This window comes from Chenopodium album, chromosome 11 (genome assembly GCF_948465745.1).
Source record: "Chenopodium album chromosome 11, dcCheAlbu1.1, whole genome shotgun sequence".
Taxonomy (NCBI): Eukaryota; Viridiplantae; Streptophyta; class Magnoliopsida; order Caryophyllales; family Amaranthaceae; genus Chenopodium; species Chenopodium album.
In genome coordinates, this window is record NC_137844.1 from 3,675,607 (window position 1) to 3,747,695 (window position 72,089).

The window sequence follows — 72,089 nt, forward strand, 5'->3', positions numbered from 1 at the left end:
GAAGTGTGACTTCCCATGTTTTTGCTAGCAATTTATAAAAATATTTTGGAATCAAGTGAGTATAAATATACAAGCTTTGTGATTACATGTGTTTTTAGGTCCACTAATCACTCACATTTGTTCACCTAGACACCTAGCGATGTAAAGATGAATAAAGATATCGCGAAATATCCAAAATCCATATTAATTTTAGGGAGTAATATAAAACAGCTAAATTAGTTGGTAAATTAACAACTGGATAAAGTAGCATCATAAGATGGTATGGATCAAATTTTCATTTTAACTACATAATGTTTGTTCTATGGACAAATACATGAAAATTATTTAGACAGAGTAAGTTTTGGCCTGGAAAAAAAATGGCTAAGCATTAAATTATTACTGAGTATACTTGGAACATGATTAGTTTTACAAAATATAGCTAAATACAAGTATGGTATAAGTTGTTTCTTAACTTTCAGAGAAAAGAGAACGAAACTAGACTAGAATAATTGAAACTTCATTTTACCACAAATTTGTGAGTCCAGTAAGATTAGAGCAAATAAATTATCACAATTTTATTAAGATCATTGATCAAACAGCCAAAATGTACTCCAAGGGTTTTAAACTTCTAGTTTTCACATCAAAAACAAGCCAAAACATATTATGATCACGCTTATGATTAGGAAGAGATTACTAATGCGCTTTGAAACAACCCTTCAAAATTAGCTAGACTGCTGCATTGAAATTACCTAAACAAGTCCCTTTTAATTATAGCTTGCTACCATCTTCTATTCAAAAAACACTCAAGGAGTACCTAAAAGTGTAATAATAGTCGTATCTATTACCATCAAAATAGTCCGTCTCCCAAGCAATCATCAAGATCTATTATCTCCGGGAAAGGAACCTTAGCAGATAAAGAGGCCATATTATCCTCTATTTCTTGCTTAACCTTAGCATTACGAGCTAAAAACTCCTTTTCCTCTTTCTCAATTTGAGCTTTTTTCTTGTCTAGAAGCATCATAGACTCTATCAGTGCCTTGTTACTTTGGAGTTTCAATGCCTTGTTGACAATTGGAGTAAACCAGTCTACTTTCAAGCCTACGCGTTGTAGGTCAAACATAGCCGACTTTATGTCATCTGCTTGGGAATCAGTTAAGCTTCTACCTGTAGTATTCTGAAGACTAACCACGAGCTTTGCTAACAACTCCAATGCACAAGCTCGTATCTTCTTGTTACGGACAGTAGCTTCAGAAATTAGGCTACCATGTTTAACCCAAATGGTTTCTAAAGTAGGCAAAAGCTCAGCCTTGATATCAACCCCTTCAAATTTGAGAGTTGAAGAGCAATTTATACATGCCTGCAAATATGTGTAGAAGAGGAAATGCGATAAACAGGCCGCCATAATTATCAAGTGTACTAAAAGTAACAAGCAGTATAGGCTTACTAGTGGCAATAATGTTGGAGTCGAGTGAGTGGAATTAGCATTGGAGTCCTTTTCCGTTGAGAATTCTTGTCCTGCATAAGAATTATTGAATCAAGTTTATATTAGTAATGCAGGTATTAATCAAATTAAAAGCTGTCATATAATCTAACAAAATAATTACACATAATCAATGTGATCATATATATACCATGGAAGTTGGGTGTTGAGCTATCTAAATCTCCTGCATTCTTCTGATTATTCATCTTGAAAGTCCCTGTATTGTTTTTCTCATATTCAGGTGTCAACAGAGGGCTAGAATGTAAATCATTCTTCATTGCTTCGTCAGAGAAATTTGCTTGAACATCACATTGTTCACTAGAGGAGCTTATTTGTATCTCTTCTTTGTCCGCCTCAGACTCGGCTATTCCATTGTTGGCATCAGCTTTGGAGGACTGACTAGGAGAATCTAACTGCATTTCTTCATCTTTTTCATCGTCAGAAGAGCTTTCACCTGATGAATCAGTGACCATCCCTTCTGCATGACCATCAGAAAGAGATTTTATGCTGCTGGAAGTTTCTTCATCTGCTTTTTCTTGGCTGGTAGATCCTGACTCGGTCTCTTTATCATCCCTACATTTGCTTATTAAACAAACAAACAAACCAATAGTCATGAACTGAGTTTTAGCAATCATTCCCTCCCAAAATGTGATCTGTTATTTTCGAGTTTAGGAAGAGGCTATCATTTGTTTTGGTTGGAAGTAATTAAAGCAAGGGATTTCGAGTTTAGCAAGAGGCTATCATTTGTTTGGTTGGAATCTGTAAATAAAGCAAGGGATTTAGCATATCATAGTAGTGGGGAACAGCATGACCATCATTCATAGGAAAACAGGAGCATCTTTATACATATACAGATCATTCGAGTAAATTTCTTACTTGACTTACAGATCAGATAATAGCCGTCAAACTTCATTGAATGCCAACAAATACAAGAATTGAACATCTAAAATCTAAGATCATGCCAAAACTATAAACAAGAACAATTAGTCAACTGCCAAAGTTTGTCTGAAAAAACAAGCACATTATAACAAATTCAAATAATCAAATGCATAACAGTTTAATTACTTCAATCAAGTAAGAAATTCTTCTGAACGGTCACTCAAATACAACCCTGTGCTTTGAACATCGCGGAGGTAACAAGGCAGCGGATGCTCTAGCGAAGGAAGCAAGAAATAGATCAGATCTTTAATATAATTTGCTAATCTATGAAACCCCTCCCCTGGTCGGTAATGATTTTATTTTGGCTGAGAAACTTGATACTCTTGACACAAGGGCTAGCTGTAAAAGCCTGGATACGAGGGATGAAACTCTTATCTTTTGTAACAAACTCTGATTTAGCTTAATCTATCGTTCTCTTCTTACCAAAATTTTTTTTTAAAAAAAAAAAAAAAAAAAAAAAAAAAAAAAAGTAAGAAATTCTTCAATTATCTGCCAGACTATTTACAACAGCATATATAGCAAGAAAACATAATACATTATCATGAAAAAGTTTGCATAAACACATACCCTTGGCCTTTGCAGGCAAACCATGGAGGTGGCCACATCATTTTAGAAAATTCAGGATATACAGAGGATAACAATCGAATGTTATCCCCTCTTCCTAGCCTATGCACTCCTACTTCATCATCCTCGTAACCAAACAGTTCATCAGGGTTATAACGCCCACTATACTGAGTAAAACAGTTAGCAGCAAACACTATACAGTTCCCTTTACACCCAGGAAAATCTTCAGATTTCGCAAAGAAAGAGTGATCAACACTTACAAACAATACCCTCTCAATTAAGCTCTCTAAAGCGTCCCATTTTTTGCATTGCTCATTATACTTGTACACCGTGAATCTCGATTTTTTCGCCCTCAATCGCTCCCGTACCACTAAGTGCAGCTCCCCTGATGTGAAGTCCATCACCAGCCGCTTCCTCCTGTCAGCAACTCCACCCAGGCTAATCGGTTCGGACACTAACACACCTGCCACAGTCTTTGCCTCAGTATCCAACCTATAGAGCCTCCCTTTCCTGTCTACTGCACAATACATTTTCTTACAGTGATGATGTGCCAACAGTTGCGATTTACCCGCGATTGTAAACTCTTCCAAGAATACCTTGCTTCTTCATCATCATCTTCACTGTCTTGTTGAACTACTAGGCTTTCTGGTATTCTTACAGTGAGTTTTCCTAAATTGCCCTTGTTGTACAACACCAGGAATTCTAAAAAAGAAGGGGAAGATGATGAGCAGAGGAGAACTTTGAGAACACAGTCAGAATACTTGAAGTTATACCCTTGAGCAAGCTCAGAGACTCGGAACTGAGTCATGTCAAGAGTAGATGGAAACTTGGTAACTCGTTTCGCAGTGAGGGGGTGGCGAAGCCGGAGTTTCCCCGGGTTCGATTCCTGAACCTTGATCATCCATGACTTGATAGAAGCAGAGGAAGGCTGAGAAGGGGTGATCAGATAAACGGAGCTTACTTGGGGTACTAAAGGATGGTTCGGAAGGTGAAAAGGAGGAGCGTCTGATGTTGAAGAAATGGGAATGGAAAGAGGGAGATTAGGAGATAGAATGTTTAAAGGTAGAGGAAGAGAACGTTTCCTCCATTTCCTACAAACCTGCTTAAAGCGGAGGATTTGATCTCGGGTTTTGAGTAGTTTTGAGAGTTTGTGAATGATTGGTCCAGGAAGGTTGGACCATGAGTCATGCCGCGGGCGGGAACTGCTCATTTTTTTCCCCTTTTTTTTCTGAGATGACAATGTTTTTCTAGGTGATGTTAAGTTAATGTAGAGATGGGAGCCATGGAAGTTTCACTGTTGATGTATTTATGAAGGTTCTACTGGAGTCAGTGGTAATAATAATGATGGTAAATAAGTCTTCAGTTCTTCATCATATTAATTGTTGATAGGATGGTTTGCAAAAATGTTTAAAATAAGGTTGATCAAAAATAAGAAAGGATAATTACCAATAAAATACGAAGTACACCAATTAAATACGAAATTCACCAATTTGAAGTGGGACAGCCTCAAAAGGGTTCGAATAAGATTAGTTTAGGCAACATAAGCTGAATACAATATAAATTACCTCAAACGTAATTATGTATACAAGATTACAAGGTATTTGAAAAAATAAAACAATTTAATGGATCTATTCAATGAGTAATGTAATCTCACAAGTAACGAATAGCGTGAATTAATAAATGCTGGAAACATAAATCAAGTAATTGGATGACAAAGTAAGTATAATACCTACACAATATGAACAAGAAATGAAGGTAATAATAAAAATTCCATCATAATAATCAAGGTAATACCACAATTACCGTACAATATCAATATCAAGTACTAATAAAAAATATTCAAAACCAACAAGAACTTAGATGAAGGTAAGACCGTAAGAGATCAACGTTTCCGAGGGAAGTAAGTCATCAAGAGTAACTTTCAATATAAGCATTTACCAAAGTAACAGAAATTTATGGGATGTGGGTACAAGAGTAAATGATTCAATGGTTTAAGTAATAGGCAAAAACTCTTGTGCAACTCATATATTCTACATTTAGACATCCAAACACTGTACTGCATTAGGTATTTAGGAGAACTATTAGCACAGTCTAAATCTAAAACACAAGCTAACATATATACATAGAAGTATAAGAAGTGTCAATTAAACCAATTAAGAGCAAATTTCAAGACAGCCCCCCTCCTAAAGGCTTGCCCAAATCTACATTTCCATAAAAAGATACCACCTTTGACACACCGGCAATTTCTTCCTCCAGTTCATCGGCCAATTTATCAAGTGCAGCTACTTCTTCAAGGAGTTTTGATTTCTTTTCTGCAATTTGGGCCTTACAGGCCTAACTTGTCGAGAGAATCCATCAATTGCTGGATTTTCTCAGGTCAGACAATGTAGAGCTTAGGTAATCAGCCTGGGAATCAGTCAAGGTACACACTGGATTTTCTTCGAGAATAATTAATTACTGCAGTTGCTAGTGATTCTAATGCTCCAGAGACAATGTCACCATTACGGATGGCTACATTTTCTATCAAGTTTCCATGCTTAGACCATACCTTTTGCAACGTCGGAAGTAAAGTAGACCTTATTTCAAGTCCTTCACATTTGACTGTTGAGTTATCACTTTGGTTGCTCTGTCAAAAATACAGAGGTATCAAAGTGAACAAGGTTTCTAGCAAGTACTAGCAGCCAAAGGATCTGAAAAGACTTAAACAGGTGTAAATTTGATTCAAACCTGACTCATAGAGGTTATATAAGCCCTTGATACTGAGTGAGTGATATGAGTATTGTTGCATTCCACCCTTGAAGCCTCCAGATAAAATGCTGATCAACAAGAACAGTCATCAATGCAAAGAGTAAACTTGAATAAGAGTTGAAGGCTATGATGATAAAGACAGTTTAATTTGGACAGAAAGGGTAAAACATTGTGAGTAGTTACCTTGCTCAATGACATGCTTCACATCTTCTGTGGTAGATATAATTCTCGTAGTTTCCTCTCGTGCTTCGGAGCTGGAAGAATTTCCTGTAGTTCTCTCTTGTGCTGCAGAAGTAGAGGCAATCTCAGTGGTTCTCTTTCTGGATTTAGGTCCAGATAATGGAGCAGAACTCTTATGTGTATGCTTTCGTAAAGGAGCACCTACTTGATTGCTTGTAGCAGGGAACATCTCATCACTCTCTATAGGTTCCCTTCATAATTAAACATACAAAAGGTTCGTTTAAATGCAATTAAAGGTATGTTTTTACTTGGCCTAACAGACAAGATAATATTAACAATTCTTTAATGCCAAAGTCAATGCTCTGACAAAGAAAGTTTATTACTCTTTACACAGCAAGATGATTTTTCGATACACTTGCTTGATCAAACACTTCACAGGGGTAGATTATGTTCTCTTCATATGACCGCAGTAAGTAAGGCAATTGCATCACATACAGAGTACAAATATCTGAAATTCAAGGTGCAAAGCAGGACAGAACATGAAATTTATAACTGAAATATGCTAATAAGTGCAGAAATGAAATACGGAATATTATCAAAACTACCACCCCAAATCACTACCAATCTACAATTCAATTATTCAAATTCTTTAAACCTTACTTATCTATTTTTAATTCCTACACTTTTCTAACACCCTGCAGATTGGATACAATGTCAAAGATAACAAATAAATGCCAAAACAAAATGTTGGAGAAAACACATAGGAAAATATATACTCCAGTCCTGGAGGTAGCAGGCTAGCAGCATCATAGTTAATGAAGGACAAAAAAATAATATTCTTTATTTTGTGTGCTTTAAGACAGTAACAGAGTATCATCAACAATTCAATATACTTTTTTTTTCTATGTGATCCTTCAGACGAAGTGTTAAAACCAGATAAACAATCTTTATTCCTAAATCCTTTGGCTGATTGCTAGGCTGCCAATGCGTGTCTTTGTAATCAGACAGTCCATTTCTGTAACTTTTTCTTCTATTTAAAAACAAGTACTACTTTCGTAGCTTAAAGATTGCCCAGAGCAAACTATAAGGAGCGGAGGGAGTATTAATAACACAAATTACCTATGAGAGGGCACAGAGACAGGTGTGTTATCCTGTGAAATCCACTGTGGAGGTGACCAAAGACTGGGTGGAAATCCAGGGTAAGATGATATTGGCTTAAATTCTCCAGCACTCACTTATTTATTTTCTCTTTTCCCCCAGCATCCCTTCAGAGAAAGAACAAAAAAACATGATCAAGTTTTAAGAGTTCTAGAGTAAATTTTTTATAACAAGAATAAATTTTAAGGCAGGACAAAATCAGTTGTTAAGTCTGCAAACTAAAATTTGAAAAGGAGATCAGGACTTTCGGAAACGAAGGAACATTTTCAGAAATACAGGGAATATTATTTCCTGGGATAAATGGATGGCTGGATTGTTAAAGAACCATCTCAAAGGCAACCTCAATGATAACAAACTACATGATCGAGAGATCAATTATACAAACAGTCACATATACACAACATAAACAACTAATCAAGGGAAGAAACACAGGGAAGTCCAACCTTTATGATTTTAATTTACCTGCTAAATACTTGTAGCAGTTTATTCTGCCAGAACCAAGATGGGGGTGGCCACAGCAAATTACAAAGAGCTTGGTAAAATATATCTGGTTGTGAATTCGTTCCGTCACCAGCAGCAAAGCAGTATATATGTATCCCAAGACCTTTGGCTATGAGAATCTTTCAATATACTTTCATTGAAAATGACAAAATCACCTCCTTGAGATAAAAGACTTTGAGTGGACACCATAAAGCAATAATCAGAACCCAGAAACACAGCTTTACCCCCCAGATACCTTCTCTCATCCCATTTATGTTGCATCCAATTCAACCTGTAAACCTTCCTAACATCAACTAACAAATAAACTTCATCACTCGATTCAACTAGCCTAAATGAGTGTGGACCATCAAAAATCCGATGATCAACAACAGTTTCATTCACATGGGGCGTAATATGATCAATGACATACAATCTTCCACCATCATCAACTGCATAAACCATTCCCTTAAACCATAATACATCCCTAAACCGCAAGACTAAGCTTTGGCGCACATAGCCCCAATCTTTATTTCCCAATTTGAAACCAATCAAAACCCCATTTGAGCACAGCAATATAGCTGTGTAATCAGTAGCATAAATAGATTTTTGAGGAGGATTCAAGCATAACACAACTTTGCAACCTTCAATTGATATGTTTCTATGATTCTATCTAATTGAGGATCAATGATACGTCTAATGAGATACCCTTTACCAATTTCAGAAACTATAAATTCCAGTAGATTAAGATGTTTAGGGTCCTTCAATGAGATAACATCCCTGGAAAGAGGATTCATAATATGAAGTTTTCCAGGTTTCCTTTCTTCAACAGTTAAAATCCAACCTTTTGAGATTGAATTGGGTTCATAAATAAGGGGTTGAACATGGAAAACAGTAGAAACTACTAGATTATAGCGATAATGATCAAACAATTTATCATAAGAAGGGAGAGATATAGTTTTAGGGAGAAAAGGGATTAAGAGTCTAGGGTTTTTGCGAAGGGGTAAGGAAGAGCGCCATTTCTTACATATTGATCGGAATTTGCAGACTTCGGTGCGATTTTCGAGGCGCTTTCGATCGCCAAAAGAAATTCTGGCGAGAGCTCCGACCAATCTGCAACATGGCTTTGGTGATATCTCCCAGTTGGACGCTGCTCCATCATCGTTATTTCGTACGTGTGAAACCAACTCAAAACTCTTTTTCTCAGCCAACTAGTGTAAATTGGTAAAAATAAAAAAGACCCTAGCAATACTTTATTTTTTTTAAAAAAAATAATAATCCTAGTGATAAATTGGTAAAATAACCAACTGTAAACGACAATTTGGTAAAAAAAAAAAAAAAGAACAAAATTGTTTGAGTGTATTGTTTTTACCAAATTGTCTCATATTTTTTTTTTTTTTTTGAATAGCAAAAATATTTCATTAATTAAAAGTCATACGACATCTACAATAGATATTCGACGTTAACAAATACATCAGATATTGAATCAAATAGAATTTTCCTTCATAAAAACTACAATCGTCGAGTAAATCTTGCACTGGGGAGCATCTCCCGCTTATATCGCTGAAAATTACAGCCTTGTTGGAGAGACAATCTAACGATCCTTTGTAGTCGTGAGGATGTTTTCCTTCTGATTCATCTGTTCGTATTCGAAAACTTGGTAACTTTTTCACCAACGAAATAATTTCACCATAATCCATTAGATCTGCTACCATGGATTCAAAACTAAGAAATTTCTCCCTCGAAAAGAGGAGATAAACCTTGTCTTTCGAAGGAGGTCGAAAAACCCTTGTCTTTCAAAGGAGATCGGAAACCCTTTCTTTCGAGGGAGAAAAGTTCCTCCCAAAAGGAGGAAACATTATTATAAACCTAAAAAAACAATAAAGAAACAAGGATTGGGGCTTTCCACCGATTAAAATCGATGGAAGCCCCTTCAAAATTCAACAATGGAGACTAGGGTTTTGGAGAGAGAAAGGAGGAGAGAGAAAGAAGAAGATTTACCAAATTGTCTCATATGGTTAGCAAAAGAACAAATGCAACTTCATCGCACACAAGTATACTACTACTTGATAGATAAGATGATATTTTTGTAGATTAAATTTTCGTGAGAGCTGGGATACCCAGTATGAAACAGGTAAGATCATAAGAGCACTTGTGGTGACCAGATAATGTTCCCTAAGAAACAATAGCCTTTCGTCTAATTGAGGATTTTTGAGATCCGAGGTACCAAATCACATAAAAATAGGATTTGTATTCTTCAAAGAGAAAAAAAGATAGAGACTTCTAAAAACTAATTGCATGAAATAATCATAGTGCAGAGCCCAAATAATCAGCTAGGCCCAAGGACCTGGCCGAGTTACCCTCAAGAATTGAATGAGTGCAACGGTAGCAAGTGACTTTGGCGCCCTATCAATTTTGTCATCATTACACACCAGGCAATTTTTATGATGTTCTGATGCTTAAACCAAATATTTTGCAATGTTAGGCTAAATTAGGACTTATATTAGGTCCTTTAAATCTGGCTATTGAACTTTCACTCATGTTGCTTCCAGAAAAATTGTACTAGGTACATATCAGAGGGCTGGAATGAAATTGATTATATCATGCTTAATTTATTACCTGTTTCATAGAGGTTACAACCTCTAGCAGATGGTCTGAAATTGATTCTAAAAGTGTCACAGTTATAGAGTGTATGATATCTTCCCTCAAAGTCTTTCGATGAGGCCCTATTCCACAAGGAAAGATAGTTCAGCTCAAGTCTAAGAAGGAAGAAAATTTTAATCTGAAATAGCTATACATATCGATGAAGGCAGTAACTTCGTCAGCTAAATCCATTAGAGCATTCAAGGTCGGAGGAACTCCTGTAGTGTTGAAAAAACATTCATGGTAGATTGGCTCCTTTTGGTTGAAAAGCTTTGGCTAATAAGCTCAGTCATTAAGATTAGATAAAAACTATAATACAAGATAGGTTTAGATATGATAAAATATCAAAAGTTCAAGGTGATCAAAAGTTCAGGGCTAATAAGTTAGAATTATGTGGCGAAATTTAAGTTAAAAGTACAGTAAGACACAATCCTTATATATGTTACAAACACATTAACTCGTTCCAACAGCAACACCAGCATTTCAGCACTAGCAAAAGGACTGATCCCTTATGACTATATGGCCCAACATTCCCAAAAACAGCCATTAAACAGCCAAAACAAGTGTGCTACATACTTACTACAACAAGATAATAAACATAATTTCCTACCAAAAATCAAGATTATATTCCATGAAGTAAGTCACCAGCACAGGCCCTCTCCAAGACATTTATCCAGATTCATTGGCAAATTCTCAGAAACCACCTTTATATCCTTATCCAGTTCTCTTTTCATTTCTGCCATTTCTGAAAGGAGCTTCTGTTCCATCTCTTCTGCGTTACTTTTGGCCTTCTGAAGCTCCACCAAAGAGGCCTGCAATGGCTTGCTTTGGTGCATTGACAAAGCATTTTCAACAAACGGAGCCAACCAATCTACCTTTAGTCGCATACATTGGAGATCAGAGAGAGTTGAATCAAGATAATGAGCTTGGTCATTTGTCAAGGTCTTTCCAGAATTGGTTTGTAGAATAAGCACCATCTTTTCCAAAGAAGTCAATGCCATGGTTTTAGTGTCAGAACTACGTATCAGACTCCCTTCGACAATATCTCCATGCTTCATCCAAACTCTTTTTAAAACAGGTAGGTGACCAGACCCAACTTCTAATCCTTGAAACTTGACAGTAACAACTTTCTTCACAGAGGCCTGCACAAGACCATGTAAATTTAGTCACTATTTATAGCAGGTTTATGCTTTATGATCTCCCATGAAAAGAAGCTCTAAAACCTGGGGGTAAAGAACAGGAAAATTTTATGCTTGATTTGGAATTAACTTGAAATTATCATATTATTCATATGTACTTATCTTTTTATTCTCCCTTTCACCAGTGATAATACGTTGATAACTTTATTTTTGTTGTCCAACAAGGCAACAGAAACAAAAACTTGAATATAGGCCACCATTAGTCCATGAGTGACTATTTGTCATAACATTGCAAAAAATGATTGAAAAAGTAAAAACTTATAATCCAGTACTAAATACTAGAGGGCCAAAAAGAGTGTCACCTTGGCTCACAGAGAAAATTAAATAAAGATGATTCTATATCACAATGAAGGAAAATGAGCTATGTTACTTGGACTCGAGTGCCCATGTCCAACATGGATACGTGTCCAAGCGTTCGACTCGGCTATTTTGTGAAAAAATTCCATGATTTTGAACTAAAAGTGAAGTGTCCGGGTGTCATACCAATGTCCGAGTGTCGAGGGTCCGACACCGGTACGTGAGGTGAAATAAAGTGTCCAAGTAACATAGAAAATGAGTATAAATTGAAGATTATTAGAACTTTTAAAGAAGCGGGAACAAAATGTACCACACTGACTTCCAAGAATCACCTACTTAAGTTCGTAAATCCTATTATTACCTGAACCAAATGCTCCATTTGATGTGCCTGAATAGTGGTATCATCTAATTTCTCTGTCTCCATAACTACAAAATACGAGATAAACCAAAAATTAGAAAATACAGCAAGTGAAATCCAATTTCAACTAGGAAAAGAAAGCTGTGAACTTAATAAAAAAACAAACTCATAATGAGAGCATGATAAAAGAAAACAAATCCTACTTCCAATACAAAATCTAACATACTTGAAAGTAACCTTTTTTATGCCCACAATTATGAAATTACTCCAATAGTTACCTTCTTCAGCCACATGTTCTATATCATTCACATCAGGAGAGCTGGTAGTTTGATCTCCAGCAGCATTGGTAGAAATAATATCAGTGGTTTGTTTCTTGCGCTCAGATTCAGATTCCTCCGCTTGACTATCTTCTGTATTGGAATCTGTTTGCTGAATCATTTCAACCTCCTCAAGCCCACTTCACAAACAAACATTACACAAGTCTAAATTTGAGTAGTCTTATTATTAGCATTATTTGAGCATGTAGACATAAGCAAAAAGATTCCTAATTGACTTCATATAAGAAAATTACTTGCACAAAGATGACGTTGCCCTGTCTCAAACTGTATATTCAATTGCTTTTTAGAGTAATAATCCAAAACTAGATGACATAAAAGGAATACATACATGAGTAAAAAGTCGGTCAGAACCAAGAAAACCAACCTTATCCTGTTGAGTACAACAGAGTACAGTAATACAAGCGCCCAAATAAGATGATAGATAATTTAAAATGAATGTTGGCATTTGTCATGATTGATTTATGTGGATAAGAGCCAAAACAGTCAAACTATATCCCTTGTTAAGATACAATAGTTAAGTAAAGACTCCCAAATAAGATCATAGTACGTAGATTAGTAGTATAAGGAACTTGCAATGCCAGCCTTAATTCCATCAAATAAAAAGTCATGAGCAATTTTACAGACAAATTGTATGCCAAAGGCGATTTTGAAGCAAAAAGTTAGATAAAAACCCACAATCTGATTCCTCGAGTACTTAGTAGTTAAATTGTAGTGGTCACAAAACTTTGAATTGTCAGAGAATGATAATTATATGTAATAATAATATAATACTTAAAATGTTACCATTTTATGGGCAAGTTTAAGCTGCCTGAAAAGCTGAAAGTTCTTGGCATTTATCATTCAAATGTCAAAGCAACCATTAAGAATGAAGAAGATAAACAATGTTCGCATTTACGGTGTGTTTGGAAAAAGAAAGAGGAAAGAAAAGAGGGGGGGGGGGGGGGGGGAAGGGAAAAATGATTTTCCTTTCAAATCTCTCCGTTGTTGGAGAGATCAATTTCTTATAATTTAATCCCTCTATTTCTTTTCCATCCAATTCCCTTCCTTCCACATTAGTCATCCAAATGAAAGATATTACATTCCTCATTTTCCCTTCCCTTCCTTTCCCTTCGCTCGTTTCCTTCAATCCAAACAAAGTAATAAGGAGCCCCAATAATCACTCAATTATCAATATACCTCGTATTCTACCAAGATAAGAAACCACAACCGAGTTGATTTCCAAGATTAAACTAAGGGCATTATTCTGATATTCTTAGTATATCATATGAAAACAATTTTAGAAACAAGCATCCATAATTTGATCCAATTTCAGAGATGTGCTCTATAATCTAACAAGATGAGCAAATAACAGTAACAGCTCTATAATATAGAAGGATAAATTAGTTAATAGTAGTATGGTACTACATACTAATAATCTTTATTTAAGGATTCTACTCATAATACCTTTGAAATTGAGGTTGCAAACAAGATGATGCGTTTGGCAAAATCCAAGGTGGAGGAGACTGTAACAATATCACAGGGAAGCCCGGATAACATTCAGCAGGCATACTGTAAAAGTCTTGCCAAACCAAGGAGTAAACAGCAAGCTCATTTCCAACTTTGCCTCCATAATTCCAACCAGATTTAGACTCAGACTCACAATACTGAGGGAACGCATCGTCAGAAAAGACGATGCAGTTTCTTAGTTGACACCCAGGGTATTCACCTGCAGCAGCAAAAAAACAGTAATTTCTACTGACAAACAGCACCAGATCAGCTTTGCCAAAACTCGTCACCTCAGACCAAGCATATTGAGTGTCCCTTGTCAGCATGTAAACTTTGAAATGCAGATTACGTCCTTCCCCATTCACAGGTACGATCATCAAGAGTCTCTCAGCTGATGATGATGACTTTAAAACTGCCAAACGCTTTCGTCGTCTTACCTTACCACAAAAGGAACCATCAATAACTTGAAAACTGAGATATTTTGAACGCCAGAGACTCCCTTGATCATCTATGGCATATGTCTGCCCCCTATACCTTACAACATCATCAGCATTCTCGGAAGGTAACCGCTTTCCATGTACTTCGTACTCCGTAAATGGTTTTGATTTCAGCATTTTGCCACCATTAGAAAGAGTCAACATACAACAGTGACGGAAAGACGGAACAGTCTGAATAGACCATGTATAATAAATCAACACTTTGATGTAAGGACAAGAAGAAAACATATCAGGTTCATAATTGTCGGCAACAACATGGTAAGAAGTGGTTAGCCGAGTAGAGTGAAAACAAGCTAAATCGGGGTTTTCGGGAAGATTAACGAGCAGAGTTCGGGTGAAAGGGTTGAACAATTTGATTACCCCTTTGATGGGTTCAACAGCGAGAACTATTAAAGGGGTTAAATGAGGGGAATTATAAGGGCGAAGGAGTAAAATGGAGGAGGAGATTACCTTTTCCGGGACATCGGAGATGATAGTGCGAGGTAAGAAGGCGGAAATTAGGGTTGAGAAGTGCCAATTCTTGCACACTAATCTGAAATTCTTCAAATTCATGGGTTTGAGAAGGAATTGAGCGATTAATTGAAGTATTTCGGTGGGAAGATTTGACCAATCTGGTTTGTGACGATGATTTCTCTGCTGCATCTCCATCTTCTTCCCTTTTCTTACAATTACCTTGCTCAATTCTAAACTACTGAAATTGACTGAATTCTGTTGAAGCGTAGTTGAAAAACAACTTTGGAAAGGCCAAGGGGCATAATAGCGGGAGTCTCTTCATTTGACAACTCCCAATTTTTGAAATTTGTTTTTTTTTTTTTTCCCTTAAAAATGTTCCAATGAAAAAGTTTAGAGTTTTACGGTAATTAGACTAATTACTCATAATCATAAAGACATAAATTGTTACGGTATTTAAAGATAGATGTTTATTTTATCACCTTTATAAACAAGATTTGTTAATTAAGTGGCAAAGTCATAAATTAATCAATAAGTGTTCAAAAAAAAAAGTAATCAATAAAAATGTAGAGTCAACCTAATATTTTCGTTACTATATCAATAATTATGAATCCATATTTTATAAAAGGTTGTCAAATTATTTACAGTTCTGCCACTTGATAACTTATAATCGTATTTAAAATTGATTTGAATATCCAGAGCACGTTAATGAGAATCCAATGATAACGTGAAGTGAAATTGAATCGGTGATTTGTACTCCCTTCATTCCTAAATAATTGACACACTTTCTTTTTTTCATTCGTTCTTGAATAAATAACATATTACTAAAAATGGCAAGGAATCACTAATATTTACTCCGTAATTGTTAGTCTATCTTACACAATGATCCACCATTCTTAAGGTTAATGTGTTAAAACAATCTCCAACCCACTCAAGCATTCCATTAATTTCACTTTACCATGACTCATACAATATTTTTATGAATAAAATAACATTCTACTAACTTCAGTTTACAATAAACTATTCAATGAAAATATCACACTGGTAGAGGAATAATCGGTCGTTGGACAATCACCCTCAAGCCAAACACTATTTCTACCTAAACTAACCTAAGACAAGTCTAGGGCAAGTAGAGGATCGTATCCACAGGGAATGGGTATGAGTACACCGAGAGTATGAAACGGTTGCAATCTAGTTCGGTCACAAATTGGAGGTTTGATTAAATAACTACTATATGGAGACAAACACTAGGGGGGAAATGGGAATAGACACCAACCAAACCAATGGATCAAAACAATAGGCAAGCATGTACACAAATTGGATGATAGAGAGGGCACTCAACATTGTCTTCTTTTGAAGTCACCACACTAAGCATTCTTAAACCAAACTCAACTAGCAAGATAGGCCAACCAAGTCTTAACAATAGGAAGTAGACTACTAACTCGGGTTTGTCTTTCGATCGGTTCGAGATAGTACTAAGGCACAAATAATTGGGATTTCTCACCTAATTACCGCAACTAAGACTACTACATCATCCAAACGAGGTACCGTAATCAAGATAGAAATTCGGTCTAATCATACAAGAAAAGGTTCACTTCTCTCGAAACTACAACACTAAGCATTCCTAAACTAAACTCGACTAACAAGATAGGCCAACCAAGTTTTAACGATGGGAAGTAGACTACTAACTCGGGTTTGTCTTTCGATCGGTTCGAGATAGCTTAGTACTAAGGCACAAATAATTGGGATTTCTCTCCTAATTACCGCAACTAAGACTACTACATCATCCAAACGAGGTACCGTAATTAAGAGGAATTTAGCATAATCATACAAGAAATGGCTCACAACTAGACCTCATCTTTCAATGCAAGCATAGAAGTGAATACATGAGCAATAAGTGGCCATCCAATTACACATGCAATTAACCAATTCTTTAACAATCAATCATCAACCCAAAATGAACATGCAAACACAAACATCAATTAACCCATGGCTTGGTTGGGTCTTCATCCAACCCCTAGTTAAGAAACTACTCACTAAACATGGTGAGGGACATCAAAACAACAAGTTCCAATTCAAACATTAAGTTAACAAGTTGAGAGGAGTAGTAGGAATAAGGTAGATCGGACATGCAACAACAATTAAGCAAGATCAAGAGAGAAATTAACAATTCAAAGTAAATAAAAACTGAAATTAAAGAGTAAGGGATAGAGGAAAGAGATTACTAATGAAGCTTCAAGGTTGAGAAAATGTTGAAAGGAAGAATACAAACTTCAATTAATCTACTTCAATGATAGAGTTTGAGAGAAACTAAGCTAATTAATAAGAGTTTAGAGAGTTAAGGGCCTAAGAAGACTAAAGGGAAGAAGGTGATCTTCTCCAAGGAAGAAGATCCAGAAAACTGAAGCCAAGGGTCGTATTTATACACCCCGAAATAACATTGTAAAATCCGCCCAAAAAGTCGGGTCTGCATGTAGGAGCGCCCGCTCCTACATAGAGGAGTGCCCGCTCCTCAGGCTGGAGCGCCCTCTCCTGTCTCTTGCGCGCCCTCTCCTCCTGCAGCGATTTGCGGCAGTTTGTGGAAGATCAGGGAGGAGCGCCCGCTCCTACTATGGTGCACGCCCTCTCCTAGCTGGGAATAAAGAGAGGAAGATTGTGGCGCTTGGGGTAGGAGCGCCCTCTCCTAAGGGGTTGCACGCCCTCTCCTCTTGTGCTTTGCTTCCAATATAGCTCTTCATGTTCATGCTATATGACCAATTTCTCCTTGCATCTACAAACACGAACACACACATAAAAAGGAACGGGGAAGCCAAAAGTTGTAATCATACACAAAAAGGAGTCGGAAAGGGGGGGTAAATAGGGGAAAATGACAACAAAATTGTGCTAAAAATACCATGATAAGTGGACAAATAAAACACTTATCACACACTCAAACATTTCTTAAACTCCATGCCCATTTTAATGCGTCAATTAAATGGCAATGGAGGAAGTACTTTTCTTATGATCTTATCCATCTTTAATTAAATATCACATTCATTTATTTGCAATGCACAATTAGTATCCTGGACTTTACATGCGTTTACCACAAACGAGGAGGAATTCGCACACAATTTAAACACAAACTAGCTTTCATTATACAAGTAAAACTTTGGAAAAGCATTAAACATTACACAATTTTTTTTTATATTTTTTATTTTTATACTCTTGTGCAACTCAGTTCAAAAGTATCCTAGTTCTAAAGAGTAATAATATAAGCATTTACTGGACTAGTCACATAACTTTCAATATAAGCATTTAATTACAAGAGTAAAAGTATATTATTGGATGTGTGTACAAGAGTAAATGATTCAATTATTAAGTAATAGGCAAAAACTCTTGTACAACTCATACTTTCTGCATTTATACATTAAAAAACTACATTAGGAATTCAGGAGAACTATTGGCACAGTCCAAAATGCTAGCTAACAGCCACAAATATATAGATAAGAAGTGTCAATTAAGCCAATTAACAGCAGATTTCAAGACAACCCCCCTCCTAATGGCTTGTCCAAATCTACATTTCCATAAAAAGGTACCACCTTTGACACACTGACAATTTCTTCCTCCAGTTCATCGGCCAATTTATCAAGCGCAGCTACTTCTTCAAGGAGTTTTGATTTCTTTTGTGCAACTTGGGCCTTACAATGGACTACCTTGTCGAGTGAATCTATCAATGGCTTACTTTTGTGTAGCTCTAAAGCCTTTTCTACACAAGGAACTAACCAATCTACTTTGAATTGCATACCTCTCAGGTCAGACAAAGCAGAGCTTAGGTAATCAACTTGGGAATCAGTCAAGGTTCGCACTGGAATTTCTTCGAGAATAAGTACTGCAGTCGCCAGTGACTCTAATGCCCTAGAGACGATGTCACCATTACGGATGGTTATATTTTCTATCAAGTTTCCATGCTTAGACCATATCTTTTGCAACATCGGAACTAAAGTAGACCTTATTTCAAGTCCTTCAAACTTGATTGCCGAGTTATCACTTTGGTTGCTCTGTCAAAAAAACAGAGGTATCAAAGTGAACAAGGTTTCTAGCAAGTAGTAGCCAAAGGATCTGAAAAGACTTAGACAGGTGTAAATTTGGTTCAATACCTGAGTTATAGATGTTATATAGGCCCTTGATACTGAGTGAGTGATCTGAGTATTGCTGCATTCCACCCTTGATGTATCCAGATGAGATGCTGATCAACAAGAACAGTCATCGATGCAAAGAGTAAACTTGAATAAGAGTTGATTACTTTAAGGCTCTGATGAGACAATTGATTTCGGACAGAAAGGGTACATCATTGTGAGTAGTTACCTGGCTCAATGACATGCTTCACATCTTCTGCGGTAGATAGAATTCTCGTAGTTTCCTCTCGTTCTTCGGAGTTAGAAGGATTTCCTGTAGCTCTCTCTTGTGCTGCAGAAGTAGAAGCAATCTCAGTGGTTCCTTTTCTGGACTTAGGTCCAGATAATGGAGCAGAACTCTTCTGTATATGCTTTTGTAAAGGAGCACCTTCTTGATTGCTTGTAGCAGGCAACATCTCATCACTCTCTATAGGTTTCCTTCATAATTAAACATACAAAAGGTTTAAATGGAATTGAAGACATGTTTTTACTTGGTCTTACATAAAAGGATAATATTTAACAATTCTTTCATGCCAAAGTCGATGCTCTGACCAACAAATAAAGAAAGCTTATTGTACTCTTTACACCGCAAGATTTTTCGATGCACTTAATCAATCAAACACTTCACAGGGGTAGATTATGTTCTCTTCATTTTTCAATGCACTTAATCAATCAAACACTACCAATCTGCAATTTAATTATTTGAATTTTTTAAACCTTATGTATTTTTAATTCCTAAATTTAACCAACACCCTGCAGATTGGATACAATGTCAAAGATAACAAATAAATGTCAAAGAAAATGTTGGAGAAAACACATAGGAAAATCCATACTCTAGTCCTGGAGGTAGCAATCATAGTAAATAAAATAAAGCACAAGAAAACTATATTCCTTATTTTGAGTGCTTTAAGACAGTAAGAGAGTATCATCAACAGTTCAACATACCTTTTTTCTATGTGATCCTTCAGACAAATTAAAGTGTTAAAAACTAACCAAAAAAACAATCTTTATTCCTAAATCCTTTTTTCTAATTGCTAGGCTGCCAAGGTGTCACTGTAATCAACCATGCTACATTGCTACCATATACTACTTCGTAATAGACAGAGAGTATAATATGACTAATGTGAACTTGCAGAGTAAAAAGTAGAAAACTAGAAACATAGTCCATTTCTGTAACTTTTTCTTCAATTTTGAAACAATTACTGCCTCCGTCTCATAAAAATTGCCCCGAGGAAACTATAAGGGGAAAGGGAGTATTGATAACACAAATTACCTGTGAGAGGGCACAGATACAGGTGTGTGATCCTGTGAAATCCACTGTGGAGGTGACCAAAGATTAACTGGAAAACCAGGGTAAGATAATATTGGCCCGTATCCTTCATCACTCCTAATTGATAAATCTCCAATCTCCTAATTGAGTAGAATAATACAAGCACCCAAATAATGATACATAATGTAAAATGAATATGTTGGCATTTGTTCATGATTGATTTATGTGGATAGTAGCCAAGACAAACTAACCATCCCATGTTAAAATACAAAAGTTAAGTAAAAAAGTTGTAATTTAGTAATATAAGGAACTTGCAATGCGAGCCTTAATTCTATCAAATAAAAAAGTTGTGATCAAGTTTATAGACATAAAATGTATGCCAAAGGCGATTTTGGAGCAATTATATAACACATAAAATTTACCATTTTATAGGCAAGTTTAAGCTGCCTGAAATTCTGAAAAGCTGAAGTTCTTAGCATTTATCATTCAAATGTCAAAGCAACCATTAGAATGAAGTAGAAAAACAATGTTCACATCTAACAAGATGTATAATCTAACAAGATGCGCAAATAACAGTAACAACTCTATAATGTTTTACCCAAAGAAAGATGAATTAGTTAATAGTACTACATAGTATGAATCCAACTACATAGTACCTTTGAAATTGAGATTGCAAACAAGATGATGCGTTTGGCAAAATCCAAGGTGGAGGAGACTGTAGCAATATCACAGGGAAGTCCGGATAAGATTCTGCAGTCATACTGTAAAAGTCTTGCCCAACCATCGAGTAAACAGCAAGCGCATTTCCAACTTTGCCTTCATAACTCCAACCAGATTTATACTTAGACTCAGAATACCGAGGGAAGGCATCATCAGAGAAGACGATGCAGTTGCTTAGTTGACACCCAGGGTATTCACCTGCAGGAGCAAAAAAGCTGTAATATCTAGAGACGAACAGCACTTTATCAGCATCCCCAAAAGTCGTCACCTCAGACCAAACATATTCGGTTTCCTTATCTAAAAGCTCGTAAACTTTAAAATGCAGATTACACCCTTCCCCATCCACAGGTACGATCATCAAGAGTCTCTCAGTTGATGACGATGATTTTATTACCGCCAAACGCTTTCGCCGTCTTACCTTACCACAAAAACTACAATCAACAATATACAAACCAACAGAAAATATATCTTTAAAACACCAGAGACCGCCTTCCTCATCTAAGGAATAGGCCCACCCATTATACCTCACAATATCATCACCAGGATCCCACCAAGTTACATGTGTATCTGGTTTATACTTCTTAAATGGTCTAAACTTATGCAATCGACCACCATCAGAAAGAGTCAGCATATCGCAGTGACGGAAAGACGGAATAGTCCATCTAAAACAAATCAACACTTTGATGAAACGACAACAAGTAGGAGAAAACATATCAAGTTCATAATCATCATCAACAACATGATACGCCGTGGCAAGCTGAGTAGAGCTAAAACAAGCTAAATCGAGGTTTTCGAGGAGATTTAAGAGCGGAGTTCGGGTGAAAGGGTTGAACAACTTGATGACCCCTTTGATGGGTTCGACAGCTAGAGTCATAAAAGGGGGTAAATGAGGGGAATTAAGAGGGCGGAGGAGTAAAATGGAGGAGGAGATTACCTTTTTGGGGATATCGGAAATGGTGGTGCGAGGTAAGAAGGAAGAGACTAGGGTTGAGTGGAACCAATTCTTGCACACTGATCTGAAATTCAGCAAATCCTTGCCTTGGAAGAGGAATTGGTCAATTAATTGAAGTATTTCAGTGGGAAGATTTGACCAATCTGGTTTGTGGCGGTGATTTCTCTGATGTATCTTCATCTTCTTCCCTTCTTTTACTGTAATTGCTCAACTCTCAACTTCTGAAATGTGTAGAAACTACTCTACTCAAGGAGTATGAAAAGAAACTTCGGAATGGCCTTTTGGGTGAAAATTGGAAAACTGGTTTTTTTTTTTTTTTTTTTTTAATGGAGTAATAATTTTTAAAACAAGAATATGTAGAAAATAAAACTTCTGTCAAAAAAAAAAAAAAATTACATTTTGTTGTTATTTTTTAGCTTATGACCAGAAATTATTATTAGTACTCCGTATTATTAATACGATGGATAGAATTCGTTTTTAAATAAATGTTCTACCCTTTGATGTACATATTCACTTTTTACATAATAGGAGTATGTACAATTAATCTCTTTGACTTCACGTTTACACACAAGGAATAAATGAACTATTTGACAGTTTTGAAAATGCAAAGGAGTGTCGTTTAAAATCAGATTTTGCTATCATTATCAATGCACAGAATTTATAATCAAGCTAGCTTCAATTCTTTCTTTTACTTCTGAAAATACAAGCACTTACTGGACTAGTCACATACTCATAACTTTCAATATAAGCATTTACAAGAGGTCAAGAGTAACAGAAACTTATGGGATGTTGTACAAGAGAAAATGATTCAATGATTAATTATAAGCAAAAACTCTTGTACAACTCATATGTTCTTCATTTAGACATCAAAATACAATTGCCACAATCCAAACACTAGCTAACATCCATAAATATATAGCGAAGAAGTGTGAAGGCAACTTAACGGCAGATTTCATGACAACCCCCCTCCTAAAAGCTTGTCTAAATCTACATTTCCAGAAAAGGGTATCACCTTTGACACACTGGCAATTTCTTCATCCAGTTCATCGGCCAGTTTATCAAGTACAGCTAATTCTTCAAGGGTCTTTGATATCTTTGCTCCAACTTGGGCCTTGTAATGGCCTAGCTTGTCCCTAGAATCCAATAATGGCTTGCTTTTGTGTAGCTCTACAGCCTTTTCTACATAAGGAACTAGCCAGTCTACTTTGAATTGCATACATCTCAGATCAGACAATGTGGAGCTTAGGTAATCAGCTTGGGAATCACTCAAGGATCGGACTGAGTTTTCTTCGAGAATGAGTACTGCAGTTGCTAGCGACTCTAATACCCTAGAAACTATGTCACCATTACGGATGGGGATATTTTCTATTAAGTTTCCATGCCTAGACCATACCTTTTGCAACGTTGAGAGTAAACTAGACCTGATTTCAAGTCCTTCAAATTTGACTGTTGAGTTATCACTTTGGTTGCTCTGTCAAAATACAGAGGTATCAAAGTGAACAAGGTTTCTAGCAAGTAGTAGCCAAAGGATCTGAAAAGTCTTAGGTGCAATTTTTGGTTCAATACCTGAGTTATAGAGGTTATATAAGCCCTTGATACAGAATGAGTGATTTTAGTATTGCTGCATTCCTCCCTCAAAGCCTCCAGATGAGATGCTGATCAACAAGAGCAGTCAGCAAAGCTTATACTTGAAGAATAGTGGAAGGCTCTATTGAGAAAATTGATTTTGGACAAAGAGAGTAAATCATTGTGAGAAGGTACCTTGCTCAATGACATGCTCCACATCTTCTGTGCTAGATAAAATTTTCATAGTTTCCTCTCGTGCTTCAAAGTTAGAAGAATTTCCTGTAGTTTTCTCTTGTGCTGAAGAAATAGAAACAATCTCAGTGGTTCCTTTTCCGGAGATAGGTCCAGATAACGGAGCAGAACTCTTCTGTGTATGCTTTTGTAAAGTACCGCCTTCCAGATTGCTTGAAGAAGGGAACATCTCATCAGTCTCCATAGGTCCTCTTCATAATCAAACATACAGAATGTGTAAATCAATTTGAAGAAATGTTTTTACTTGACCTTACCACTGCAAGATGTTTTAATGCACTAGCTTGATCAAACACTTCACTAGGGTATATTATGTTCTCTTTCATTAGACCGTGAGAAGTAAGCAATTGTATTACATAGAGAGTACAAATATCTGAGATACAGGGTGCATATATGACACAGAATAAGCCAATTGCAGAACATGAAAATTTATAACTGACATGCTAACAAGTGCAAAAATGAAAGACAAGGCATTATCAGAACTACCTCCCCCAAATTACTACCAAAGTACCAATCTACGATTCAATATTTCAGACACCTTAAACCTTTACTTGTCTATTTTTTACTTCTACACTTATTTTTCAGTATTAGCCAACACCCTGCGGAAAAATAACAAATAAATGTCAAACAAAATGTTAGAGAAATCACATAGGAATAGTTTTGAAAATGATTCAATGATTAATTATAAGCAAAAACTCTTGTACAACTCATATGTTCTTCATTTAGACATCAAACTACAATTGCCACAATCCAAACACTAGCTAATAGGAAAACGTATATTCCAGGCCTGTAGGTAGCAGCATCATAGTTTATGAATATAAAGCACAGCATAATTATATTCCTTATTTTCAGTGCTGTAAGACAGTAAGAGATTATCATCAACATACTTTTTTCTATGTGATCCTTCAGACAAAGTGTTAAAAACCAAATCAATTGTCTTTATTCCGAAATCCTTTTGCTAATTGCTAAGCTGCCATGGTGCCATTGTAATCAATCATACTACATTGCTACCAAATAAGCAATAATAAAGAGAATAATGTGAGTATATGACTAATGTGAAATTGCAGAGAGTAGAAACACAGTCCATTTTAGACAAGTATTCCCTGCGTCCCTTAAAGATTGCCCCAAGCAATAAACTATAAAGGACATAGGGAGTGATAATAGCATAAAATACCTATGAGAGGGCATGGAGACAGGTTTGTGACCCTGTGAAATCCACTGTGGAGGTGACCAAAGATTGAGTGGAAAACCAGGGTAAGATGATATTGGCTTAAATCCTTCAATACTCCCTAACTGATAAATCTTAGGCTCTTCTTCCACTTTCAATGCCTTCGAATTCCAGTCATCCCTAAATTTGGGAGGGAAGGCATCGCGAGAGAAGATGATGCAATTGCGGAGTTGACAACCAGGAAACTCTGCTGCAGCAGCAAAGAAGCAGTAGTTTTTAGACACAAACAACACCTGTTCATCATCATCATCACCACCAAAACTCCAAACTTCAACCCATTGCCGCGAACAATGATTAACATTGGATAACACAAAAACTCTCAAACATTGCATGCTCTTACAAACTAAATACAACTTCCCAGTAGCTGACGATTCTACCAACCGCTTCCTACAACTATGGAACGATATATCATTCGTGACAATAGGAGTGTCAACCAAGGATTGTAGTGCAAATTTGTCAACACCCATTTGATAGAGTTTTCCTTGTGAATTTAAGGCACAAATGATCCCATTAAAGTTAACAATATCATCAAATCTTTCATTTAATGCACAAGACAACTCAACCACATCAGCAATTTCTTTCCCAAATAATAGTGGAGGTGATCCCACCAATACACCCCCATTATATAAAACCAAATACGAACAATCATCAAAACATGGAATTGAAATGTTGGAAAACATGACAATTTTATCAGCAATAGAAAGATCAAACCCATTTACAAGAGGCAAATTCAACCGATGGCAAACAACAGCAAGCTTAGATAGATGAAATTGGGTTGGATCAAGATTAAGTTGAAGCGGAGTTTCGTATAAAGGATGGTAAAACTGTACAATACCTTTGGGTTTCTTGACGACACTGAGCATCAAAGGGGTGGTAGTTGCAGAACAAATTTGACGGGGACGAAGAAGAAAGATGGAAGAAGAGAAGAAAATGTCAGAAGGTTCTGGATATTTGTCAAGACTATATACATACTCAGGTAAAAGTGCAGACATGGTTGTGGTTGTTGAGAGCCACAATTATAACACACTGCTTTAAAGTGGCGCAAATCATGGACATTTTGGTTGAGGAGTTGAGCGATTGATTGGAGAATTTCTTTGGGAAGATCTGACCAGCTAACCTTTCTACGATTGTTTTGCATCTTCAAACTTTTTGCTTCAAACACTCTCTAGTCTCTCCGGTCAAGTTTCCACCTTTTCAAATTCTTTTCTTTGCTAGTCAAATTAGTAGGTCGCTGAGAGTCAAACTTATGATTTTATTTTTCTTGGGTTTTTAAACTTTAAATCACATTTTTCATTTTTTTTTTTTTGGGTGAGGAGAATTCTCTGTCTTTTGAAAACTTTTCATTTTCTCCTTTAATTTAATAATCTAGGGTTCAGTAATGGAATTGTGATTTGGGGAAAACGTGTTTCCAATTACATGATTGAAAATTTGAAATCATGAATCTTAGTCGTAGATTAAAAGTTTTGTAAAATTTATAAGGATCTTGCTAACGAACAAATCATTTAAAATATTGCCTAAAATGGTATTAATTTGGGAAATCATGCGTCAATTGGTATAATTAATGTTCATTTTAATTTAATGTTTCTATTTTTAGCTTGCTTATCCAACGCCACCGAAACATTCGTTAGTTTTTGTCGTCAATTTATAAATAGACATCACACTTTTGAAAAACAGACAAAAACAAAGAAAGAACAACAAAAAAAAAAGGACTAGAGTTAGTATAGTACTCCGTACTATAAATATCTTAATTTAGTTCGTCAAAAAAAAAAAAAAAAAAAATTATCTTAATTTAAAATGTTTGACATTTTTTTTTCCGTGGTTACTTGCAACTATTTTTTATGAGGTTGTTTTTCACAAATTTGGTTATTTAAAATGTGTTTTATAATAAAAAAATTTAATTTTTCGGAGTTTAATAAAATCAAGTGTCTCACACATGCTCAATCATTAAGGAAGAATTTGACCAACATCACCAATTCCGGCAAGGTAGCAACAAGTGGAAAAGTACAACAAACTTTTTAAAAAAAGACGGTAAAATCTTGCAACATTAGGTAATATTGGTGTTTTAACTTAGATCATGCATTTTAAAAATCTTTATATTTTCCAAAATGTAGATTTATTCTTAATATTTTTTCTTAAATTCAATTTTATTTGTCGGATAAATATCATCACCACATGGAATAATATGCCATCAATAACTCTCTCCCTAAATTATTGTGAAGGTATGAAAAAAGTTTTAAGAGTTATATAGATTTGTTTTTATGAGGTGATTTCTTATAGTTAAGGGTGCGCGGTCAATTACAAATTTGTCCCTAATTACCCCTCCTATATATTAGTGAATTTTTTTTGTTAAAAATACATAGCTTGCAAAGTACAGAATTCAATACTTCTTTCTCATGCCAAAGCAAAACAGGAAAACTCACAATTAAGAACTTAAGACAACTCACTTAGCTGATTTAGAGTCCAGAATCATTGGGTTATGTCGACTGCCCCTTCCTCAATATGCAGCTGGGAGGCCGGGTGCATAGTCTAATTTGCATCCTAAAGGTTCCAATTTTTCCTCATAATTTTCTGAGACTATAATTGTACCAGTAATTCGTTTCAAAATATACAAAAGTTAAAGTTACAGTTACAAACTTGTAATTATATAATATACTCCGTGGGACAGTAAATCCCTTCTCTGAACCTCCCATTAAAACATAAAAATAGGCACATAAAATTTAGAACAAGTTCATATTCAAACCTTAAATGACAAGTAAAGGTGGGTAATAAAGAACAATAGAACTAATAATCCACCCATTAGCCATTACTCTTATTCACAAAATCCTCCAGTAAAACATGTGAATTGACTACTAAGATCATCTCCATTCAGAAGCCAAAATCAGCACTAAACAGAGACTAATATCCCCATCCTTATATAATAAAATTCATCTTTAGAACTCGTCATTAGATTTAGGAAAATTGGCTTAAAATAATCCCAACTATCAACGGTGTGTGCAAAATAATACAACCTCGGCTATTTGCTTTTAGCGGTACCACCTTTTATACTATATGTGCAAAATAATACGACGGTCACCGGAAAAGGTATCTTGAGGAATATTCCGTTCACTTTTTTTTATTTTTTTAATTTTATATTGTAAATTAAACCCTTTTTTTTAAGAAAAATATGTTATTAATTATTGCCTACCTCATGTTAATTGTTTGGCGAGACAATTCCCCTTCCCACTGTCATCTTCCAAAACAACCCATCCAAACTAATACTGCTAATCTCTTTGGTTTGTTTTTTTATTTTTTTTTTTGCATTGTTAATTTGGTATCAAATATTAATTTAATTTTTCAAATTACCAAATAGAAGTTTAAAATGCATTATTATATTAATATAATTAGTTTTTAAATTGTTTAGAATATCCAAAAAATATTCCACATTCACCATCCAAAATAAAAGTTTCCTCCTACATGAACAACCTATGAATTAAGAGGTTACAAAAAAAATGTTTATAAAGAACTACTAAAGTCCTTAGTTCTTGTTGTAAGAGTCTTGAGTTGAAATTGGTCCTCCATCATCCATAAAACTTGCTTTTTCTTTGCCTTTGCTTCTGAACATGCGTTGATACCTGTTTGTGTTGGTTGGCTGCATATATTAAAGACATATTAAGATTAAATAATTGTCCATAAGACCATTACATAAAATAGACAAAAATAAGCATAGAATGAGTGATGAGAAACATTTACTTACATTTATATATTGTTCACCAGTGGGTGCTTGGTAGACTCCAACTCCTACTGGGACCTACAACAACAAATGTAAACAAATATATAAGAAAAGGAAGTCAGCAATTTAGGGTTTAAGCTAATCACAAAAAAACTCACCATGGCTCCATTTCCTCTACCCTTTCCTCTTCCCCTACCACTTCCCCTTCCCCTTCCCCTTCCCCTTCCTGAGTCAGGTGATGCTACAGTTTCTGCTACACTAGCAGTAGTAGTAGTAGTTGATCTACCATCCTTCCTCGGTCTACCCCTCCCTCTTTTAGATGGTGCTTCAACTTGTTGTTCTTTCAAGGGGCATTTCCTTTTGTTATGAGCCTTTGATTTGCAAATTGAACAAGTCATTTGTATACCATGTTTTGTGAGTTTTCCGGGTTTTTTTGGGTCTTCATGGGGTTGCTTTCTTCTACATTTTCTTGGTCTACCAGGGCCGATTTTTATCGGCGGAGGTTGTAACAGCAACTCCTTTTCAGGCCAGAACCTTTCACTAACACAAGGGTTGATAGAAACATCATATGCCTTCAGGTAAGTGTCCTTACGTAAATAAGCATCAACATACTCCTCACAATCGTGTTTTAACCATGTTGCTGCTGAAATAACATGGGCACATGGCAATCCGGTCAGATCCCATTGCTTGCAAGTGCAAGTTCTCATGTTCAAGTCCACTACGAACTTGTCGAGATGGTCTGTCACTTGAAACATATTTAAGTTCGAAGCTTGAGAATAACATTTTCTTGCTTTTACTTTGTTTTTCTCAAGCTTGGTCCTAAGTCTTGGACAAATATCATCATTTACTTTCTCCATCTCAAGTTTCTTAACCACTAACCTTTCCATTAAAGCAGTCTTTATATCCTCTAACATGTCGATAATATGCTTTGACCTAGCCTGAAGTATGTACCCGTTAAAATTTTCCACCATATTACTAACAACCACATCAGACTTGCATGAGGGCGAGATATAAGCTCTACAAAATTTTGTAGGATCACAATGCTCAAAATCTTGCGCTGCACTTGGAGAAACCTCTCTCATTTCTTTAATTGCTTCTAGTAACTCAATCTCGGTGTAAGCCCACGTTGCTGCCCAAAACAATTGTTTTAACTCATCGCCACGATTCCCAGCCTTCCAGTTTGCATAAATGTGCCTAGCACATAATTTGTGATCAGCGTTTGGGTACACCTTAGCAACCCCAGCAACAATACTCTGCATAATTGAGAAAAAACGATAATAATACTACAAGATTAACAAACAAAGACACATAATTTCATGTAAAGAATTGAAAGTTAGCAGATTAAGGCACTAACCTTGTGTTGATCAGAGATAAATGTCCAACCTGTCCCATTTGTTCCTTCGAGACAATGCTTCACTTGAGTAAGAAACCACTCCCAACTGTCGTTATTTTCCCCTTCAACTACTGCCCAACATAAGGGATACATCTGATTATTTGCATCTCTTCCAATTGCACTCAACAATTGACCACCTAAAAAGGTTTTAAGAAAGCATCCATCTATGCATAGAAGCCTCCTACAACCTGCTTTGAACCCCTTCCGTAAGCCATCAAAACATACAAAGAATCTTTGGAAAACGGGTGGCCCTTTAGTGATATTGGGATTAGTTACCAATTCAAAATGGCTTGTTGGGTTAGACCTTTTCAACTCTTCAATATACCTACCTAGTTTTGCATAATGTTGCTTCATACTACCATGAAGTAATTTATGTGCTGAAGCCTTTGCCCTATAAGCCACCCATTTTGACACACATACTCCATAGTTCATTTTTACTAACTCAATTAGCTCTTTTGCAGGCCAGTGTGGATTCCTCTTAAATATGGGTAAAAATTGTTTTGCGATCCATGAACTTTTAACCTGACAATTCTTCAGCATAATTCTTCTACATTTGTGATCATCAACCACTGTCCTAACAATTAGGGTGCACTTTTTGCTACTCCATGATGCATATACAAAAAAATTACAACCATCTTGACACTTTGCAGCCACCTTTTTCTTCTTTTTATTTGCAATACCAAACCTTAAAGAGTATCCATTACTAACTCCATAGCAAATCATTGCATCCTTAAATTTTTGAACAGTGGGAAATCTCATACCAACTTGCCAAACCAACTTAGTGTAATCAGTTCTCTCATCAACTAATGGGATCATTGTCCTATGGCCGAGAATCTCATCTTCACTCTCACCGTGACTATGCATATCTCCATCAGAGTCATCATAATCGGATGCATAACCCTTTTCTTTTTCAAGACTAATGTCCCTATCAAGCATTTGCTTCTCTAAGTCCCTGTACAACTGATGGTTTTCCTTAGCAGATGCCCATTCCTCATCACTCGTAGGTGCCTCATCTTCATCGCCCTCACTAACAACCTGTAGTCCACCACTAACCTCTCTCACTGTATTTTCCTTTAGTTCGTCATCAGTGGTTGATAACTCTTCATTCTCAGGATCATACAAATCATCACCAGATAAATCACTTCCCTCGAACTCCCCAACTAATTCCTGTCATGACAAAGGTTCTTCGGGTCTAGGATCTTCCCACATGTACCTCTCATCATCATCTACATAAACTTGAGTAGATGGAGCTTTGTTTGCATTGACACTAGAAGGAAGTAGCTCAACGACTTCAGGGTCATTAACTCCATGAATAGTGTATACATCAACCACTTTATGGATTTGTAAAAGTCTAATGAGTTCTAAGGCCTATTTATCAGTTTGCATTTGCATCAAGCCGTGTTCTATTTTTTCGCCCGGTATCAAGTAATAAAAGTTCATTTTCCCCTCATAGTGAAAATCATTCCCACTGCCAACAAACTCGAAATATGAACACTTATCAGGATCCACAGTCACATAATCACATTCCCCACCAACATATTTAAGAGGTGACCCAACGAATTTCCCACCATGGTGCCATTTTAATTCATAGTTATCTGGAGCCATTTTGAACTACAACCAAACAATCAATCCGTAAACTAATTAACACATTACACACAAAAATTATCATACTTAACAATATAAAAGTCAAATATTGAATGTCATACGAACTCAGTGAACAAAAATAACATGGAAAAGGTTGACTTATCAACTTCAAACAAATATTTAATAAAAATGGGGGAAAGGGTAGTAAGAGCCCTAGTTAGTAAATTTAAAAATGAATATCATAAAAAAGTTTTAAAAAAATCACATACCTTGATTGCAATATTGCACAGCATGGGCGGATCTAGGGGGGTTCAAGGGGGTTCATTGAACCCACAGATTTTTCGGAAAAAAATTATAAGTTTTAATTTTTTTTTAAAAAAAAAAGAAAAAATAAAAGGGTTAAAACAAATTTATGTGAGATAAATAATCAAATGTGAAAGCCTGGCACATTGGTAAGGGAGTGATTGTTAGAGCATTGAATCTCCTTCTAAGGTCTTGGGTTCGAATCCAGCTGCCCTCATTTTATGTTTTTTTTTTTTTTTGTTATTCTTTTTCGAGCTGAGTTTGTGAGACCGTTTATTCCTCTACTCTTAATTCTTAAATCTTTATTTTATGGTTAATCTCATTTTATGTTTTTATTTTTTTTTTTGTTATTTTTTTTCGAGTTCTTCCGTTCTTCGTTAGTTTGTAAGACCTCTTATTCCTCTACTCCACTTAATTCTTAAATCTTTATTTAATGGTTAATCTCATTTTATGTTTTTATTTTTTTTTTTTGTTATTTTTTTTCGTGTTCTTCCGTTCTTCGTGAGTTTGTGAGACCTCTCATTCCTCGATCTACTCCTCTTAAATCTTTATTTATGGTTAATTTTATTAAAACTAGTGATAATTAGTTTAATTACATACTGATTTGTTTAACTGGTTTTGATATATTGTTGAATACTTGAATTGTTGACAAATTGAATTGTAGAAACTTAGAATTTTAGATTTTTACTTGGTCTTTTAATTGATAATTAGAAGAAGTTTACATTGTTAAATTTGTGTTTATTGGGGACTTGGGAATTTTTTTTTTTTTTAAATGTGTCATATTGATTCTTTGCAATAGAATTATAGATTTATAGAAGTAGTAATGTATTAGCACGCTTTCAAAGTATGAAAACTCGAAAAATGCTTTTTTTATTTATTTATAATTGTGAAATCCATCCATTTGTAATTAAAAATAAAAAATAAAAATTGAACTTATGTATTGAATATTTAGTTAATATATGATCATCGTTTTTTTTAAATTCCGAACCCACAGTTCGGAATTCCTGGATACGCCACTGTTGCACAGGTTCCAATTGTTGTTGATATTTGAAGAATTTCGTTCAAAAGCTTTGTTAGTATTCTTCGTACGCCGTAAATTTTTGAGAAAAACGAAAAAGGAGCAGAGTTTTTTGATGGGTATGTTATGGAAGAGGACGAAATAGAAAGTGGGAAGGGAAATTGACTCGCCAAACAAGTAAAATAAGGTAGGGAATAATTAAATATTTAAAACATATTTAATATAAAATATAAAATATTTGATTTACATTATAAAATAAAAAAAATAAAAAAAGTGAACGGAATATTCCTCAAGATACCTTTTCCGGTGACCGCCGTATTATTTTGCACATATAGTATAAAAGGTGGTACCGCTAAAAGCAAATAGCCGAGGTTGTATTATTTTGCACACACCGTTGATAGTTGGGATTATTTTAAGCCAATTTTCCTTAGATTTATGTCAATCTCCATCCTAAAGATACATCCAAATCCGTTTTTCCAATAAAAGGAGTCATCTTGGACAGATTCACCACTTATTTTTTCATTTCCTTTTGTATCTCACTAAGTATGGCTACTTCCTCAAGGAGGTTTGTTCGGCATCTGTGGATTGCTCATCTAGCTAGCTGGCTGAGCTTGTTGAAAGTATAAAGGGCTAGCTATTGTGCAATCCTACAGTCCTGAAAGTATAAGGGACTAGGATAGATATTACGCATACATTTATAATCAAGGACCAAGCTGGGTTACCCTCAAGAATGATTACAGCATCGTATCATTATTCAAATAATCTTGGCATATCATAAAATAGGAAAACAAGTTTAATTAGAAAACAGATATCCAAAATTTGATCCAATCTCAGAGATGTGCTCTATAAACTAACAAGATAAGCAAATAACAGCATAAATTTTGCATTGCAAATAACAGCAAATAAAAGATTTTTGTAAGCCTAAATAATGAATACAACAATAGCTAAGTTACCCTAAATAATGAATACAACAATAGGTATCATAATTCAAAAATTCTTGGCACATCATAAGATAGGAAAACAAGTTTAGGAAACAGAAATCCAAAATTTGATCCGATCTCAGAGATGTGTTCTATAAACCTAACAAGATGAGCACATAGCAGCATAAATTTTGCATTGCAAATAACAGCAAATAATAGATTTTGTAAGCCTATCAGTACATTACATTAACTAATGACCAATTGGCTGAGTAGCTATCAAGAATCAAGATGCCAACATTACATTAACTAATGACCAATTGGCTGAGTAGCTATCAAGAATCAAGATGCCAACATTGCACATAGTTTTTACTCAAACTAGCTTTTGTAATACAAGTAGGATTTTGGAAGACCATTAACATTAGACAATATTTTCTTTTCAGTTACTTGTGAAAATAGAAGCAAAAACAGCAAAAATCTTGTACAATTTATATGCTCTCCATTTAGACATCAAAAAACTGCAATAAAAGAGCTATTGCCACAGTCCAAAACGCTAGCTAACATCCATACATATATAGGTAAGGAGTGTCAATTAAGCAAATTAACAGCAGATTTTAAGACACCCCCCCTCCTATTGGCTTGCTCAAATCTACATTATCATAAAAAGGTACCACCTTTGACACACTAGCAATTTCTTCCTCCAGTTCATCGGCCAATTTATCAAGCGCAGCTAATTCTTCAAGGAGTTTTGATTTCTTTTTTTGCAACTTGGGCCTTACAATGGCCTAACTTGTTAAGAGAATCCATCAATGGCTTACTTTTGTGGAGCTCTAAAGCCTTTTCTACACAAGGAACTAACCAATCTACTTTGAATTGCATACTTTTCAGGTCAGACAACGTAGAGCTTAGGTTATCAGCTTGGGAATCAGTCAAGGTTCGCACAGGATTTTCTTCGAGAAAAAGTACTGCAGTAGCCAGTGACTCTAATGCCCTAGAGACAATGTCACCATTACGGATGGTTATATTTTCTATCAAGTTTCCATGCTTAGACCATACCTTTAGCAACATTGGAAGTAAAGTAGACCTTATTTCAAGTCCTTCAAATTTGACTGTCGAGTTATCACTTTGGTTGCTCTGCCAAAAATACAGAGGTATGAAAGTGAACAAGGGGTCTAGTAAGTAGTAGCCAAAGGATCTGAAAAGACTTGGACAGGGGTAAATTTCGTTTAATACCTGAGTTATAGAGGTTATATAGGCCCTTGATACTGAGTGAGTGATTTGAGTATTGCTGCATTCCACCTTTGAAGCCTCCAGTTGAAATGCTGCTCAACAAGAACAGTCATCAATGCAAAGAGTAAACTTGAATAAGGGTTGAAGCCATGAAGGCTCTGATGAGACAATAAATTTTAGACAGAAAGGGTACATCATTGTGACTTGTGAGTAGTTACCTTGCTCAAGACATGTTCTACTAAATGTTCGTGGTAAGCTTGAATTAATGAAATCGGTGCAAGTTGTAAACTGGTAAATTGGTCGTTTAAAGGCAAATTGAATGGTTCCAACCAACCAATTGGACTCTCGGAGGGTATTAGGGACCATGGTAAACATTTCAGAAATTTTTATTTACGGGTGAAAAAAAGTCAAAAAATTCCAAAATTAAAGGCTAATATCCACGCTTTTTGAGAAATTTTGGAGGTTTCGGCCCACAACAAACCTCGGCCTCAACAAACCATTTTCAACGGCTTAAAGTCAAATTTCACGAAAACCTTAAGAAAATATAGAAATTAAGGATATGATTAATCTAAATGTGTCTGTAAACAAATAAGTAAATTTATTCAAGAACAATATGACATTGTCTATTCGTTTAAAAATAAAATGAAATTTTAATTACCCCCGTTCCTAAATTACATTCCTACTTCTCTCTATTATGTGAGGAATAAATGCTAAAAGTATGAATGTAATTTAGGGACGGAGGGACTATCTCATAATAATATTGTATAATCATTTTTGGAGGTCATCTGCTCAAAATAGAATGTGATTGATTGGTAAACTATTTGATTACGAAGTAGTTAATTGTGACATGTATTGCATTATGTTTCTTACGATTGTCGAACTAATTTAATTTTTTTGTTACAATTTTCTTTTTTAAAAAATTGATTTTAATCTTATAAAAAAAAACCTCTCCTATTAGCCTCACTAGACCTGGCAAACGGTTTGTCCGGACCTGGTCGAGTTCGGGCCAGGTTAACTCGAGTTTCGGGTCAACAAATAATCGAATTGTAATTGGATATCTTGTCTTTAATGAAAATTATTTTAATTCAATAAAATACCCGAGCTATTTTCCTTTAAAAAAAAAGTTCAAAACGATTCGTATTGAGACAGGTTAATCCGGATAGTATGGTCGTATGGATCATCAACTACTAGATTTAAAAAAAAAAAATCATCTCATTAATTAAGTTACTACGTATAAAAAGTCCCTACATGTACGAAAGTTAATCTAATAAATCCCAAAAACTCTGCGTTGAACATTCATTTTTCTCCCCAACAACAGAAATACTTCATAACTGGAAGTTTCTTCAAGAAACCCAAGAAAAGCTTCTTCGTCTTCAATGGCTTCCTTCTTCATTCTCTCTCTCCTCTTCCTCCTCAACTTCTCCACTACTGTAACTTCCGCCATTGAAATCAACTTCACCACCTTCAACATCGCCCCAACCCCATCACCGTCCCCACCACCATCACCACCGCCTCTTCCGTCTCTCTCAATCATCGCACGACCACCGCCGGCGCAAGTCCAAGAAACAACGCAACAACTGCAATTCAACTCGATCATCGACTCAATCGTCGGAGCTGGAGATTTCAGCAACTGGGCTAAACTTCTATCTCAGGCTGACCCCTCCATTTTCCCTCTCACAGCCACCCTCTTCATCCCAGAAGACGGCGCTTTCCTTGCCGGAAACTCAACTTCTCCGGCCACTTCCTTCGACCCTCTTCTCTTTTATTACCACATTGTTCCCCGTCGCTTTACATTCACCGAGTTCCGGCAGTTCCCGAATGGAGCTCGCCTTCCAACTCTTCTCCCCGGAAAAACCCTCCTCATTACCAACAATTCCGCCGGAAGTTTCTCCGTCAATGGTGCGCTACTTACTCATAACTCATCCCGATCTCTTTCAGACCTCTGTCGTTTCTGTTCACGGTATTGGGACTGTTCTTGACTATGATACTTTCGGGGATGATTTTTCCTCGCCGGAAAATATGCTCGGAGGAGTCCCGTCGCCGCCGTTGCCGGAGTTCGAACAGGACAGAAGAGGACCGGTTGTCGGGTCTCCGAAGAATGTGGCAAGCTCGGCTGCCAGGAACCTGCAGGTATATTGGGCTTTGATTCTGGGTATGTTTGCTGTGATACTACTGCTTGGCAAGCTCTGACAATTGTGCTTCCTATTGTGTATTTTCTGCTACTGAGTTGGATAACATGCTCAATTTTTGTTGCAGAAGCTTATTTCTGAGTTGTTGGATAATATGTAGCTTGGAAATTCTAGTGTTGTTGACATTGTCTAGGTGTTGTGCTTGAGGGTTAATTGTTCATAATCTAGCAGAGTACTAATTCCTATTGTGTTTGAGGGTTAATTGTTCATAATCTAGCAGAGTATTAATTCTTGTAAGTAGATGATATCAATCTTTAGCATCTCAGAGGCAACTTTGTTGTTGCTTGTGCATGTTTGTTACGAATTTTGAAGAGGAATATACACCTATTTTCGAGTTTCATCTGTTGTGGAATTCACAATTTACTTTGTTGCAAATGTATTGTTTGGTCACTTTCTGTGTGAGTTTGAATGTGGTGATAAAAAAGAAGTGATTCAACAGATCAATTAGTATGGTTTGATAGGCATACCAAGCAAACATTACTGAGAATTAAACTAGTCCTGAATCAATAGCTGATATATCACAGAGTCGAACTATTCGTGGACATGATATATCGGAGAACCTGTTTTGTATAGGTGTTGATATCAGCCTACACTTCACTGCTGGAGGAGTGTAATTGAGATTTCAATAGGGTGTTGGGTACTTGGGTTTAAGGGGATGTTGGTTCTGTTTATGTTAAAATTAAGGTATGCTAATTGAAATATTGAATGCTTTGTAGAGTGTTTTAGTGTAGTAGGAGTTTGAATGTTTCCAATAGGTTCAATGGAAAATAATCATTTTATTGTGAGTAGAGAAGTTATTTGACTCAATATATTGAACATAATGCATGCTTACACGATTATCACCCCTGTATAATAACCAAACATTAGAGAAGTAACAACACTAACAAGGCCCCGAAATCAGCAGTATTTACATTATTCACAATCAAGGGCGCACTCTAAACAAGTAATTAATCAGTTTTTGGAAGAACAATAGCTAAAAGCTATGGAATTACATGCATGATTAAATCACCTTTAGTTTTTGAGTAAAGTTATGCTCACAAAAGTTCTTGTAAGCTTTCCTAACATAGAGGTAATAGACAATTAAGAAGCAAAGGTGCTTAATCAGTTCAATCCTGGTGGTTCATTAAGACGCTTTGTTTTCTTATCTTTTAATTGTGATCTCTTTTCAATCACATTAGAACTTTGCTTTATCAGCCATGTCCTTGCACATTTTGGAGCATTACGATCTTAGGAGCCAACCAGCTTACGTTCATCGAATAAGCACCATCAGTAGTAGCTTAGCAAGTCAAGTTAAGAAAATCATTCAAGAATTTGTTGGTGGTGCTATAAAGAATCAAGGATGAGTACTATACTGATTTGGCCAAGGACTCTAAAGCAACTAGAAGGTCAATAGTATGCATATTAGTTTCATTTCATTTTAGAGATTATCGTGCTCAGTTTCTTTACCTGTCTCATTTTTATTTGATGATTCTGTGAAAACTTGGTTGCTGGGGTTTATTTTGGATGGTTGAATTGGTTATTGAGGAACTCTGGGCTAATTTAGCTAGCATTAGGTAAATTTGCAGGTTAGTTAGTGGGCTAATTTAATGACTTTGAAGATTTAAAATTCATTGTTATAGTGTGAATTTGTCAGAATGTTGAGGAAAGAAATTACTTCATATGCACAATATATAATATACTCATCTCTGCATATGCACCGTAATTAGAATTTTGGATGAGATAAGAGATTATTCGTCGGGCATGCTTTCATCTCTGCATATGTGGTCATATTCCTGTAATTAGAAGTTTGCACTCAGGCCAAGCTCAACATTATTGTTCAAGCTCTGCCTTGCACTGTGAAGGTGTTTAGATGAAAAAGGAAAGGGAAAAGATGAGTAGTATATCTGGGACTACTATTATATTGTCTTTATTGTTTAGTTGTATACGTCAGTTACCTTCTTTTAATCACTTACATTCAGTTAGATGGATGTATCTCTAAAGCATTATCATCTTTCTTTTATTTGGTTCACTTAAGCACAAATTTTAATTTTATTTAGAATTTTTTTTGACCATCTGCTGTGTTCAGTTATTTTTTATTTTTATAAAAATTTATTATTATTTTTTTTATGTAAAGATTAAGTTGTTACAGCCGCAGCAAAATGCTACCACTGCCATAGCAATTTGTTGATTGATCTATTCATTAGTTTTTTTTCAAATCCTGCAAATGAAATTGATGGAATTTGGTGAAGAACGCAAATACTATTTGCCAAATAGTACACTTAGGCCTTAGGCCTTAGCCCTTAGGTGCTTCTGTGCGGAAAAGCAGAAGCAGGAGTATGGATTCAATGGTGTGTGCTGCCCATCAAGGGCTTAACATAAAGCTACCTATCTTGTATTGACAAGAAATTTGGAGGTTGACATGGGTTTTGGAGTTGCTCAAATTACTCGAGCAGAAGAGCCACGGCCTGGTGCAAAAAAACTAGGAAGTCTATTAGAAGGCTCCAATCCAGCGTTCTTTAGAAAGTTTGAATGGCTGTGGATTGGTGCCATTGCTAATGTTGTGACTGACAGTAGGCCCTTGGGAATTGGGATTGAAGTTTTAGTTGATGGACAAACTGTGCTGGCCTAGCTGGTTCTCTTTGACTAGTGGTGTGGCTTCAAATTTTTGTGGACTTTAAGAAGTGGATTACTGACTTACTGCAAGGGGTTTTGGTTCTGGTATCTACTGATGGTGTGCTCATGCAGTAGAATAGATGGGAGAATTCTTTCACTAACATCAAAAACTTGAGATGGTTTATAGATGTTATGGAAAAGGGAAATTATGGCGCATTTCTTTTTAGTCACAATTTATATATCTGTTGAAAAACAGAGAAGACGTCATTCGATTTTGAGCAGCCTTTAAAGCACGGTATCTATCCATCACTCTCTATGTTCTTGCCAAAATTCATATTATCTTCTTTCATCCCCTTCAATTTCTCTGCCCATATGCCTGCTCCCAGACGTTTAAACAAGCAATATCTCGAAGCTCATTGCAGCTCCTGTTTTTCTGGTTTGATCAGTTGTGGTATTGAATCTCCCTTTTTTTTTATTTTTTATTTTTTATTTTATTTTAAGCAAATTGAATTCCCCTCTGTGGTTGTGCAGTGTTGACTGCTTAGGAGTATAACAAAGGTAAGCTCTGTCTCAGACAGCCCCTTTCTTGTATTGCTATTTGAGGGTTGCCCCATGATATCCTTAAGTATCTAGATGTTTCTAAGTTTCGAGAAGTAGTAAGGTTTATACAATTGTACACTCAAGTATGCTTGCAACCCCGGCCCATTGATGTTTTGCCGGAGATAATAAACAGTATGGCAATTGTAGCAAAGTGGGGTTTTCTTTGAGGATCCTATTTGCAACGAAGGTGATGGCTGTACTGCTATCGCATTGTATAATGATGGAAATCTAGCTAGCTGCCTAGCTGATTTGAGGCATAAAAAGGGGGCCTATATCAAGAACTTACGATGATGATGTTAGTCGTATTGAGGATGTAGTGAATTTTAAGGGCAGGATTTGTGAACTTGATAGCGTTGGAGGTATCTATTGCAAGGACAAGGATGAAGAAAAGTGGCAAGAGGTGTAGAGCCAATAGAAGTGTATCACTATCTAGATTCTAGAGTATCGAAAGAAACTTCTTGTTGAATCATATGGTGTAGTCTACTTGGTTCTTAGAATTACAAAAAATGATGTGGGCTCTTTCTAAGGTTTATTAGCTGAGTGAGAAGCAGAATAAATGGGAAAGGCTAAATGCGCCTATAGAATTACATTCAGGCCACTCGGTTGAATTTCGGTCACCATCGTCCACCGCCCTGTCTGTCGTTAAATACAAGTTTATCCAATTGGTAAAGATCCTGCCTTATTAATTACAAAATTCATCGACATTGAAACTTGTCTAGTTTACTTTGGCTCAATACATCATATGACTATATGAGATTATGGACTTGTTCTCTTCACCTGAAACAAGTAGCTTTGGTTTGAATTTTTTAAGGTCTGATCTGAATCTTTCTGGTCTGGTCTGGAGTGATCTGATCTTAATTTATTAAGGAATAAGTAATAAGTATATCTGAAATAAGTTGAAGAGAACAAGTTCTATGAATGAGATACTTTATGCTCATATGAGAAAGTGAAGAGGTTGTCAGCTGAACCATTTGGTGTAAAACGGCCAAACGGAGTCAAAAGCTAAGTCAACAAAAAAAGTTTAACCGGAGTCAAAAGCTTAGTCAACAAAGGCAGCTGAACCACTTGTACTAAAAACGGTGTCGTTAGAAAAAGCACCTTCATTTAGTTTCAATCAAAATCCCCAATTTAATTTTCTAGGGTTTTATTTTTGGTACAAAAATGGAACCCCATAAATCCAATTGGTTGGATTTTTGCCCTGAACTCCTCTTAGAAATCGCCGATCGTCTCGAAACAAGAACCAACGTCTACAATTTCAGAGCAGCTTGCAAGAATTGGCATGATTCTCTCTCTAAAATCCCGCGAAATCTCCCTTTTCTCTCTCCTCTTTTCCCTCACAGATTCTGGGCCTTTGATTCCGACTTCTTCTCTACTATATCTAGTGGGAACCTCCACCATCTGATCGCCTACGCTGTGTGTTTGATCCGACCTCGGAACATTCCAGAATCTTCTAAACCTTGGCTTCTTACTGTCGAAGAATTCCGCCGAGGTAAGCTCAGTATTCAACTCCCTTTATCTAGAATTAGAGCTTCTGGTAATTTTCCAGCAAATGTTCAAATTCCCAGTTCTTTGAATTTGTTTGATTTTCATGTCTCTGTTATTGGTAATGGGTACCGTTTAAGATCATCGGGTATGGAGCGTTTGAATGGTGGTAGTTTGAGTTATGATTATAAATTGGTTTTGTTTGGAAATCCTGCTTGTTTTGAGCCTTTGTCGATTATGGATTACACTGCTTTGGTTTGGTTTGAACACGGTCGTGTTGGGTGGGTGAGGTTGTCCAGGAGATCGGATTGGGGGTTTCTAGCTTTTAACGGAACCTCGAAATTTGATGACATTGTGAATTTGAAGGGGCTGGTTTATGCTATTGATCGAATGGGGAGAGTTTATGTTGTCCATTATGATTTAGAATGGGCAAAAGGGGTGCATTTTCAACAGACATTGAAGATGGAATGTATCACGAATGATATGATTTCTAGTGGGTGTGACAGCAATAGGAGGAAGCGATTGGTGGTGGATTCTTCTGGGGTGTTGTATGTAATTGAGAGGGTTATCTATTGTGGTGAAAAGGTACAGTTTAAAGTCTATATGCTGGATGAAGTTAATTGTAAATTGGATGCAATTGTTGGCATTGGAGATAATAGAATACTGTTTGTGGGTGTTGATTGTTGCTTCTTTGCATCAGTAGCTGATTTTCCGGGTTTTAGAGGAAATTGCATATTGTTCTTAGATGATTCCTTCCCCTTGTATGGTGAAGGAAGAGCATATAGCGAGCCTATTATCAATGGAGCTAGGAAGGAGTTGAGAGTTACCGTATTCCACTTTGAGGACGGTGATGCTAAGCCAATATCAGCCTTTCCTGGATATTCTGACATATTATGGCCACCTTCAGCATGGTTCTATCCAGATTTGTCTCGGCCTTGAAGTTCAAACTTGATCAGAGTGAGTACTGAGTAAACACTCAATTCTTCAACTCCAAGATATGATAGTATCAAATGCATATGTATGTGCTACTTGCTGAATAAACGTCTAGCATGATATATATTTTACATGTGAGACAGTCAAATGTGACTGAGGTGATTTGTTTTCTCTGAGTGTGAGTGACGTTCGAAGTTGTTGTGAATGTTTAACCTTGCCACTAATATTAGCATGATTAGAAAGGTGCTATTTAACTTTTTGTAAAATTTCAAATTTTCAATGAGGAATTGGTATATAAATTAATCTCTTGAGCTATATATATATATGTATCATCTTTAACTAAAGTTCTTTGGCAAATTTATTGGTGTACTTAATTTATTTACATCTTTTTTTTTAATCAGAGAACTTATTTGATCATATACAGGCTACAGGAAGTAATAGCTATGGATTTCTTCAAAAGAAGAAAAAGTAAAAGTTGGGAATTTCTAGTAAAATAGATCTATACCAATTATGTAGTACTTATGCTATCTTTTCATACTTTCAACCTTCCCCTGCCTTTGACTATTCTGATATTCAATTTCATCATCATTGTTTTGCTCCGTTTCTACGCTAAAGCCCAAGGTTCGAGCTCCCTCCTTAATCCAATGTTTTCTTAAAATTTTGAATTGAATTTATTTTCCCAATATAATTGCAGTAGCAATAAAGTGTAAGAAGGGGTGTCTTACACAAAGCAATATCAAATGTTTCTATAACCTAAAACGTGCAGATAAAGGATATCTTAGATTGATTTTTGATGAGTATTATCAATACTCCGTATCATATTACTCTATAACCTAACATGTAGAATTAACAGTTTGAGAATGCAAAGGTTACTTGGAATTCTGTATTATTATACACAAATACCGAATAACTTTCAATTTTCATCTAATTGAAGCACTTACAGAAAACGCATAACCTATATGCAAAGGTGCAGATGGACTGTCATAATTATTTATGGACGTATGTATTACCGGATATTTAGTCACTAATCACAAGTCTGTTGAAAAACAGAAGGAAGACGTCATTTCGATTTCAAGCAGTCTTTAAAACATGGTATCTATCCACCACTCTATGTGTTCTCGCCAAAATACATATCATGTCCTTTCCCACCCTTCAAATTCTCTGCCCATATGCCTGCTCCCAAACATTTTGACAAGCAATATCTCGAGGCTCACATAGCTTTAGTAGCAACTTCTGTAATTCTGTTTTTCCGGTTTGATCAGTTGTGGTATTGAATCTCCCTCTGTGGTTGTGCAGTGTTGAGGAGTATAACAAAGGTAAGCTCTGTATCAGACAGCCCCTTTCTCGTATTGCTATTTGAGGGTTGCCCCATAATATCCTGAAGTGTCTGGACGTTTCTAAGTTTCGAGTTTTGGTAGTAAGCTTTATAGACATGAGTATGCTTGCTTGCAACCTCATCGATGTTTTGCCGGAGATAATAAACAGTGTGACAATTGTAGCAATGAAGGTGATGGTTGTACTGCTATTGTGTCGTATATTGATGGGACTCTAGCTGATTAGCCGATTTTGAGGCATAAAAAAATGGGCATATATTAAGAATTTACGACACGGTGATGTTAGACGTTTTGAGGATGTAGTGAATTTAAAAAAAAAAAATTGAATTTTTGAAATTAATTTATTGATATGATTTTAGTTTATTCGACGAGTTTTATCAAATATGAAATCGCTCTAAGTTTTTTTTTAGTTTGAGAATGCCAGGAATATATTTTAAATCATAAAATTTCAAACCTGTAATATATAATTAAAGAGGTAGAAAAATATACAACTTTCCTAGATCTCTTGAGTACGGGGGCCTTGGTAGTAGGGAGGAGATAAGTCTTTTTGACTTATTCCACCTGAGTCTAATTATACCATGAAAACGACCTCTTTATATAGAGTCGTAGAGTAGTTTACAAGATAATAATCATATATTCTACGAGATCCTAAAAATAAATATCTTATATTTTTTTTATATGATTTAGAAGTTAGAATTATCCAAAAACCCAACATGTAAAATAAATAAGAAATCCTATGAAAACAAAGAATCCTAACGTTTATCAAAGTTTATGAGTAGTTGTACAATACAATTAGGATTACAAATTACAAAAAGTATAAATATATAGGATCTCAAGATTCTCAACACCATAAATTCTCAACACATAGAATCTGACATTAAACATATATACATTGAAAAGCTTTGAATACGATCTCTTCTGTTATTCATAGTTGAGGTTTGTTGAAGATGTGTTCTCAAGAGATGGGTTCTCAGGAAGAGAGATCGACCGGTATGCCATCTTTCTAGTTTTCTACCACTCACTTTTATGATATTTTTTTAATCTTTTAATGGATTTCTTTTTAACTTTTTCGCGTTTTATTTTCAACTTTTAGTTTCATTAGAAGGTATCATTGCCAAAAAAGTGACGCAGATGAAGAATGAACTTGGAATCTATTTCATTTTTCAGGTATTAATTTTTTTTTTTTTTTTTTTTTTGAGAACATTAAGGAATTAATATTGAACTCTGTTAATCTTGAATTTTACTCCAAAAAATTAAATATTGTTATTATTATTATTATATCTGTCACGAAAAGATTTTTCCGTCGTTTCATTAGAGTGTAGAGAAGAGTATATATACAACCTAAGATTAGGGCTCATGAGATAGGCCCGATAACTATACACCATACACAATAATAGGCCCTAACACCCCCCCTCAAGTTGGAGCATGCAAATCACAAATGCCCAACTTGCCAAGTAAATACATGAATTGACTTTTGCTCAAAGCCTTGGTGAATATATCCGATAATTGGTCCGTTGTCTTCACATAAGATGGACTAATGATACCATCCTGAATCGCATCACGAAGATAATAACAATCCACCTCAATGTGCTTGGTACGCTCATGGAAAACCGGATTCTTCGCAATATACAAAGCAGATTGATTATCACAAAACAAACTCATAGCACGGGGATGCGAAACACCCAAACTCAGAAGAAGGGCCTTTAACCATTTCAACTCATCAGTAGTTTTAAACATTAAGCGGAATTCGGCCTCTAAAGAAGACTTGGCCACATTGTCCTGTTTCTTAGTCTTCCAAGATATAGGAGAAACACCAACCAGCCAGAGATAGAACGGCGCGACAAGGGACAACCTGCCCAATCTGAATCACACCAACCTGTAATATGGAAATCACAATCTGAACTCAAAAGGATTCCCTGACCTGGACATCCCTTCAAGTACCGCACTATACGAAGAGCCACTTCCAAATGGTCCTGTCGCGGGTGTTGCATAAATTGAGACAAAATATGCACCGTGTATGCCAAATCCGATCTAGTAAAAGACAAATAAATCAGACGACCCACAAGCCGTCGATATTGCTCTGGATCAGAAAAGAAAAAGGACTCTGATTTCGTCAGAGTATGATTCTGCTCAATAGGAGTACCTGCCGGACGAGCACCTAGCAAACCAGACTCTGCAATAATGTCAAGTGTATATTTCCGTTGACATAAAAATATGCCTTCCGAACTACGAGCAACCTCAACACCAAGAAAATACTTCAAAACACCCAAATCTTTCATATAAAAACAGTCACTCAAGTATGTCTTAAATGTTGAAATCGCAGAAGAATCATTACCGGAAATTATCAAATCATCAACATACACCAGAACACTAAGTTGAATAGACCGAGATTGCAGAGCAAAAAGAGAATAGTCAGAGTACGATTGCACAAATCCGTACCTTTTCAGAGAGGCGGCCAATTTAGAATACCAACACCGAGGTGCTTGTCGAAGACCATACAACGACTTCAGAAGACGACACACCATACTAGGTTGAGTGCCATGAAAACCAGGGGGAGGTTTCATATAAACCTCCTCATCAAGATCGCCGTGAAGGAATGCATTGTGGACATCCATCTGATGCAATTCCCAATTCTTTGCAGCAGCCACAGCAAGAAAAGCACGAACAATTACCATTTTAGCAACAGGAGCAAAAGTCTCGTTATAATCGATACCCTCAACTTTATGATTACCAAAAATAACGAGACGAGCCTTCAATCGCTCTATTGTGCCGTCAGAATTAAGCTTGACCTTGTAAACCCATCTACACCCAAGAGCTTTCTTGCCCGGAGGTAATTTTTCCATTACCCATGTGCCATTATTTTCCAATGCATCAATTTCTTTTTGCATTGCGTCTTTCCATCCCTCATCTTGCATCGCCTCCTTGAAATTACGAGGCTCAACCATCTTATCAATAGCTGCAATAAACACATAGTGTCGCACAGAAAATTTATCACAATTCACAAAGTGTGCTAAAGGATAGGGAGTACCTGAGGAGCTTGGAGAAGACGGTGAACTTGGAGAAATGAATGGACCCGGAAGAGACAAAGTATGTGCGACGTAATCCCGATGCCAAGCCGGAGGTCGCCTTTCCCTTTGAGCACGACCCAAGGCAGTAAAGTGTGAAGAAGAGTGACTCGGATCAGCCAAGGAGCTGCTAACCGAGGCACTGTCCGTAGGGGCAGAATTAACCATGGAGGTGTTCCGATCAGACCTGGGCGCCGCGAGTGGGCTGCGGTCCAGTCTGCCAGTGGCAGCCACCTCCGAGGTAGACACGGCAGATGTAGGGGCAGCAGGAATGTGAGTGGCAGCAGCGTTAGATGCAGTAGCATCGATGTTAGGGGCAGCATTAGGGAGTGCAGTAGGATCAAGAGAGGAATGTGGGGTATGATCATGTGTAAGAGAACTTTCACTCAACTCCAAAATATGTTCTAATCATCCAAGAAATCCACATCAACCCCAACATTATCATTAGACACAACCTCTACATTAGTTTCGCCAACTTCAGTATCACGCACAAATGGGAATTCATGCTCAAAAAATTTAACATCACGCGAAACAAAAATATCACCCGTTTCCAAGTCATACACTTTCCACCCCTTTTTCCCACGGGGATATCCCACAAACACACACTTCCTACTTCTAGGTGCAAATTTGTCACCTTTAGCTCTTTGATTATGGACAAAACATAGACAACCAAACACTCTCAAAGCATCAAAATCAGGTTCTTTGCCAAAAAGAATTTCATATGGGGTTTTATTGGCTAGCAAGGTAGAAGGAGTACGATTAATCAAATAAACCGCCCCCAAAACACATTCTCTCCAAAAAATGATCGGTAGATTCCCTTGAAACATTAAGGCTCGACTCACATTTAATATATGTTGATGTTTTCGCTCTACCCTACCATTTTGCTGAGGTGTACCAACACAAAAAGTTTGGAATAAAATGCCATTGTCATTGAAATATGGAATTAAGTGTTTGAACTCCGTACCATTATCACTCCGCACATATTTAACAGTAACATCAAATTGACATTTAACCATAGCAAAAAAAGAGAGAAAGGAAGAATAAACTTCAGTTTTATCATTCAATAAATAAACCCAAACACCTCTTGAAAAATCATCAACAATAGTCAAGAAATAATGAGCACCACAAGTAGACGGCGTCTTATATGGCCCCCACAAATCACAATGTATCAATTCAAAAATACGGCTAGCCCCCTATTATCACTATTGGGAAAACTATCCCGAGTTTGTTTTGCTTGTGGACAAATATCACATGCTTTATTCAAAGATTTGCTACTCGAACTAACACTAACAGCGGGAACTAACTTGACAATTTTATCCGACGGATGACCCATACGACGATGCCATAGCTCGAATGTAGAAACTTTCGGATCCGTCACCGCACATACTTTGGGAATACGCCGGAAATAATAGAGTCCATCCAATCGTTCACCGGCTCCAATCAGGCTCCCCGAGTGTTGGTCCTGTATAGCACATAAAGAATTAGTGAATTTGACAAAACAATGAGAATCATCAATCAATTTAGAGACCGAAATTAAGTTGCAATTTAATTTCGGAACAAATAGAACACGCTCAAGTATAATGCCATCAGCAAGAGACACTCGACCCTCCTTTGTTGCTAATGCTTGTGCACCGTCCGGAAGACCAACGGGGCAAGGTAAGATCGATTGCTCATCTAGTAAACAAGACTCATCACCGGTAACATGATGAGAGGCGCCAGTATCAATAATCCAAGATAAGGAACAAAACTCACCACTCATCCATTCGTGCTGACTATAAGCCATATTTAATAAAATACGGACATGTTCTGGTTGCAATGCCAAAAGATCGGCTGACGAAGAGGAATCACCACCACTACTGCCCACAGCATTGGCATGCACAGGTGGTCTGACAGGACCAGCCACACGAGCAGGAGGTTGCAGAGCCGCCCTGCTGCCAGATGCAGCCACGGCAGAGGAACCCGAAGCAGTCCCCCCTTTCTTTCCGTAGCATTCGAGCCACCAATCCGGATATCCATGGAGCATAAAACAGCCTGAATTTTCGTGGCCCGAGCGTTTACAATGCGAGCAGTATAATTTCGATTTATCAACACGAGCAGAGGATTGAAATTGCTTTCGTTCATTAGAGGGTAGAGCAAACACTTGCGCATCATCTCTGGCCGCAGGTGATTTAGTGAGAGCATTGCTCCTAGATCGTTCTTCTTGGAGGAGGGCTTGATATGCTCGTTCAAGCGTGGCTGGGGGCTGTTGTGAGAGTAGATTGGTACGCACAACACCGTATTTCGCATCATCAATGCTGACCAAAAACTGATGTAGAATCTCCTCCTCCCTGTCTTTTTCATACTTTGCAGCCACACCACATGAACAAGAACCACACTCACAGCCATGAGGTGGCTTGAGGCGCAAGAGATCATCAAAGTATCCCACCAATTTACTGTAATAGTCCTCGACAGACATAGCAGGGGATTGCTTGCAATGTGTAATAGCAGCCCTTAATTGTTGCAAACGAGGTCCACTGGCCTCACAATATCGCTTCTCAAGATAGTCCCAAAGCCGTCGAGCTTCATCAAAGTAGGGTATGGAGGCTGCGATTTTGGGGTCGACAGCCCGCAAAATCCAAGAAATCAACATAGAGTTAACTGTCTCCCAATCAAGCAATTTTTTCTTCTCAGGAGGTTTAGAGATAGTGCCATCGATGAAACTGTATTTTCGCCTCGATTTCAAGGATAAAGTGATAGCCCGAGACCAAGCAAGGTAATTGTCACCCTTCAACACGACATGGGTAATCAAATTCCCTGGTTGATCGCCGGAACCAAGGTAAAAGGGAGAGGAAGGATCAAGCTTTCCATCTTCCATGATCAATCGAATAGAGAAGTAGAGTAGAGAAAAAAAAAATCAGAAATTTAGGGTGTTAGTGATTAGAGTTTAGAGGCTCCGATACCATGTCACGAAAAGATTTTTCCGTCGTTTCATTAGAGTGTAGAGAAGAGTATATATACAACCTAAGATTAGGGCTCATGAGATAGGCCCGATAACTATACACCATACACAATAACAGGCCCTAACAATATCAAAAACATCGTCTCTGTATAATCGTACTCCGTATTGTGAACACTAATCTAGTTGTTTGTTTTTATTTTATGAGAATATTATTTATCTATATGTGAACTATGGTCTTCCCTTTCATTTAGGTTGTTTCCTAACATAAATCTCGATCTGGTCTTGCAGATAATCTTTCAAGTATGCACAAGTCTCAAATATTTCATACGATATGGTTATGGTTTTGATGTGTTCTTACCCATTATTCTCACTTTTCTCGCTATTTCGGTTGGAGAATTAGGTTAATATGCTTATCTCTAATTTTAAACATATATAATCTTGATATTGTGACATGTTTCTATGCCTATATATTCAATGGTTTATTTATTGATTATTGCTTAATTCATGTTTTGAAGGTCGTAGACAAAGCCAAACAAAGTTCTTGAGATTATATTTGGTGTTGTCATATATAGCAATGATCGTTCTTTTTTCAACGAAGAGAGAGAGCGTTTTGGTGGTAAGAGTAATTTCCTTTTGTATTGTTGATTAAAAATCGAACAACTAAAATAATGTTAGGTATATTCTCTAAGAGATATTTAAAGAAAACACGTAAAAGGTTTTATTTGGTCTGAAATGAGATCATTTGATCTCAAAGCTAATAATACTCTATTTGTGTTGTTGATGATGAACTCATAAATTTGTTAAAATTATATTGCATTTTCAGGATTTTGAATATGATGATGACCCATGTTTGAATTACGTAAGAAGACTTAACAAAACTTTTGCGATGATAATTGGTATGTATATCTTTCCCTACCCTTGTCAGTTGTCATTACTTTATACCAAATTTCTATTTATTGATTATCCTTTAATTTATACTTTTTTTTTTTTATGATACAGAAATAGCGGTGCCAGCTACGGCTGCAATGATCACAATACCTCTGATTTGCAACTTGTCGTCTTTGTCTTCTAGCCGATCTTCTAAAATGAAATCAAGGAAGCCATCGAAGGCTTTCCACAAAAAATTGAGATTTGGCCGTAGAAGGATCAAACGCAATTGTATCCGTAATTAATTCTACTGTTATTTTTGTGTGTTGGAAGATAATAGGATTCCAAAGATAATGTGTTGGAAAATTAGCTCTTGTTATTCTACAAGTATTGATTTAGTGTTTGTTATTATTTTAAACATAGTTAGTAAGATACATTATTTGTATTATTAGTATTTTGTTATTATTTTAAACACAGCATATGTTCTATTTAGTGTTTACTAGTTATAAATTACTTTGATTTATTTTTCTTATAAGATGACCCCTTAAAAATGCAATAACATAACTCTACAATATATGACGGGCTACATAAATAAATACAAGTTAATCAAATAGATCAACAAAACAAACAAATCTAGAGGGTAATGTCATCTTTCCATTCATTAAACCTTATACTTTTTAACTTCGTATTACTTAAATTACAATCTTTATGAAAAATAAAAAAGTGTAATCAAGAAACACAAAGTGAGAATTGTGAATTGAAGGTCACGAAAATCATGCCAATTCTTGCAAGCTGCTCTGAAATTGTAGACGTTGGTTCTTGTTTCGAGATGATCGGCGATTTCTAAGAGGAGTTCAAGGCAAAGCTCCGACAAATTGGATTTCTGGGGTTCCATTTTTGTACCCAAAAAAAAAACCCTAGAAAATTAAATTGGGGATTTTGATTGAAATAAATGAGGGTGATTTTTCTAACGACGCCGTTTTAGTCCAAATGGTTCAGCTGCAATTGTTGACTTAGTTTTACCGCCAGAAGCCCAGAAGGATGCTTATTTTTATTTTTCGTTGACTCAATTTTACCGCCAGAATTGTAAATTATTATTATTTTTTTTTCATCAACTAATGTAATCCTAATACACTAAATTCCTCTCACTCTTTTAGTTAGCAAATCTATATCTATACTTCTATACTTTATTAGTATTTAAAAACACAAACCACAATCATTCATATACCCACATGCTCTCACAACTTACTCATATGCCACATTGCCACATGTCCTCACAACTCACTCATATGCCACATGTCATTTCCCTTACCTTTTTAATATTAAAAATAAATTAAATGTATTACATAATGTTAAACTCTTTATGTTATCCGTAACTTGGACAAAATGAAGTGTTTCATTTCCACAATAATAAATAAAGTTGAATTAATTAGTATACATTACATAAACATATGAAGTATTATAAAAATAGTCTTTTATCTCTTAAACTTTAAATACTTAAGCTTAAACTAATATGTCATTTCATATCCCACAATATTCATGTATATATACAATATACCAACAAAAGTCCTTCACCTTCTTCCACAATTCCATCCTCACTCTTTTTTTTTATTCTTTTTTTTTTTCCTTATAAGTTTTCAGTTTTCACGGGTTCAATCACCTTAATAGTCATGAAACAATAACTTCGTAGTTTCAACTATTGAAAAACATACATACATATATAAAATAACCTAAGTTATAACCCGTGCATTGAACGGGCCAAAAGACTAGTTATTATTCATAAGTCCATCGACTGATGAAACCACCACACCACATGAGGTAGTTAGTGCATAATCAAACATAGTTGGTATACATTATTCTATCAGTTTGCGGACATTTTCACAAAAGGCCTACCACGAGACTTATTTTTGGATTTTAGATCCAGTCTTAGCGTACGACGTCCTCCCGCTATGACTGAGGGAGTGTGATAGATATTAGAGATATGATAATATTTGTCGCATATTAAATAATATTTTTTATATATTTTGTATCCTTAGCGTACTAGGATTACGAGTCTTATAAAACTCTATTGATCAATAGTACACACTCAAGATTGAGGAGTTTTCCTGAAATCCAACAATTACAAATTTGAGAAACGGTGTTATATATTTATAAGAATTTTCATTTGCAAGCTTTATTTATGTAACTAGATTAGTACTCGTGTGATGCATGAATTAAGAATTTAAAAAATAATTTTATTAATATTATATTATTAAATAATTAATTGATTTTGCAACAAATTATATAAAAGAGTACTTTAGGAAGAAAAATGTCATTAGTGCCATTTAAGTAACTGATACTCATACTATTATTTAATTTTGAAAAATATTCTTCCTAATATTTGAATTTACTTGTTGGAAAGATAAAAAAAAAAAATTGTGTTTTTCCAAAGAACCACCTTTTAAATCTTTTTTTTTTTTTTTTTTTTTTTTTTTTTTTTTTTTTTTTTTTTGTATATAACCACCTTTTTAAAAAAAATGTTGTAAAAGACCACCAATTTTAAAATTTTTGTTGCAAATTAGGGGGAAAGGAAAAGGTTCTGGGCGGTGACCGATGCATCGAGGGAAGGGGGTTGGCTGGCTGCGGGCTGTCGTTGGGTGGTTTTGTTTTTTTTTAAAAAAATTATTTTTTTAACTTTTTATTCAATCAGATTGCGGCATGTGTACAAGTAATACCAAGTTAGCAAGGTTTACCACTTCAACCGGTTTCAAGTCACTTGGGGGTGATAAAAATTAATAGGGTACAAAATTGGGAGTGATAGAAAATAAATAAAAGTTAGAATTATTAATAACAAACAGAGCAAAGTTGGGATAAATAGTGGCAGTTTTTTCCTACAAATTAAAAAAAAAATATTAAATTAGTTACATTTGTTATAAATAAAGGTCATATAGCAAGTCTAGTACAAATAGTATAAAAATATTTAAGTAAGATCAAAAAGATAATCTCACAAATAATGGAATAATATCGGTGTGTCGTGATGCAAATAACTAACTTGAAAATGAATTTCGACACAACCAAGGTGCTCAATTGTATGTTCCTTAAGGTTAACATACGACTCCGCACTAAGACACTTTTGGGTGGATGGATTGAGTCAAGTAACTTATGCCCAATGGAGAATGTGTTTAAACTATTGTGTTTTTTTTTTTTTCAATCAAGTGTAAAAACCCGGAAAAAATAAGGTTCTTCTATTTGTAGAAAAACATGAAAGAACATAGAAGAAAAATCTGAAGCATCAAGGGAGGTAAATCATCACCTTAAACATCCTCTTAAATGAAGGGTTATAAGAGTTACTTATCAAAAGAATAATGGCAATGGTTAATCACCTTAAATATCCTCTTAAATTGAGGGTTATAAGAATTACTCAAGAAATTAAGTGAGGAAATCCAAAAACTAAACTCTTGGAGTCCAACTATGACATGGTGCCACATCATCTACCTAGTCATGATGACACGTGACAGATTCATATCTTCTCATTGAGTTTATATATACTCGGAATAATCCCATTTTAGGGGCGTCTGCCCATAATAATCACACTTTTGGATTATTTTTAAAAGAATGGTAGCCCCAAATATACTACTCATCTTTTCCCTTTCCTTATTCATCTTCTTTGACCAGATTAGACATGTTATAGAACTAAGTTACCTTTCACAATGCTAAGCAAGTGCAAGTGCAAGTGCAAGTGCAATTGCAACCAGAAAAATACCCACATATGCAGAGATGAAATCATGGCCATTGATAATCTCTGATCCAAAGTTTATAATTATATTATTGTACAAATGAAGTAATGTCTTACTTAAACTTTCTGACAAATACACACTGAATTTCAGGTCTTCAATGTAACCTATTTGTCATTACTAGATAACACTAGCAGAAAACTCTGATTCGGGGATTGCTTCCAGGCTCCATTAACAACAAACAAATGAATACACTAAATTACTCAATGCTAGCAAAATTAACCCAGAGTTCCTCAATAATCAACCATCCAAAATAAACCCCAGCTACCAAATTATCAGAGTCATCAATTAAAAATGAGAAAGGTGAATAAACTGAACACAAAAATGAAACTAATATACATACTATTGACCTTCTAGTTGCTTTAGAGTCCCTTGCCATATTAGTATAGTTCTCATCCATGATTTTGTATAGCACCTCCAAAAAGCTCTTGAATAGTTCCTAAACTTACTACTTACATACGGATGCCCTTGTTTAATAAACATAAGCTGGTTAGCTCCTTAGATTGTAAGGCTCTAAAATGCGCAAGGACATAGGGTAATAAAGCAGAGTTCTAATGTGATTCAAAAGGGCAGATCACAATTAAAAGACAAGAAAACAAAATGTCATAATGATCGAACTAACAAAGGAAGGCTTCTAGCAAATCTGAATGAACTTGAGGATTGATATGGTTTATTGGTTATAGGGAGCACTTAGTTTGAATGACTGCTAATTACGATCCTTTGCTTCTCAATTGTCTATTACCTCTATGTTCAGCGCGCTGGCAAGAATTTTTGTAAGTATAACTTTACTCGAAAGCTGAAGGTCATTTAAATCATGCATGTAATTCCATGGCTTTTAGCTCTTGTACTGTTCTTCCAAAAACTAAACTGATTAATTACTTGTTAGTGTGCCCTTGATTGTGGATAATGTAAATAGCTGATTTTGGGGAGCCTGTTAGTGTTGTTACTTCTCTAATGTTTGTTTATCATCCAAGGTTGATAATCTTGTAAGCATGCATTATGTTCAACATATTGAGTCAAATAACTTTTCTACTTACAAAAAATGTATATTTTCAATTGATACTATTGGAATCATTCAAACTACTACTACACTAGTACACTCTGCAAAATATTTCAACTAGCATACCCCAAATTAACATAAACAGAACCAGCATCCCCTTAAACCCAACACACTATTGATCTATACGTTAAACTATGCAAACAAGCAGCAGTGAAGTGTCGGTTGACATCAACACCTATGCAAACAAGTTCTCCAACATATCATAAACACGAATAGTTCGACTGTGTGATATATCAGCTACTGATTCAGTACTAGTTAAATTCTCAGTAATGTTTGCTTGGTATGCCTATCAAACCATACTAATTATCTGTTGAATCACTTCTTTTTTATCACCACATTCAAACAAACACAGAAACTAATCAAACACAATTAACCCTGAGATGCTAAAGATGAAATTTGAAAATAGGTATATATTCCACTTCAAAATTTGCAACACACAAGCACAAGCAACAACAAAGTTGCCTCTGAGATGCTAAAGATTAAATCTCATCTACTTACGAGAATTAATACTCTGCTAGATTATGAACAATTAACCCTCAAACACAACATCTAGACCATGTCAACAGCACTGAGAATTTACAAGATACATGTCAAAAAAACTTGGCAAATAGCAGTAATATCACAGATTCTTAGCAAGCATACTAAGAATCAAAGCCCAACTTACCTGCAGCTTCCTGGAAGCCGAGCTCGCCACATTCCATTACCCCATTCAAATTTCAAAGTCACACAAAACAGAATGTGATCAAACTATATGAAATTATAATACGAATTCTTGACCAAATCAAACTAAAAAATAGCTATATATTCGATTGATTTTTGAAACACCGTAACGGTAACAGACAAGATAATGTCTCTCAAGATAATGTTCAATACTTCAAATCTATCTACTACAGGAATTAATACTCTACAGTCTACAACATTAAATCAATGAATTCTAAAATATTACAGTAAGGAAATGTCCAATATACTAACTGCATGTTGATCCCAATTAAACAAGAAATCGACGTAATTGGAACACGATTACGATCATCAAAGAAATACTCAGAAGCCCCATGAATTCGTTGGAAAAGATAATGTTGCTTAATAGACCAATTGGCGACCAACCACAGTTCAACGGATGCCGCTTCGGAACACCTTCAATAGTAAATCTGCGGGGTACCCGATGAGAAGGAAGTAGAGTGTAGTTTTGTCCGGGATTGAAACAGATGTGTCAATCTGACCAGGAAGATTGTCACTTAAATCTGAGAGGAAATGCGGAAGAGTGAGTCCGGCGGAGTGGTTGGCGCCATCTTCTGCGGGGAAATGGAGGTGCCATAAGCAAGATTGTCAGCTGGGTTGAATAGAGTTGGTTCTTGGAGGTGCGACGCAAGAGGCGGTTGGAGTGGTGTTGTAGGTGGTGAAGTTGATTTCAGTGGCGGAAGTTACAGTGGTGGTGGCTGGTGGCGGAAGTTAGGGTGGTGGTGAAGTTGATTTTAAGGTTGGAAGGTGGTGAAGTTGATTCAATGGTTGAAGGTGGTGAAGTTGATTGCAATGGAGGAAGTCACAGAGGTGGTGAAGTTTGTTTCGGAGGCGAAAGAGAAGTTGAAGAGGAAAAATGATGAAGGAAGCCATTCAAAGTTTGGGTTTCTTGAGGAGGAGAAATGAGTATGCTGCAGTGTACGTATACGAAAGTATATATAGAGCGGTCAATGGGGGTTTTGGAATGGGGGATACGATTGGAATGATGGGATATTGGAAGACTGGAAGAGCGTGTCAACAAATACAGCTGAACCATTTGGACACAAAACGGCGTCGTTAGAAAAAGCACCCTCATTTAGTTTCAATCAAAATCCCCAATTTAATTTTCTAGGGTTTTTTTATGCACAAAAATGGAACCCACACTGCTTTGATTGGGTTTGAACATGGTCGTGTTGGGTGGGTGAGGTTGTCCAGGAGATCGGATTGGGGGTTTCTAGCTTTTAACGGAACCTCGAAATTTGATGACATTGTGAATTTGAAGGGGCTGGTTTATGCTATTGATCGAATGGGGAGAGTTTATGTTGTCCATTATGATTTAGAATGGGCAAAAGGGGTGCATTTTCAACAGACATTGAAGATGGAATGTATCACGAATGATATGATTTCTAGTGGGTGTGACAGCAATAGGAGGAAGCGATTGGTGGTGGATTCTTCTGGGGTGTTGTATGTAATTGAGAGGGTTATCTATTGTGGTGAAAAGGTACAGTTTAAAGTCTATATGCTGGATGAAGTTAATTGTAAATTGGATCCAATTGTTGGCATTGGAGATAATAGAATACTGTTTGTGGGTGTTGATTGTTGCTTCTTTGCATCAGTAGCTGATTTTCCGGGTTTTAGAGGAAATTGCATATTGTTCTTAGATGATTCCTTCCCCTTGTATGGTGAAGGAAGAGCATATAGCGAGCCTATTATCAATGGAGCTAGGAAGGAGTTGAGAGTTACCGTATTCCACTTTGAGGATGGTGGTGCTAAGCCAATATCAGCCTTTCTTGGATATTCTGACATATTATGGCCACCTTCAGCATGGTTCTATCCAGATTTTCCTTTGCCTTGAAGTTCAAACTTGATCAGAGTGATACTCACTCAATTCTTCAACTCCGAGGTATGATATGTATCAAATGCTTATGTATGTGCTACTTGGTGAATAAACGTCTAGCATGATATATATTTTACTTGTGTGACAGTCAAATGTGACTGAGGTGATTTGTTTTCTCTGAGTGTGAGTGACGTTTGAAACCTTGCCACTAATATTAGCATGATTTATAAAGGTGTTATTCAACTTTTTGTAAAATTTCAAATTTTCAATGAGGAATTGGTATACAAATTAATCACTTGAGCTACATATATGTATCATCTTTACTTTAACTAAAGTTCTTTGGCAAATTTATTGGTGTACTTCTTTTTGTTCACTAGGCAGTGGCTCGATCTGGCCTCTCTGGATCAGCTGCATAGGTAGTTTGAGCAAATCCAAAACCCACATCAAGCAACCTTCAAATTTGACTAAGTGGACGAATTATTATGTTTTGAATTGAACGGTGGATGGAGATCTTTGATTTTATCCTACATAATGGTGTCTCTTTGATTAGAAATGAGGTTTGTCAACATCCAAAATAATAAACTCCTGTTATTAATTTTACATCTAGGCCAATGTTAAGTTATCCTCGTGAGTTGTGACTTTCATCTTTGCTATGTTAGTCCATTGGACTTTAATTTGGAGGTTTGGTCGATTCATAACTTTTATTTAGTTTTTCTTATGGAAAAATGGTATAATTAAAAATAAAAGTAAGAATAAAGCCAACTAATTATAAATTGAGTACCAAAAGAGTCACAAGTACGAGTTACAGAATAATAAGACCAAAACTTCCAACACATAATACCCACTAGAATTAATTACTTTTCTTTTGCTCAGATAAAACCAATAACTTTTCTTGATTACATTGATCGACTAGAAGACGAAGAAGACAAGCTGCGAATCAGGGGTAATGTGATTATTGTAGCAACAATTGGCGCCGCTATTTCTGTATCATTTAAAGAAACAAGTATTAAGGATAATCATCTTGGTATAAAGTGTGACAACTAAAAAGGGTAGGGAAAGATGTATAAAAAACACACCATGGATCATAGCATTAAATCGCCTGATTAGTAGATGGTCTGTCAAAGAGTACTGCACAACCCCGTATTCAAAATCCTTCACATCATAAAATAACAAATTAAAATTCAATATATACAAATTTATGATGAGAGGAGAAAAATGGTAAGGTAAAAAATACAATGTTGAGCTTAGTTAATTATTTGAGATCAAAAATAAAGTGAAGAAATCACACCCTTACTGGATAATAGAAGAAAATTAATCTTACCGCCAATAGAGTATGTATCCTCATTGCTAAAAGAAGGAACATGGCTATATATGACCAGATCAAGTACGACTTCAAGGAATCTGTTTGGTTTAGACTACGACCTTCACAACAGGAATTAAACAATCAATTAAATTAAATAAATGTTTTATGGGGGTCGTTTGAAATATGACTCTTTACATTATAATATGAACACAATTACTTCGTAGTTTATAAATGTCTATAATACAAATATATATCTTGAAAATTTAAATCCAACATAAAATAAATATTTATATTTCGAGAAACTATGAAATAAAAGAAAATTACATAAATTAAATTAAAAATATGATAAATAAAAAATATTAGTTATAGTTTAAACGACTATTGTAAAATTTTCATAAATTATTCATAATAAATCATATTGCATATAAAGTTATAAACATGTCACAAAATTAAGTTCAGCATACTGACCTATTTCTCCAAGATGGAGAGCATAAAAACCGATAGTAATGGGTAAAAGTAAAAACACAGATAAACCAAAACCGTATCGTATCATTAATTTGAAAACAAATACAGTACTCGGTGCTAGAAGCATCATCTGCAAGACAACCAGAATGAGATTCATGTAAGAAAACAATGACCATATGTAAGAAAACAATGACCATAGTTGACACAAAAAAATAAATAAATAAATAAATAAAAATTAATATTCACAATATATTTTTTAAAAAAATTAAAGATGCTAAAAAACTGTATCTATTCTACTGTATTTAAATTAAATAGATGTATATACAGTATTTTTTATACTTCAAAACTTTTGCACGGTCAAACAAATTATTATACACCAAGATCAAACTCCAATGGAGACACTTTAGGGGTGGGAATTTCCTTACCCTTCCCCCACTTCCAAAGTATTTAGGCCGTTAACATAAGTCGGGACACCATGTGAGAGGTTCCAACTCGTTAGGGTCCTTATATACAGAGGTATGTCATGATATGATTCGTTGTCTGTTATGATGTCATCCAATGACCCGAAAGTATGTACTTTGTATAATGTTGGTGATGGTTATTTTAATATTAAAGATTAAAATGTGATTAATGTTCTGTTTTTTTTTTAAAAATAAAAAAGAAAGGAAAAAAAAAAGAGATTAATGTTGATACCTGGTAAAAGAAACATATAACAAGGCGTATCCTCAATTTTGCCACTTCTTTTGTGTCACCTTCGGCTTCTAAAATAATTAAAATTTTAACAAAATAACACGTAACATTAAAGTGAGAAAAAATTCATTAAAAAAAATTGCGAAAAAAATTATAGAAGAGAGTGGTGGATAGAAGGCATACTAGCCGAAATCTCATCAAGTGGACTCATCTTCAACAAAGAATAACGAATAAATTGCGTGAAATAACGAAGAAGATAAAACTTTCAAATCTTTCGATGTCTTGTGTCAAATTCTACAATTATTTTTTTATGGCGTTGAGAATATTTATGTATATATAATCCTAATTTTCTTTTGACAGGAATCCTAATTGTATTGTACTACTACAGTTTTTTTGGAAACAACTCAACTTGTGGCAAACGCTTTAATTTTTTTTTTTAGAAAGAAGATAAACTTTGGGATTTCTGTTCAAAGATACTCCATATAATATTAGTCTATTATGTAGCACTTGTTTTATTACTATTTTTTTTATTGTTATTATTAAACTACTTTTAATTTGTACCCGAGCGATGTCCGATTGTTGAATTTTAAGATAAACTTTTTATCTATACATGCTAAATTTAAATTATGTAGTAGTCATGTAATGTTTTAGCATATTAGCACTAAATTATGATAATGTTTGATTAAAAAAATTATATATTTTTTTTAGCAAAGTAAGTTTAAAATATTAGAAATTTCTAAAAATTAGTTAAAAATAGATAATATTGACCCAAACCCTAAACTTTAGGCCAGAGTTGTGCATTTCTTGACCCATGACCCGATCCGAAATGACCCATGACCCGACCTAATTTACAGGTTTACATACAGTACACTAACACATCATATTGGATTGTGAAGTATTTTATTTCAATTAATTAAGGTATGTTCACATAATCACATTTACTAAACTGAGTGGAACTGAACTGAACTGAACTGATTGGAGCTAAACTGAACTGAACTGAACTGAACTGATTGGAGCTGAACTGAACTGAACTGAAATTAAGTAAATGTGAACAGGCTCTTAGAATATATTGTACATGAATGTTACTTCGTATATGTTTTGAACTATTTCCTTCGCTTAAAAATTATGATATAAAAAATAAATTTATATGATAGTTATTGATAATCTAATATGAAGTATATTTTTGAATAAAACTATAATTTAATTTGAACCTATGAAATATTGGTATTTTATTGAAAATAAAACTTTGAAGCAACATTTTTATCTTATAAATTTATCCAAATTTCATTGAAAATAAAATTATAAACTAACTTTTTATCCTACAAAATATATCTAAATTTATCCTACTTTTTTTATTCATAAAACATATTCAAATAAATCCTACCTGGCTCAAAGTTTTAGTTTTATATATTAGTTATATGATTGATTTTTCCATTTAAGGTCTTGAAATTATGCTTCTTATTATCTTGTTTTCTTTCTGTAAATGCTATTCGTAATTAAAATTGCTAGTTTAGTATTGTACTATATAGTTGTAGAAATTAAAATTAACAGAGTTTATAAATGGGTAGCAGGTTTTGCTAGGGTTCTTAAGTATCAACCATTAATCAAGGGGATGTGGTGGGTCGCCGATCAAGGTGGTGGTGGTCGTCGCTAGTTAGAAGGGGGTAATGGGTCGCGCGGGAAGGATAAGGGGTAGTGAAATACTAAGGGCATGATTGTCCATATACCAAATATTGGCAGTGATGATCATTTATTATGGCGGTGTTTAGCATTCTACAAAACAAAGCCTCTCCTACTAATCCCCTACGGATCCACCCCATCCCATCAACCACCTCCTGCCTAACCCGAAACCCTCATCATCCGACCCTCCACGGCAACACCATTCCGAAATCCCCACCCCACCCTTCCACCACCCCAAAAGCCCAACCCCAGCCCACCGAGCCTGAAATCCCCACCCATTCGGGCTCCACGAGTCCAGAATCCTACTCCCACTGTCGATTTGTCGAAACCACACCCATGTGTATTGAGAATATATACCCTTATGGTAAGTCAATCCGATAAATCCCCAAATACTCTGCGTTTTGACATTAATTTCACTCAATTGGAAGTTTCTCTCAGAAACCCAAGAAAAGCTTACTCTTCATCAATGGCTTCCTTCTTCATTTTCTCTCTCCTCCTCTTGCTCAACTTCTCCAGCACTGTAACTTCCGCCATTGCAACGAACTTCACTACCTTCGACATCGCTTCAACATCATCACCGTCACCATTACCATCACTACCGCCTCTTCCGTCGGTCTCAGTCATCCAAGATTCAACCCAGTTCAGCTCAATCAGAGATTCAATCGTCGGAACTGGAGATTTCAGCTACTGGGTTGAACTTCTAGCAGCGGCTGACCCCTCCATTTTCCCTCTCACAGCCACCCTCTTCGTCCCAGTTGACGGCGCTTTTCTTGCCGGGAACTCTACTTCTCCGGCCACTTCCGCCGACCCTCTCCTCTTTTCATACCACATTGTTCCCCGCCGCTTTATTTTCACCGAGCTCCGGCGGTGTCCAATTGGAGCTCGCCTTCCAACTCTTCTCCCCGGAAAAACTCTGCTTATTACCAACAATTCCGCCGGCAATTTCTCCATCAATGGTGCCCTAATCACTCGTCCCGACCTCTTTCAAAGCTCTGCCGTTTCCGTTCACGGTATCGGGGCTGTTTTTGACTATGATGCTTTCGGGAATGATTCATCCTCGCCGGAAATTTTTCTGGGTCAGAACCCCTCGTCGGAAAATAAGCTCGGAGAAATCCCGTCGCCGCCGATGGTCTCTACTTCCGTTCGAGCTACCTTAGGGTGGCTCTTTAACCTGTCTTTCTTGGTTGCTCTGTTCATGATTATGGAGGATAACCCTCCGTTGGAGTATTTCTTCTATGGCTTGTGTTCAATGATTATGTCCTTCGCCTTTTCAGCTTTTGGGGGTTTCGTCTGGCGGGCTTGGTGTAATTGGCGGCAGGTACGGGCTTGATACTGGATTACTGGGTTTCTGTCAATTTTGCAAGATTTGAATGTTAGTTGTTCTTGCTGATGTTGATATGTTGTATTTTCTGGAGAAGCAAACATTACTGTTTTCATTGTTTTGCTAGTTTGTAAATTTAGTTTTGAAGTTGTATAATCTGGCAGAGTATTCTTTATTTGTAATAAGTAGATTAAATCAATCTTCAGTGGAATATATACCCTTTTACAAGTTTCATCTGTTGTTTAATTCAAAATTTTACTTTTTGCAAATGGGTTGTTTGATCAATTTCTGTGTGGATTTGAATGGGGTGATCCTACTGAGATAAAAGAACTGATTCAACTGATTCAACTGATTAGTTAGTATGGTTTGATAGGCAAGGTTTAAAATAATTACTCCGTACTAGTATACTACAGTACTGTATACTGATTGGGGTGAGGTTGAGAAATGGGAATTGGGGTTTTGTTCGCGGTAGTTTGATTACTAGATTTTCTGATGTGATTAGTTTTAAGGGAAGGGTTTGTGCTGTTGATTTTACTGGTAACTTGCATTCTGTTGATTACAAAACAATGAAGGTTAATAAGACGGTTACTGTGAAATCGTCCGGTCCTCTCCTATGTGGAATCGGAAAAGATTGGTGGCAAATGAGGGGAAAATCTGGTTAGTAACTTGGTCTTGTAATGGTGATGATGATAAGAATTCTTTGTTGGAAAAGAACCAATTTAAGGTGTACTGTGTGGGCGAGTTGCATACTTGCATAAGGAATCAGTGATGGAAACAAGTTTGCGAGGTTGGTCACTTTTTGTTAGTCTACATTGGTGCTTTATTGTCTGTGCTCAAGAGCTTAATATACGCGAGTATCTATTTCGAGGAGAGCCAGCAGTGAATGTGTTTTCATATAAGCCGAAATACTCTTATTTTCTAAATGAGTTGAAATGGTATGAAATGAATGGGTATTACCTTGTTTTCTCACAAAATTGCTTTGAATCCTCTGCTGAGCCTCTGCTGCACAGTCTCCAGCTGGTTAAAGAAGCAAGTGTAAATCTTCCCATTGGTGTTTTCTATTTTAGAATGGAGGATAGAGATAGGATCGAATCAGTTTGTGGTACCATCGCTGGAGCGCTATGGCCACCCCCTACCTGGTTCTTGCCAGATATGTACACTTCAAGCGGGTAACTTTTCCTTAAATGGCGATTCTCAATGTCAATATGATTTCTTTGCTATTTGCTTACAAGCAATAAAAGACCATAGCATTTTAGTATGTTACTTGTCTGTTAGTCTGTTACCATAGCATTTTGAATTGGTAGTTTGTACCGTTTGTTGAAAAGGCTTTGGTTGTTCACAAGAGCTCTCTGAAGGAATTTAATTAGGCCAAAACCTTAGCTGAGGAATGAAACTGATGGTTCTTGCTGAATTAGCCAAACTGAATAAAGTAAAGAAAAACTTGTTGAAGATCAGATATGTTGAATGAGCTTTCGAGACTGGAAGTTCTAAAATCAGAAATGGAGAAGAGCCTTGCAGATTTTTGAATCTTTAAAACAAGCCCTTGAAACAACTAAAATTAAGGAGTTTGTTTATGACTTTATGGTGCAGCTTCTAAGCCTGCCATGCCATCTCTAACTCAGGTATAAACAATTTTCTTTAGGGTGAATAAAACTGAATGTGTAATCTTTTTCTTTTTCCTTGGTTATTAATTAGGTTTAGAGCATTTAAATCATCAAATTTAGTGTCTTAAAAAGCAATTCATTTCCTCATGCTGTGGATCAGACAAAAGAACCATAATATTATTCTTGGAAACATTCTTATAACGGTATTCCTACCCATCAAATATGGTTCAAACAAAATCAACACAATTTTTCGGTGTTTATCCACTATACCCTGGATCCTTGGCATGAACATTTACTTTCTTCATTTTGTAAGTAGATACCCGATTTTAATGTCTACTCATGGCTTTCGTGTATCCCTAATCAGTTGGAATATTAGAAGTTGCTTATGAGCAACACGTTATAGCACAACTGTTTGGATTGTTTCCAATTTAAATTATTAAAACAATAGAATGGATTACTTGTAGTTGGCAATGGAACGGAATCAATGATCACTCATACAAATTCGTAACGTGGTAAGTTTTGTCAGCTAATTTGATGGGTAAGGCATAGTAACATAGTGACTACAACTTATAGAAGTATCAGAAGTAAACTGATTATACAAACTTGCTAGTCCAATCTTAAATGACAGTCTGATAGAAGCAAAGTGATTCATCCTCTTATCATCCTTTCTTGAAACCATAATTCTTCCGTTCATAATACAGATCTGTTTTGGCACTTCCTAGATTGACAATTTTCGGATACCCATCTCTATCCTTCCCCTGCTGAGTACATTCCTTGCAGTAATAGGCATCTGAAATGCCGACACCTCCACAGATCACACATCTACCATGAAACGATCCGTAATTGCACTCATCGCAGACTCGCTGTCAAAACTAGAATTGAAATCTGAAGCTAACAATCATAGGAAAATAGAGAATTGGGGATGCTGTTAAAAAAAAAAAACTTTTAGGAAACAGTCAATGTAATAATCTTAATGGTACTCCAAGGACTTGTTATAAACTCCAATATGACAGATTATATGAAACAGATCAACCATTGGGCCTCAGGCCAAATATTAATCGCCCCTTATTTAACTTTTGGTTTGCAAAACTGAAATGATGGAAGCTAAAACTTAATGTGTTCAGGGGCCTTTCAACAACAAAGGTATATGTCTCCAATTTTAAGAGTTAAATACTCTTTTAGAAAACTTTATGTGAATTACAGAGTGATATATGAATGCTGAGTAAATATATGAAGCAACAAATATAAATGCAGGCCTGCAGGGTAGCAGCTTCAGAGCTTAAAACACCACTCTAAAGGACAAGAACAAAATAACAGGAACCCAGGTTTTCGAGACCACAAGTATCTCAGTCAAACATCAGATACACTATATGTACTTATAAAAGAACATATGATACAATACAGCATATTGTAATCATTACAAACCCGTCAAGATGTCCTCACCGGCTCATGGAAAGCAGCCTTCTTCATCATAGTTACAAATTTTAACAGACATCATGATAAACTCAATAATCAAGACTCGAAACTCTGGGTAAGTGAGCACATTACTGCCTGGCCTGTAATTTTTTAATTCTTATCATAACTACACTTGCAATTAATTATTAATTCTTATCATATTAATTGTAATTTTTTTAACCACATAAAAGAGACAGGCAACATTATGTAAAATCAAACAACTTTCATTTGAATTACAAAAAAAATCCAACAATTATTTGGTCAATTTCTAAATTGACTACAACAATAATAAAGAAAAAAACAGCATATACGTAGAAAGTCCTTTGGATACTTGTTAATTAGATGTTGACGAGAGCAAAACCACATCCATAATCGGGCAACGACGGAAGTTGAAATCTCCAAACATGCATGAAATTATCAGGCCGAATATCAGGATTCCTCACCAATACTTGCCTCCATCCAGTTTTTAATGCATAACACTTTAGCTTATTCCACGTAGTGAAAGTAAGCTTACAAACATCAAGATTGGGTTCTATCACCATCACAGGAACATCTACCCAATTTTTAAAGTGTACTTTACATTTACTCAAGGGCATTGACAAACGACCCTCAAAAGGTTTCGTGTCGGTGTTGGTTATTGTTTTTAATATCATAAACTCTGGGTTCGACCCTCCAAGTTCTTGTATCCTTCGCAAGAACATCTCCGGTGGTACCAACGGCGGCTCTTGTGGTAGTACTGCTGCCGGTGGTGCTCGAGGACGTTCGACATTAATAATCTCATTGCTAGGAGTACGACGGTGGCGTTTACCAGGGGCAGTACGACGTTGTTTGGAAGTCGAAGGATTTGAGTTAGGAATGTAGGCGTCGACATCGATAGGAGAACAACGGCGTTTATTAGCAGGAGTAGTACGTTGTTGTTTGGATGTCGAAGGAGCTGAGTTGAGATCAAAAGGAAGAACACGTTTTTCTTGCATTAGTATATCAATTCGGTGTTCTTCAACAACTTCAGGATTATTGACTGCTTTCTTCTCTTTCTCGGATGCTTTTTCGGCAACAAGAAGTAGCATCTCAAAAGGAGAAAGATTGCTGATGTTGATTAGACCTTCGAAATCTTTATTGCTTACAATCTCCATTACTGCTAATTTTCTCAAAGAATCACTCAAATTTCTTAATTTATGAAACCTCTGATTTTGTTTTTGTTTTTCTGATGGCAGAGAAGAAAGTGAATAGAGAAGAAAGTGAATAGTTGATTGACTATAAAGAGGAAATAGATGGCGGTGCTATTTTTCTTCCGTGTAATTTTAATGATAGTAATTTTTTGTTCAACCAACGGTGAAGATTTAGGAAAATTTCGTATATTTGGAAAAATATTATTTGATTGAACGCTATTAGGATAGTTTCCTAACATTTTACCATATTTTGATTTGATGATAACAGCTATAAGATTATATTTTAATGAAGTGAAGATTTTATAAGATTTTTTTTTTAATCAAGTAAAGATATTATATGTTTTTTTTTTTTGGAGGTGAACAGATTTATTTTGTAGGTGATTTTTTTTTTCTTTTCTTTTTTTACCGGCTGTCTAATTAGTTGCCAGCTATATATATATATATATATATATATATATATATATATATATATATATATATATATATATATATATATATATATATATATATATATAAAATTAGAATTTTTTTTTTTTAAAAAAATTGGTGCATAGAATTTGTTAATGACTACAGTTTTTTTTTAAAAAAAATGACAAGGTTAAAAGATTTTTGTTTTAATGATGTGAAGTTTTATTTTGTAGGTAAAAAGATTTAATTTTTCCGATTGTATAAAATAATTAACTCTCTCCTAAACCTAGTCTCCATTGTCAATTTTTAAGGGGCTTCTATCGGATTTCACCGGTGGAAAGCCCCAATCTTTATTTTCTTTTAAGCCTTTTGTTTTAGGTTACAATAATATCTCCCTTGAAAGAAAGGGTTTATCTCCTTCGAAAGACAAGGTTTTTTCGTACTCCTTCGAAAGACAAGGTTTTATTTGTGCTTAATTTGGTCTCTGGTTGTGCGGGGCTACTAATGATTAGGGCTCGGATTCGGGTTACGGAATCAGCACAAGAATTAACTTTCTTACAAAATTGTGAAGCGACGACGGATCCACTCAAAAAGTTGTATGAGACAACGAATCGAGAATATGCCGAATTGTTATATTTATGTATTTGGATTCTTAGCCCTTCCCCGATTAATTCTTGTTTGATTTTGTTAAATTCGTTTTCATTATCATTCATTGTCAATTGTAGATGCCGTATGGCTTATATTAATGAAATTTAGTGTCCTTTGGGACTTCTTTCAAAAAAAAAAATAAATTTAGCTATGTTCATTGGGCTAGTAATACATTAGCAAATTTGTACTCGTAGCTAGAAACAATTATGCTAGTGAGTCCATATTTGTATGGTTTTGACAATTTCCCAAAAGTTAAAGTGGAATTTGATTTGATTTAATAATATTGTTCGTCTAATATTTTTTAAAAATATTTTTTTTAGTTTTTATTTTTTTTAAAAGAATTAGTTAATTTTACGAAATGGACTTTGTTTAAAAAATTACTAGTTTACTTGCTACTCCGTAGTATATTAGTACAATATCTCTTTCAAAAAAAGTATACTACTCCCTCTGTTTTTAAATACTTGCTCTACTTTTCTTTTCCGGTCATTTTTAAATACTTGCTTAATTTCCTTATTTGAAAAGCTTTTACATATTTAATTAATTTCTCTCATCTAGTGGACCCACCATAAATCATACGTAGTATTTAATTAATTTCATATTGTCTCTCCTTCAATTCTCTCCATACTTTTGCTTTTCAATTTTTTATTCTTTCACATACCTCACAACCTTCATATTTTATTATTTTCTCCAATTTCTCCTAAAACTCCGCGCATTGAGAAATGGAGCAAGTATTTAAAAACGTAGGGAGTAGTACACTATTGTCCATTGAGTAGTTTTAGGCAAGGTTTTGGAACTTTCCAACATAACACAAATTTCAAACATGGCTTCTAACAGGAAAGTTCCCCGAGCCGGACTTTGGTCGAACCTCTCACCGGAAACTCTCTGCATCATCGGAAAACGCCTTGAAAGCAAAATCGACGTTTTCCGATGTCGTTCCGTTTGCCGTAATTGGCGAGCTTCAATAAACCCTAAACCTAACCCTAGCTATTTATCCCCCTTTCTCCCTCGCAAAATCTCCAATTCCACTCTTCCATTCATCAATCGACCTAATGAAACCCTAATTCTCTTCGCTCGAACTGTGTTTCGTGTCAAACCGATTTCCTCTTCAATGGACAGCAGCAGGTGGATTTTAACTGTGGAGGAAGTTATACCTGGTAAGCTTCGGATCTTATACCCGCTTTCTAATGATCCTGTTAAGAATTTACCTTCGAATTTCCCCAAATATCTGAATTTGTTGGATTTTAGAGTTACAGAAATTGCTAAAAGTTATGGGTTTAAGTATGCAAGTGATTGGAATGATGTAAATGATGTTCATGTGATTTTGTGTTCTGATTCGACTGCAATGGTGTTGTATGGTGAAGGGACTTTAATTGGGGTGAGGTTAAAAAATGGGAATTGGGGTTTTGTTCGCGATAGTTTGATTACTAGATTTTCTGATGTGATTAGTTTTAAGGGAAGTGTTTGTGCTGTTGATTTTAAAGGGAATTTGCGTTCTGTTGATCACAAAACAATGAAGGTTAATAAGCCGGTTACTGTGAAATTGCCCGGTCCTCCTACGTGGAATCGGAAAAGATTGGTGACAAATGAGGGGAAACTCTGGTTAGTAACTTGGTCTTGTAATGGTGATGATGATAAGAATTCTTTGTTGGAAAAGAACCAATTTAAGGTGTACCGTGTGGGCGAGTTGCATAAGGAATCGCTGATGGAAAAAAGTTTGCGAGGTTGGTCACTTTTTGTTAGTCTACATTGGTGCTTTATTGTCTGTGCTCAAGAGCTTAATATACGCGAGTATCTATTTCGAGGAGAGCCAGCAGTGAATGTGTTTTCATATAAGCCGAAATACTCTTATTTTCTAAATGAGTTGAAATGGTATGAAATGAATGGGGATTACCTTGTTTTCTCACAAAATTGCTTTGAATCCTCTGCTGAGCCTCTGCTGCACAGTCTCCAGCTGTTTAAAGAAGCAAGTGTAAATCTTCCAATTGGTGTTTTCTATTTTAGAATGGACGATAGAGATAGGATCGAATCAGTTTGTGGTACCATCGCTGGAGCGCTATGGCCACCCCCTACCTGGTTCTTGCCAGATGTGTACACTTCAAGCGGGTAACTTTTCCTTAAATGACGATTCTCAATGTCAATATATGATTTCTTTGCTATTTGCTTACAAGCAATGAAAGACCATAGCATTTTAGTATGTTACTTGTCTGTTAGTCTGTTACCTTAATTGATTGATTGACTTGTCTGTTACCTTGATTGATTAATTGACTTGTCTGTTACCTTGATACTAAACCTTTCATTCCTAGCATACTACACTAATCTGCTTTTGTGCTGCTGAAATATAAGTATTTGATTGATGCCAATGTGCTAGTAGATATAAGTTGTTTGATACTGCTGTTTGAATATGCTATGCTATTGTTGCTGCCTTTAGCTTTGACATTTATCTCGGATTTGAATGGTGCTACAAATTGTTATAGCACCTCATGTTGTGATTAATGGATAGTCTTTTTCAGACCTCGATCTAAATATGTCTGGTGCTTATATCAGGAGTTTGAGGGGGATAGGTGGAAAAAGAGCTAAACACAGTAGGAGGAGAAAGCTTTTAGTATTTAAGGCAGTCAATAATGTATAAGTATAAGAGACAGACACTTACTCAGCTTTTGGTTGGTTATAGCCCTTATAAGAGACAGACACTTACTCAGCTTTTGGTTGGTTATAGCCCTTTTAAATTGTAGAGTTCATGTATCAGAGGAAAGTGTACCTTTTTCATGTGTACGTAGTAGAGTTCATACATCAGAGGAAAGTATACTTTTGTGTTTTGTCCTTTTCGCTTCTACTTTCTACTTTCATCTCCCAAAGTAATAGACCGGGACAAGA

General features: G+C 35.8%; 4 protein-coding genes across 4 annotated transcripts in view; 3 read left to right on the top strand and 1 right to left on the bottom strand.

Moving 5' to 3' along the window:
- The first annotated feature begins 41,603 nt into the window (after positions 1 to 41,603).
- LOC145568272 (F-box protein At2g17036-like) lies at positions 41,604 to 43,225 on the top strand. Its single transcript, XM_081627701.1, has one exon. The coding sequence runs from the start codon at positions 41,628 to 41,630 to the stop codon at positions 42,885 to 42,887; it is 1,260 nt and encodes a 419-aa protein (XP_081483827.1). The 5' UTR covers positions 41,604 to 41,627; the 3' UTR covers positions 42,888 to 43,225.
- A 2,776-nt stretch (positions 43,226 to 46,001) lies between these two features.
- LOC145566076 (uncharacterized) lies at positions 46,002 to 50,134 on the bottom strand. Its single transcript, XM_081625620.1, has 5 exons — positions 48,484 to 50,134; positions 47,244 to 47,684; positions 46,888 to 47,171; positions 46,738 to 46,830; positions 46,002 to 46,091 (listed from the first exon to the last, which is right to left on the bottom strand). Exons 1-5 carry the CDS (start codon positions 50,132 to 50,134, stop codon positions 46,002 to 46,004), a joined length of 2,559 nt encoding a protein of 852 aa, XP_081481746.1.
- Positions 50,135 to 57,776: 7,642 nt separating this feature from the next.
- On the top strand, positions 57,777 to 58,490 carry LOC145566077 (putative F-box/kelch-repeat protein At5g24040). Its single transcript, XM_081625621.1, has one exon. It carries the CDS (start codon positions 57,777 to 57,779, stop codon positions 58,488 to 58,490), a length of 714 nt encoding a protein of 237 aa, XP_081481747.1.
- Positions 58,491 to 70,035: 11,545 nt separating this feature from the next.
- Positions 70,036 to 72,089, top strand: part of LOC145566078 (F-box protein SKIP23-like) — a 2,517-nt gene continuing 463 nt past the window's right edge. The window contains exon 1 of the mRNA XM_081625622.1: positions 70,036 to 71,318. Within this exon, the coding sequence (XP_081481748.1) occupies positions 70,036 to 71,318 (1,283 nt within the window). The remainder of the gene's footprint in view (positions 71,319 to 72,089) is intronic.

What these genes read in the sequence shown, in the direction of transcription:
- LOC145566076 (XM_081625620.1), bottom strand. Translation starts at nt 50,134, where the DNA reads ATGGAAGATGGAAAGCTTGATCCTTCCTCTCCCTTTTACCTTGGTTCC. An exon ending in TCGGGATAGTTTTCCCAATA is followed by an intron (nt 47,685 to 48,483) that starts GTGATAATAGGG and finishes TTGGATGATTAG; the next exon opens with AACATATTTTGGAGTTGAGT. An exon ending in GTCTTCTCCAAGCTCCTCAG is followed by an intron (nt 47,172 to 47,243) that starts GTACTCCCTATC and finishes TGTTTATTGCAG; the next exon opens with CTATTGATAAGATGGTTGAG.
- LOC145566077 (XM_081625621.1), top strand. Translation starts at nt 57,777, where the DNA reads ATGCACAAAAATGGAACCCACACTGCTTTGATTGGGTTTGAACATGGT.
- LOC145568272 (XM_081627701.1), top strand. Translation starts at nt 41,628, where the DNA reads ATGGAACCCCATAAATCCAATTGGTTGGATTTTTGCCCTGAACTCCTC.